Here is a 55,208-nt window from a genome sequence, read left to right as displayed (position 1 = left end):
ATCATGGGCACAGAGCCCGGACCCCAACTCCACCCTGTAATGGAGATCATGAGCGCGGCCTCCCCCTACATCAGGGTCCGACCTCACAAGCTATTCTGAAGGAAGAATCCCCACAGAGGTCTCCGAAATCTTGTAGAAATCCTTCTAAAATTAGCAGGAGACATTATATCTGCAGAGCGACGACTCCATATTAATGTCTATGGGTGTAGAAGGGGAGGTCAGGAAAATTCCTGGAGGGCACCTATCTCCATGAGTGTTCTTAGTATCAATTTTACACAATGACCACAAGATGGCACCATCACCCCGAGAAAACCCTGCATGACGGTATGAAGAAAGGTCTGCGGCAGATCGCTGCTCCTCCGTCCAGAGGCTCCGCGCGGCCACACAGCACAAAACAGCGCAAATTGCTACAATTTATTGTACTATAATCAATATGACAATGTAATAAATTAACATAAATTATTGCATTTTTATTGGTAAATTATGAGGTTCTGTTCACACTTTGCTAAATCACGGTAAAACCGTTCTGGATTTATGGAGATTTTGAAAGAATAGCAGCAAAAATGATTTACCGCAGTTTCACAACATGTGACTGCAGAATAGAGGTGCATATGTAAACACGTGTGAGGGTCCTTCCACTGCGGTCACTTATCAAGCCCCCCCAACTCACACAGCAGACACAGGTGACTGCAGACATTCATGTATCTCTGTATACAGGGAGCTCCCCCTAGTGGCTGCAGACAATCATGTATTTCTGTATACAGGGAGCTCCCCCTAGTGGTGGCTGCAGGCAGGATCTTATCATGTATCTCTATACAGGGAGCTCCCCCTAGTGGTGACTGCAGACAGGATCTTATCATGTATCTCTGTATACAGGGAGCTCCCCCTAGTGGTGGCCGCAGACAGGATGTTATCATATATCTCTGTATACAGGGAGCTCCCCCTAGTGGTGGCTGCAGATAGGATCTTATCATGTATCTCTGTATACAGGGAGCTCCCCCTAGTGGTGGCCGCAGACAGGATCTTATCATGTGTCTCTGTATACAGTGAGCTCCCCCTAGTGGTGACTGCAGACAGGATTTTATCATGTAACTCTATATACAGGGAGCTCCCCCTAGTGGTGGCTGCAGACAGGATCTTATCATGTATCACTGTATACAGGGAGCTCCCCCTAGTGGTGGCTGCAGACAGGATCTTATCATGTATCTCTGTATACAGGGAGCTCCCCCTAGTGGTGACTGCAGACAGGATCTTATCATGTATCTCTGTATATTGGGAGCTCCCCCTAGTGGTGGCTGCAGACAGGATCTTCTCATGTATCTCTGTATACAGGGAGCTCCCCCTAGTGGTGACTGCAGACAGGATCTTATCATGTATCTCTATATACAGGGAGCTCCCCCTAGTGGTGGCTGCAGACAGGATCTTATCATGTATCTGTATACAGGGAGCTCCCCCTAGTGGTGGCTGCAGACAGGATCTTATATATCTCTGTATACAGGGAGCTCCCCCTAGTGGTGACTGCAGACAGGATCGTATCATGTATCTCTGTATACAGGGAGCTCCCCCTAGTGGTGGCTGCAGGCAGGATTTTATCATGTATCTCTATATAAAGGGAGCTCCCCCTAGTGGTGGCTGCAGACAGGATCTTATCATGTATCTCTGTATACAGGGAGCTCCCCCTAGTGGTGGCCGCAGACAGGATCTTATCATGTATCTCTGTATACAGGGAGCTCCCCCTAGTGGTGGCTGCAGACAGGATCTTATGTATCTGTATACAGGGAGCTCCCCCTAGTGGTGGCTGCAGACAGGATCTTATCATGTATCTCTGTATACAGGGAGCTCCCCCTACTGGTGGCTGCAAACAGGATCTTATCATGTATCTCTGTATACAGGGAGCTCCCCCTAGTGGTGGCTGCAGACAGGATCTTATCATGTATCTCTGTATACAGGGAGCTCCCCCTACTGGTGGCTGCAAACAGGATCTTATCATGTATCTCTGTATACAGGGAGCTCCCCCTAGTGGTGGCTGCAGACAGGATCTTATCATGTATCTCTGTATACAGGGAGCTCCCCCTAGTGGTGGCTGCAGACAGGATCTTATCATGTATCTGTATACAGGGAGCTCCCCCTAGTGGTGGCTGCAGACAGGATCTTATATATCTCTGTATACAGGGAGCTCCCCCTAGTGGTGGCTGCAGACAGGATCTTATCATGTATCTGTATACAGAGAGCTCCCCCTAGTGGTGGCTGCAGACAGGATCTTATCATGTAGCTCTGTATACAGGGAGCTCCCCCTAGTGGTGGCTGCAGACAGGATCTTATCATGTATCTCTGTATACAGGGAGCTCCCCCTAGTGGTGGCTGCAGACAGGATCTTATCATGTATCTCTGTATACAGGGAGCTCCCCCTAGTGGTGACTACAGACAGGACCTTATCATGTATATCTGTATACAGGGAGCTCCCCCTAGTGGTGACTGCAGACAGGATCTTATCATGTATCTCTGTATACAGGGAGCTCCCCTAGTGGTGGCTGCAGACAGGATCTTATCATGTATCTCTGTATACAGGGAGCTCCCCCTAGTGGTGGCTGCAGACAGGATCTTATCATGTATCTCTGTATACAGGAAGCTCCCCCTAGTGGTGGCTGCAGACAGGATCTTATCATGTATCTCTGTATACAGGGAGCTCCCCCTAGTGGTGGCTGCAGACAGAATCTTATCATGTATCTCTGTATACAGGGAGCTCCCCCTAGTGGTGACTGCAGACAGGATCTTATCATGTATCTCTGTATACAGGGAGCTCCCCCTAGTGGTGACTGCAGACAGGATCTTATCATGTATATCTGTATACAGGGAGCTCCCCCTAGTGGTGGCTGCAGACAGGATCTTATCATGTATCTCTGTATACAGGAAGCTCCCCCTAGTGGTGGCTGCAGACAGGATCTTATCATGTATATCTGTATACAGGGAGCTCCCCCTAGTGGTGGCTGCAGACAGGATCTTACCATGTATCTCTGTATACAGGGAGCTCCCCCTAGTGGTGGCTGCAGACAGGATCTAATGTATCTCTGTATACAGGGAGCTCCCCCTAGTGGTGGCTGCTGACAGGATCTTATTATATCTAAGCAGATGATCTGGAGCTCTGTATCAGAAAAATGGCAGACTAGGCAAGATATTCACTTTGATCCTTAGAAACACGTCAAACACTCTTTGTAAACGACTTGGCCTCTTCACCTTTCACGTCCCATCTGTTATTAGGTTCCCACAGCTCATTTTTTGCAGCCCCCTCTATTGGCCAGGGTGTCTCCCTCTCCAGAGGATCCAGGGTCTGTATTACACCCATCAGTATTCAGCTTGGTTACATATAGGATTGTACACAGGATGGGTCCTGGCCGACTCAAGTTTTCTGTGCCCTTAAATAAAATGTTCTCTGCTGGTTAGAATGGCAGTGATATAGAATATATAGATAAATGGAAACATATATATGGGCCGTCGCTCAGACACCGCTGATTACCCGGCTGCAGAGGAGGATTTCTCATCTATTTTTATATTATTATGAGAACATTGGATATTTCTGATTCAGCCGCTGTAGTAACGATCCCAGCCTGTAGGTGGTGAGTGAGGAAGTAAATCACGCCAGAAAGATCTCCACCTAGAGATTGTGAGTGGTACTGCAATGTGCAGGCTGTAGTGACCGGTGCCCCATTATCTGTACTGTACAGGGACCGGTGCCCCATTATCTGTACTGTACAGTGACCGGTGCCCCATTATCTGTACTGTAAAGTGACCGGTGCCCCATTATCTGTACTGTAAAGTGACCGGTGCCCCATTATCTGTACTGTAAAGTGACCGGTGCCCATTATCTGTACTGTACAGTGACCGGTGCCCCATTATCTGTACTGTATAGTGTCCGGTGCCCCATTATCTGTACTGTAAAGTGACCGGTGCCCCATTATCTGTACTGTATAGTGACCGGTGCCCCATTATCTGTACTGTACAGTGACCGGTGCCCCATTATCTGTACTGTACAGTGACCGGTGCCCATTATCTGTACTGTATAGTGACCGGTGCCCCATTATCTGTACTGTATAGTGACCGGTGCCCCATTATCTGTACTGTACAGTGACCGGTGCCCCATTATCTGTACTGTACAGTGACCGGTGCCCCATTATCTGTACTGTATAGTGACCGGTGCCCATTTTCTGTACTGTACAGTGACCAGTGCCCATTATCTGTACTGTATAGTGTCCGGTGCCCCATTATCTGTACTGTACAGTGACCGGTGCCCCATTATCTGTACTGTACAGTGACCGGTGCCCCATTATCTGTACTGTATAGTGACCGGTGCCCATTATCTGTACTGTACAGTGACCGGTGCCCATTATCTGTACTGTATAGTGTCCGGTGCCCCATTATCTGTACTGTACAGTGACCGGTGCCCCATTATCTGTACTGTACAGTGACCGGTGCCCCATTATCTGTACTGTTCACTGACCGGTGCCCCATTATCTGTACTGTACAGTGACCGGTGCCCCATTATCTGTACTGTACAGTGACCGGTGCCCCATTATCTGTACTGTACAGTGACCGGTGCCCCATTATCTGTACTGTACAGTGACCGGAGCCCCATTATCTGTACTGTACAGTGACCGGAGCCCCATTATCTGTACTGTACAGTGACCGGTGCCCCCCCATTGTCGGGGTCATTTGCTCTTTTCCCCGACCTCGAAGCTCCTCACCCAGGCCACCGTACGCCGCTTGCTCTCCTCCCAGCTGAACAGTGGCTGGTAGCCGAAGTGCCGCTCCGCCTTGTCTGTCTGCACGGTGAACGTGGTGCTGGCCACCGCCAGGGTGTAGGAGTTCAGTATCGGGGCGTAGGTACAGAACGGGTGGAGGAGCCATTGCAGAACAGAATTCAGCAGCGCCAACAAGTAGAGGAGGAAATACGGCACCAGCGGGCGCGAACCGACCATCCGGAACCCGCAGGACGACAGGAACTCCATATTGAAGTCCTCGTAGCTCTTATACGGAGAGTGGTCGTAGCAGAAGTACACCTGGCCGCCCAGGGCTGAGGGGCATTCCTGCAGCTGGCGGGCCGCCAGGAGATGCATCCAGGCCACGTTACCTGCAGGAGGACAGGGAGATGAGAGGACGTGGTGTAACGTCCTGCAGCAGAACTATGAATGCAGCTCTGGGTGGGATGTTCTCACCGACATAGACGCGTCCGTGTTCTGTGGATGACGGGATGGCTCTGAACACCCGCCGGCCCTTCTTCAGCCCCTGCTGGTAGAACTGCCTCATGAGCTCGTGGCCCTCGCCGTAGATCCCAGTGGGGCGCAGCGCGCAGGTGTAGAGGGTCTTCCCGCCTTTTATCTGTGCGCACAACGTAAGTTATCCACCCGCCATGATATCACACACCACGCGCACAGTGCTGACCCCTGCGGGCCGCTCAGGGCGTTACCTTCCTCCCGTTGGCCTCCAGCACCAGCTTCTCGGCCTTGGACTTGCTCAGCGGGTACGGCTGGTTGTGGTAGACGGTGTATACCGTGTCCTCGTTACCCCTGCAACCGGCAGAGAAGCTTCTTAAAGGACAGCAACCCCAATGTGGGAGGCTTAGAACAGGTCTGAAATGGCTGATAACAGGGAACAATAGACAGCACACACATTACCTATAGAAGGGATCCTTGTGTAAATTGGGCCCCACGACCTCCATGCTGCTGGTGTAGAGCAGGTACTGGATCCCTTCCTCCTCGCAGACCCTCAGCACGTTCTCCGTCCCTGCGGACACAGGAGCGATCGCCTGTCACCGAGCTGCCGACCATTCACGTCTACAGAACGGTCACATGGGGGGATATGACCGGGGGGGCATACAATGCCTCATCTACGTGTCGCCACCTGGTGGTCATTGCTGGAGCTGGAGCATTTTCAGGCAATAGACGGGCGATCTCCGACAACATTCACACCATGCACAATAACCTGGCGAGTGTCTACGGGCACAGGAGGAAAATCCGGAGAAATTCTCCCTCCAAGATGAGGCTGTGACATGTATTTTCCTACATATGTGGAGCTGCACAATGTGACTCATGTGTCAGATCTGGAGGCCGGAAATACGGTAATATAATGTACATGCAGTATAATAATCCGCACGATACTGGAAAAGCACCGTCATCACAAAACACTGCGCTCAGTGTAGTGTCCCCGAAAGTCAGAGCTCTGACACCGTCACCCACAGGAGCAAGGGACTCTGAAGATGTATACATAGGGGCGGTATTATAGTAGTTATATTCTTGTACATAGGGGCAGTATTATAGTAGTTATATTCTTGTACATAGGGAGCAGTATTATAGTAGTTATATTCTTGTACATAGGGGCAGTATTATAGTAGTTATATTCTTGTACATAGGGGCAGTATTATAGTAGTTATATTCTTGTACATAGGAGCAGTATTATAGTAGTTATATTCTTGTACATAGGGGCGGTATTATAGTAGTTATATTCTTGTACATAGGGGCAGTATTATAGTAGTTATATTCTTGTACATAGGGAGCAGTATTATAGTAGTTATATTATTGTACATAGGAGCAGTATTATAGTAGTTATATTATTGTACATAGGAGCAGTATTATAGTAGTTATATTCTTGTACATAGGAGCAGTATTATAGTAGTTATATTCTTGTACATAGGGGCGGTATTATAGTAGTTATATTCTTGTACATAGGGGCAGTATTATAGTAGTTATATTCTTGTACATAGGGAGCAGTATTATAGTAGTTATATTATTGTACATAGGAGCAGTATTATAGTAGTTATATTATTGTACATAGGAGCAGTATTATAGTAGTTATATTCTTGTACATAGGGGCAGTATTATAGTAGTTATATTCTTGTACATAGGGGCAGTATTATAGTAGTTATATTCTTGTACATAGGGAGCAGTATTATAGTAGTTATATTATTGTACATAGGAGCAGTATTATAGTAGTTATATTATTGTACATAGGAGCAGTATTATAGTAGTTATATTCCTGTACATAGGAGCAGTATTATAGTAGTTATATTCTTGTACATGGGGGCAGTATTATAGTAGTTATATTCTTGTATATAGGGAGCAGTATTATAGTAGTTATATTCTTGTACATAGGGGCAGTATTATAGTAATTATATTCTTGTACATAGGGGCAGTATTATAGTAGTTATATTATTGTACATAGGGGCAGTATTATAGTAGTTATATTCCGTACATAGGGGCAGTATTATAGTAGTTATATTCTTGTACATAGGGGCAGTATTATAGTAGTTATATTCTTGTACATGGGGGCAGTATTATAGTAGTTATATTCTTGTACATAGGAGCAGTATTATAGTAGTTATATTCTTGTACATGGGGGCAGTATTATAGTAGTTATATTCTTGTACATAGGAGCAGTATTATAGTAGTTATATTCTTGTACATAGGAGCAGTATTATAGTAGTTATATTCTTGTATATAGGGAGCAGTATTATAGTAGTTATATTCTTGTACATAGGGGCAGTATTATAGTAGTTATATTCTTGTATATAGGGGCAGTATTATAGTAGTTATATTCTTGTACATAGGGGCAGTTTTATAGTAATTATATTCTTGTACATAGGAGGCAGTATTATAGTAGTTATATTCCGTACATAGGGGCAGTATTATAGTAGTTATATTCTTGTACATAGGGGCAGTATTATAGTAGTTATATTCTTGTACATAGGAGGCAGTATTATAGTAGTTATATTCTTGTACATAGGAGGCAGTATTATAGTAGTTATATTCTTGTACATAGGGGCGGTATTATAGTAGTTATATTCTTGTACATAGGGGCGGTATTATAGCAGTTATATTCTTGTACATAGGGGCGGTATTATAGTAGTTATATTCTTGTACATAGGGGCGGTATTATAGTAGTTATATTCTTGTACATAGCAGCAGTATTATAGTAGTTATATTCTTGTACATAGGAGCAGTATTATAGTAGTTATATTCTTGTACATAGGGGCAGTATTATAGTAGTTATATTCTTGTACATAGGAGCAGTATTATAGTAGTTATATTCTTGTACATAGGGACAGTATTATAGTAGTTATATTCTTGTACATAGGGGCAGTATTATAGTAGTTATATTCTTGTACATAGGATCAGTATTATAGTAGTTATATTCTTGTACATAGGGGCAGTATTATAGTAGTTATATTCTTGTACATAGGGGCAGTATTATAGTAGTTATATTCTTGTACATAGGAGCAGTATTATAGTAGTTATATTCTTGTACATGGGGGCAGTATTATAGTAGTTATATTCTTGTACATAGGGGCAGTATTATAGTAGTTATATTCTTGTACATAGGAGCAGTATTATAGTAGTTATATTCTTGTACATGGGGGCAGTATTATAGTAGTTATATTCTTGTACATAGGAGCAGTATTATAGTAGTTATATTCTTGTACATAGGAGCAGTATTATAGTAGTTATATTCTTGTATATAGGGAGCAGTATTATAGTAGTTATATTCTTGTACATAGGGGCAGTATTATAGTAGTTATATTCTTGTATATAGGGGCAGTATTATAGTAGTTATATTCTTGTACATAGGGGCAGTTTTATAGTAATTATATTCTTGTACATAGGAGGCAGTATTATAGTAGTTATATTCCGTACATAGGGGCAGTATTATAGTAGTTATATTCTTGTACATAGGGGCAGTATTATAGTAGTTATATTCTTGTACATAGGAGGCAGTATTATAGTAGTTATATTCTTGTACATAGGAGGCAGTATTATAGTAGTTATATTCTTGTACATAGGGGCGGTATTATAGTAGTTATATTCTTGTACATAGGGGCGGTATTATAGCAGTTATATTCTTGTACATAGGGGCGGTATTATAGTAGTTATATTCTTGTACATAGGGGCGGTATTATAGTAGTTATATTCTTGTACATAGCAGCAGTATTATAGTAGTTATATTCTTGTACATAGGAGCAGTATTATAGTAGTTATATTCTTGTACATAGGGGCAGTATTATAGTAGTTATATTCTTGTACATAGGAGCAGTATTATAGTAGTTATATTCTTGTACATAGGGACAGTATTATAGTAGTTATATTCTTGTACATAGGGGCAGTATTATAGTAGTTATATTCTTGTACATAGGAGCAGTATTATAGTAGTTATATTCTTGTACATAGGGGCAGTATTATAGTAGTTATATTCTTGTACATAGGGGCAGTATTATAGTAGTTATATTCTTGTACATAGGAGCAGTATTATAGTAGTTATATTCTTGTACATGGGGGCAGTATTATAGTAGTTATATTCTTGTATATAGGGAGCAGTATTATAGTAGTTATATTCTTGTACATAGGGGCAGTATTATAGTAGTTATATTCTTGTATATAGGGGCAGTATTATAGTAGTTATATTCTTGTACATAGGGGCAGTATTATAGTAATTATATTCTTGTACATAGGAGGCAGTATTATAGTAGTTATATTCCATACATAGGGGCAGTATTATAGTAGTTATATTCTTGTACATAGGGGCAGTATTATAGTAGTTATATTCTTGTACATAGGGGCAGTATTATAGTAGTTATATTCTTGTACATAGGAGCAGTATTATAGTAGTTATATTCTTGTACATGGGGGCAGTATTATAGTAGTTATATTCTTGTATATAGGGAGCAGTATTATAGTAGTTATATTCTTGTACATAGGGGCAGTATTATAGTAGTTATATGCTTGTATATAGGGGCAGTATTATAGTAGTTATATTCTTGTACATAGGGGCAGTATTATAGTAGTTATATTCTTGTACATAGGAGCAGTATTATAGTAGTTATATTCTTGTACATAGGGGCAGTATTATAGTAGTTATATTCTTGTACATAGGGGCAGTATTATAGTAATTATATTCTTGTACATAGGAGGCAGTATTATAGTAGTTATATTCCGTACATAGGGGCAGTATTATAGTAGTTATATTCTTGTACATAGGGGCAGTATTATAGTAGTTATATTCTTGTACATAGGAGGCAGTATTATAGTAGTTATATTCTTGTACATAGGAGCAGTATTATAGTAGTTATATTCTTGTACATAGCGGCAGTATTATAGTAGTTATATTCTTGTACATAGGAGGCAGTATTATAGTAGTTATATTCTTGTACATAGGAGCAGTATTATAGTAGTTATATTCTTGTAGATAGGGGGCAGTATTATAGTAGTTATATTCTTGTATATAGGGAGCAGTATTATAGTAGTTATATTCTCGTACATAGGGGCAGTATTATAGTAGTTATATTCTTGTATATAGGGAGCAGTATTATAGTAGTTATATTCTTGTACATAGGGGCAGTATTATAGTAGTTATATTCTTGTATATAGGGGCAGTATTATAGTAGTTATATTCTGTACATAGGAGCAGTATTATAGTACTTATATTCTTGTATATAGGGAGCAGTATTATAGTAGTTATATTCTTGTACATAGGGGGCAGTATTATAGTAGTTATATTCTTGTATATAGGGAGCAGTATTATAGTAGTTATATTCTTGTACATAGGGGCAGTATTATAGTAGTTATATTCTTGTATATAGGGGCAGTATTATAGTAGTTATATTCTTGTACATAGGGGCAGTATTATAGTAGTTATATTCTTGTACATAGGAGGCAGTATTATAGTAGTTATATTCCGTACATAGGGGCAGTATTATAGTAGTTATATTCTTGTACATAGGGGCAGTATTATAGTAGTTATATTCTTGTACATAGGAGGCAGTATTATAGTAGTTATATTCTTGTACATAGGAGCAGTATTATAGTAGTTATATTCTTGTACATAGGAGCAGTATTATAGTAGTTATATTCTTGTACATAGGAGCAGTATTATAGTAGTTATATTCTTGTACATAGGAGGCAGTATTATAGTAGTTATATTCTTGTACATAGGAGCAGTATTATAGTAGTTATATTCTTGTACATAGGGGCAGTATTATAGTAGTTATATTCTTGTACATAGGAGGCAGTATTATAGTAGTTATATTCTTGTACATAGGAGCAGTATTATAGTAGTTATATTCTTGTACATAGGAGCAGTATTATAGTAGTTATATTCTTGTACATAGGAGCAGTATTATAGTAGTTATATTCTTGTACATGGGAGCAGTATTATAGTAGTTATATTCTTGTACATAGGAGCAGTATTATAGTAGTTATATTCTTGTACATAGTGGGCAGTATTATAGTAGTTATATTCTTGTACATAGGGGCAGTATTATAGTAGTTATATTCTTGTACATAGGAGCAGTATTATAGTAGTTATATTCTTGTAGATAGGGGGCAGTATTATAGTAGTTATATTCTTGTACATAGGAGCAGTATTATAGTAGTTATATTCTTGTACATAGGAGCAGCATTATATTAGTTATATTCTTGTACATAGGGGCAGTATTATAGTAGTTATATTCTTGTACATAGGGGCAGTATTATAGTAGTTATATTCTTGTACATAGGGGCAGTATTATAGTAGTTATATTCTTGTACATAGGGGCAGTATTATAGTAGTTATATTCTTGTACATAGGGGCGGCATTATAGTAGTTATATTCTTGTACATAGGGGCAGTATTATAGTACTGTAATTATATTCTTGTACATAGGGGCAGTATTATAGTAGTTATATTCTTGTACATAGGAGCAGTATTATAGTAGTTATATTCTTGTACATAGGGGCAGTATTATATTAGTTATATTCTTGTACATAGGGGCGGCATTATAGTAGTTATAATCTTGTACATAGGGGCAGTATTATAGTAGTTATATTCTTGTACATAGGAAGCAGTATTATAGTAGTTATATTCTTGTACATAGGAGGCAGTATTATAGTAGTTATATTCTTGTACATAGGGGCGGTATTATAGTAGTTATATTCTTGTACATAGGGGCGGTATTATAGCAGTTATATTCTTGTACATAGGGGCGGTATTATAGTAGTTATATTCTTGTACATAGGGGCGGTATTATAGTAGTTATATTCTTGTACATAGGGGCAGTATTATAGTAGTTATATTCTTGTACATAGGAGCAGTATTATAGTAGTTATATTCTTGTACATAGGGGCAGTATTATAGTAGTTATATTCTTGTACATAGGAGCAGTATTATAGTAGTTATATTCTTGTACATAGGGACAGTATTATAGTAGTTATATTCTTGTACATAGGGGCAGTATTATAGTAGTTATATTCTTGTACATAGGAGCAGTATTATAGTAGTTATATTCTTGTACATAGGGGCAGTATTATAGTAGTTATATTCTTGTACATAGGGGCAGTATTATAGTAGTTATATTCTTGTACATAGGAGCAGTATTATAGTAGTTATATTCTTGTACATGGGGGCAGTATTATAGTAGTTATATTCTTGTATATAGGGAGCAGTATTATAGTAGTTATATTCTTGTACATAGGGGCAGTATTATAGTAGTTATATTCTTGTATATAGGGGCAGTATTATAGTAGTTATATTCTTGTACATAGGGGCAGTATTATAGTAATTATATTCTTGTACATAGGAGGCAGTATTATAGTAGTTATATTCCATACATAGGGGCAGTATTATAGTAGTTATATTCTTGTACATAGGGGCAGTATTATAGTAGTTATATTCTTGTACATAGGGGCAGTATTATAGTAGTTATATTCTTGTACATAGGAGCAGTATTATAGTAGTTATATTCTTGTACATGGGGGCAGTATTATAGTAGTTATATTCTTGTATATAGGGAGCAGTATTATAGTAGTTATATTCTTGTACATAGGGGCAGTATTATAGTAGTTATATTCTTGTATATAGGGGCAGTATTATAGTAGTTATATTCTTGTACATAGGGGCAGTATTATAGTAGTTATATTCTTGTACATAGGAGCAGTATTATAGTAGTTATATTCTTGTACATAGGGGCAGTATTATAGTAGTTATATTCTTGTACATAGGGGCAGTATTATAGTAATTATATTCTTGTACATAGGAGGCAGTATTATAGTAGTTATATTCCGTACATAGGGGCAGTATTATAGTAGTTATATTCTTGTACATAGGGGCAGTATTATAGTAGTTATATTCTTGTACATAGGAGGCAGTATTATAGTAGTTATATTCTTGTACATAGGAGCAGTATTATAGTAGTTATATTCTTGTACATAGCGGCAGTATTATAGTAGTTATATTCTTGTACATAGGAGGCAGTATTATAGTAGTTATATTCTTGTACATAGGAGCAGTATTATAGTAGTTATATTCTTGTAGATAGGGGGCAGTATTATAGTAGTTATATTCTTGTACATAGGAGCAGTATTATAGTAGTTATATTCTTGTATATAGGGAGCAGTATTATAGTAGTTATATTCTCGTACATAGGGGCAGTATTATAGTAGTTATATTCTTGTATATAGGGAGCAGTATTATAGTAGTTATATTCTTGTACATAGGGGCAGTATTATAGTAGTTATATTCTTGTATATAGGGGCAGTATTATAGTAGTTATATTCTGTACATAGGAGCAGTATTATAGTACTTATATTCTTGTATATAGGGAGCAGTATTATAGTAGTTATATTCTTGTACATAGGGGGCAGTATTATAGTAGTTATATTCTTGTATATAGGGAGCAGTATTATAGTAGTTATATTCTTGTACATAGGGGCAGTATTATAGTAGTTATATTCTTGTATATAGGGGCAGTATTATAGTAGTTATATTCTTGTACATAGGGGCAGTATTATAGTAGTTATATTCTTGTACATAGGAGGCAGTATTATAGTAGTTATATTCCGTACATAGGGGCAGTATTATAGTAGTTATATTCTTGTACATAGGGGCAGTATTATAGTAGTTATATTCTTGTACATAGGAGGCAGTATTATAGTAGTTATATTCTTGTACATAGGAGCAGTATTATAGTAGTTATATTCTTGTACATAGGAGCAGTATTATAGTAGTTATATTCTTGTACATAGGAGCAGTATTATAGTAGTTATATTCTTGAACATAGGAGGCAGTATTATAGTAGTTATATTCTTGTACATAGGAGCAGTATTATAGTAGTTATATTCTTGTACATAGGGGCAGTATTATAGTAGTTATATTCTTGTACATAGGAGGCAGTATTATAGTAGTTATATTCTTGTACATAGGAGCAGTATTATAGTAGTTATATTCTTGTACATAGGAGCAGTATTATAGTAGTTATATTCTTGTACATAGGAGCAGTATTATAGTAGTTATATTCTTGTACATGGGAGCAGTATTATAGTAGTTATATTCTTGTACATAGGAGCAGTATTATAGTAGTTATATTCTTGTACATAGTGGGCAGTATTATAGTAGTTATATTCTTGTGCATAGGGGCAGTATTATAGTAGTTATATTCTTGTACATAGGAGCAGTATTATAGTAGTTATATTCTTGTAGATAGGGGGCAGTATTATAGTAGTTATATTCTTGTACATAGGAGCAGTATTATAGTAGTTATATTCTTGTACATAGGAGCAGCATTATATTAGTTATATTCTTGTACATAGGGGCAGTATTATAGTAGTTATATTCTTGTACATAGGGGCAGTATTATAGTAGTTATATTCTTGTACATAGGGGCAGTATTATAGTAGTTATATTCTTGTACATAGGGGCGGCATTATAGTAGTTATATTCTTGTACATAGGGGCAGTATTATAGTACTGTAATTATATTCTTGTACATAGGGGCAGTATTATAGTAGTTATATTCTTGTACATAGGAGCAGTATTATAGTAGTTATATTCTTGTACATAGGGGCAGTATTATATTAGTTATATTCTTGTACATAGGGGCGGCATTATAGTAGTTATATTCTTGTACATAGGGGCAGTATTATAGTAGTTATATTCTTGTACATAGGAAGCAGTATTATAGTAGTTATATTCTTGTACATAGGGGCAGTATTATAGTAGTTATATTCTTGTACATAGGGGCGGCATTATAGTAGTTATATTCTTGTACATAGGGGCAGTATTATAGTAGTTATATTCTTGTACATAGGGAGCAGTATTATAGTAGTTATATTCTTGTACATAGGGGCAGTATTATAGTAGTTATATTCTTGTACATAGGGGCAGTATTATAGTAGTTATATTCTTGTACATAGGAGCATATTATAGTAGTTATATTATTGTACATAGGGGCAGTATTACAGTAGTTATATTCTTGTACATAGGAGCAGTATTATAGTAGTTATATTCTTATACATAGGGGCAGTATTATAGTAGTTATATTCTGTACATAGGAGCAGTATTATAGTAGCTATATTCTTGTACATAGGAGCAGTATTATAGTAGTTATATTCTTGTACTTAGGGGGCAGTATTATAGTAGTTATATTCTTGTACATAGGAGCAGTATTATAGTAGTTATATTCTGTACATAGGAGCAGTATTATAGTAGCTATATTCTTGTACATAGGGGGCAGTATTATAGTAGTTATATTCTTGTACATAGGAGCAGTATTATAGTAGTTATATTCTTATACATAGGGGCAGTATTATAGTAGTTATATTCTTGTACATAGGAGCAGTATTATAGTAGTTATATTCTGTACATAGGAGCAGTATTATAGTAGCTATATTCTTGTACATAGGAGCAGTATTATAGTAGTTATATTCTTGTACTTAGGGGGCAGTATTATAGTAGTTATATTCTTGTACATAGGGGCAGTATTACAGTAGTTATATTCTTGTACATAGCGGCAGTATTATAGCAGTTATATTCTTGTACATAGGAGCAGTATTATAGTATTTATATTCTTGTACTTAGGGGGCAGTATTGTAGTAGTTATATTCTTGTACATAGGGGCAGTATTACAGTAGTTATATTCTTGTACATAGCGGCAGTATTATAGTAGTTATATTCTTGTACATAGGGGCAGTATTATAGTAGTTATATTCTTGTACATAGGGGCAGTATTATAGTAGTTATATTCTTGTACATAGGGGCAGTATTATAGTAGTTATATTCTTGTACATAGGAGCAGTATTATAGTAGTTATATTCTTGTACATAGGGGCAGTATTATAGTAGTTATATTCTTGTACATAGGAGCAGTATTATAGCAGTTATATTCTTGTACATAGGGGCAGTATTATAGTAGTTATACTCTTGTACATAAGAGCAGTATTATAGTAGTTATATTCTTGTACATAGGGGCAGTATTATAGTAGTTATATTCTTGTACATAGGGCCAGTATTATAGTAGTTATATTCTTGTACATAGGAGCAGTATTATAGTAGTTATATTCTTGTACATAGGGGCAGTATTATAGTAGTTATATTCTTGTACATAGGGCAGTATTATAGTAGTTATATTCTTGTACATAGGAGCAGTATTATAGTAGTTATATTCTTGTACATAGGGCAGTATTATAGTAGTTATATTCCTGTACATAGGGGCAGTATTATAGTATTTATATTCTTGTACTTAGGGGGCAGTATTATAGTAGTTATATTCTTGTACATAGCGGCAGTATTATAGTAGTTATATTCTTGTACATAGGGCAGTATTATAGTAGTTATATTCTTGTACATAGGAGCAGTATTATAGTAGTTATATTCTTGTACATAGCAGCAGTATTATAGTAGTTATATTCTTGTACATAGGAGCAGTATTATAGTAGTTATATTCTTGTACATAGGGGCAGTATTATAGTAGTTATATTCTTGTACATAGGGCAGTATTATAGTAGTTATATTCCTGTACATAGGGGCAGTATTATAGTATTTATATTCTTGTACTTAGGGGGCAGTATTATAGTAGTTATATTCTTGTACATAGCGGCAGTATTATAGTAGTTATATTCTTGTACATAGCGGCAGTATTATAGTAGTTATATTCTTGTACATAGGGGCAGTATTATAGTAGTTATATTCTTGTACATAGGGGCAGTATTATAGTAGTTATATTCTTGTATATAGGGGCAGTATTATAGTAGTTATAATCTTGTACATAGGGGCAGTATTATAGTAGTTATATTCTTGTATATAGGGGCAGTATTATAGTAGTTATATTGTTGTACATAGGAGCAGTATTATAGTAGTTATATTCTTGTACATAGGAGCAGTATTATAGTAGTTATATTCTTGTACATAGGGGCAGTATTATAGTAGTTATATTGTTGTACATAGGGGCAGTATTATAGTAGTTATATTCTTGTACATAGGGGCAGTATTATAGTAGTTATATTCTTGTACATAGGGGCAGTATTATAGTAGTTATATTCTTGTACATAGGGGAGGTATTATAGTAGTTATATTCTTGTACATAGGGGCAGTATTATAGTAGTTATATTCTTGTACATAGGGGCGGTATTATAGTAGTTATATTCTTGTACATAGGGGCAGTATTATAGTAGTTATATTGTTGTACATAGGAGCAGTATTATAGTAGTTATATTCTTGTACATAGGAGCAGTATTATAGTAGTTATATTCTTGTACATAGGGGCAGTATTATAGTAGTTATATTGTTGTACATAGAGGCAGTATTATAGTAGTTATATTCTGTACATAGGAGCAGTATTATAGTAGTTATATTCTTGTACATAGGGGCAGTATTACAGTAGTTATATTCTTGTACATAGCGGCAGTATTATAGCAGTTATATTCTTGTACATAGGAGCAGTATTATAGTATTTATATTCTTGTACTTAGGGGGCAGTATTGTAGTAGTTATATTCTTGTACATAGGGGCAGTATTACAGTAGTTATATTCTTGTACATAGCGGCAGTATTATAGTAGTTATATTCTTGTACATAGGGGCAGTATTATAGTAGTTATATTCTTGTACATAGGGGCAGTATTATAGTAGTTATATTCTTGTACATAGGGGCAGTATTATAGTAGTTATATTCTTGTACATAGGAGCAGTATTATAGTAGTTATATTCTTGTACATAGGGGCAGTATTATAGTAGTTATATTGTTGTACATAGAGGCAGTATTATAGTAGTTATATTCTGTACATAGGAGCAGTATTATAGTAGTTATATTCTTGTACATAGGGGCAGTATTACAGTAGTTATATTCTTGTACATAGCGGCAGTATTATAGCAGTTATATTCTTGTACATAGGAGCAGTATTATAGTATTTATATTCTTGTACTTAGGGGGCAGTATTGTAGTAGTTATATTCTTGTACATAGGGGCAGTATTACAGTAGTTATATTCTTGTACATAGCGGCAGTATTATAGTAGTTATATTCTTGTACATAGGGGCAGTATTATAGTAGTTATATTCTTGTACATAGGGGCAGTATTATAGTAGTTATATTCTTGTACATAGGGGCAGTATTATAGTAGTTATATTCTTGTACATAGGAGCAGTATTATAGTAGTTATATTCTTGTACATAGGGGCAGTATTATAGTAGTTATATTCTTGTACATAGGAGCAGTATTATAGCAGTTATATTCTTGTACATAGGGGCAGTATTATAGTAGTTATACTCTTGTACATAAGAGCAGTATTATAGTAGTTATATTCTTGTACATAGGGGCAGTATTATAGTAGTTATATTCTTGTACATAGGGCCAGTATTATAGTAGTTATATTCTTGTACATAGGAGCAGTATTATAGTAGTTATATTCTTGTACATAGGGGCAGTATTATAGTAGTTATATTCTTGTACATAGGGCAGTATTATAGTAGTTATATTCTTGTACATAGGAGCAGTATTATAGTAGTTATATTCTTGTACATAGGGCAGTATTATAGTAGTTATATTCCTGTACATAGGGGCAGTATTATAGTATTTATATTCTTGTACTTAGGGGGCAGTATTATAGTAGTTATATTCTTGTACATAGCGGCAGTATTATAGTAGTTATATTCTTGTACATAGGGCAGTATTATAGTAGTTATATTCTTGTACATAGGAGCAGTATTATAGTAGTTATATTCTTGTACATAGCAGCAGTATTATAGTAGTTATATTCTTGTACATAGGAGCAGTATTATAGTAGTTATATTCTTGTACATAGGGGCAGTATTATAGTAGTTATATTCTTGTACATAGGGCAGTATTATAGTAGTTATATTCCTGTACATAGGGGCAGTATTATAGTATTTATATTCTTGTACTTAGGGGGCAGTATTATAGTAGTTATATTCTTGTACATAGCGGCAGTATTATAGTAGTTATATTCTTGTACATAGCGGCAGTATTATAGTAGTTATATTCTTGTACATAGGGGCAGTATTATAGTAGTTATATTCTTGTACATAGGGGCAGTATTATAGTAGTTATATTCTTGTATATAGGGGCAGTATTATAGTAGTTATAATCTTGTACATAGGGGCAGTATTATAGTAGTTATATTCTTGTATATAGGGGCAGTATTATAGTAGTTATATTGTTGTACATAGGAGCAGTATTATAGTAGTTATATTCTTGTACATAGGAGCAGTATTATAGTAGTTATATTCTTGTACATAGGGGCAGTATTATAGTAGTTATATTGTTGTACATAGGGGCAGTATTATAGTAGTTATATTCTTGTACATAGGGGCAGTATTATAGTAGTTATATTCTTGTACATAGGGGCAGTATTATAGTAGTTATATTCTTGTACATAGGGGAGGTATTATAGTAGTTATATTCTTGTACATAGGGGCAGTATTATAGTAGTTATATTCTTGTACATAGGGGCGGTATTATAGTAGTTATATTCTTGTACATAGGGGCAGTATTATAGTAGTTATATTGTTGTACATAGGAGCAGTATTATAGTAGTTATATTCTTGTACATAGGAGCAGTATTATAGTAGTTATATTCTTGTACATAGGGGCAGTATTATAGTAGTTATATTGTTGTACATAGAGGCAGTATTATAGTAGTTATATTCTGTACATAGGAGCAGTATTATAGTAGTTATATTCTTGTGCATAGGAGCAGTATTATAGTAGTTATATTCCTGCACATAAGAGCAGTATTATAGTAGTTATATTCTTGTACATAGGGGCGGTATTATAGTAGTTATATTCTTGTACATAGGGGCAGTATTATAGTAGTTATATTCTTGTACATAGGGGCGCTATTATAGTAGTTATATTCTTGTACATAGGGGCGGTATTATAGTAGTTATATTCTTGTACATAGGGGCGGTATTATAGTAGTTATATTCTTGTACATAGGGGCGGTATTATAGTAGTTATATTCTTGTACATAGCAGCAGTATTATAGTAGTTATATTCTTGTACATAGGAGCAGTATTATAGTAGTTATATTCTTGTACATAGGGGCAGTATTATAGTAGTTATATTCTTGTACATAGGAGCAGTATTATAGTAGTTATATTCTTGTACATAGGGACAGTATTATAGTAGTTATATTCTTGTACATAGGAGCAGTATTATAGTAGTTATATTCTTGTACATAGGGGCAGTATTATAGTAGTTATATTCTTGTATATAGGGGCAGTATTATAGTAGTTATATTCTTGTACATAGGGGCAGTATTATAGTAGTTATATTCTTGTACATAGGGAGCAGTATTATAGTAGTCATATTCTTGTACATAGGAGCAGTATTATAGTAGTTATATTCTTGTACATAGGAGCAGTATTATAGTAGTTATATTCTTGTACATAGGGGCAGTATTATAGTAGTTATATTCTTGTACATAGGGGCAGTATTATAGTAGTTATATTCTTGTACATAGGGGCAGTATTATAGTAGTTATATTCTTGTACATAGGGGCAGTATTATAGTAGTTATATTCTTGTACATAAGGGCAGTATTATAGTAGTTATATTCTTGTACATAGGGGCAGTATTATAGTAGATATATTCTTGTACATAGGGGCGGTATTATAGTAGTTATATTCTTGTACATAGGGGCAGTATTATAGTAGTTATATTCTTGTACATAAGGGCAGTATTATAGTAGTTATATTCTTGTACATAGGGGCAGTATTATAGCAGTTATATTCTTGTACATAGGAGCAGTATTATAGTAGTTATATTCTTGTACATAGGGGCAGTATTATAGTAGTTATATTCTTGTACATAGGAGCAGTATTATAGTAGTTATATTCTTGTACATAGGGAGCAGTATTATAGTAGTCATATTCTTGTACATAGGAGCAGTATTATAGTAGTTATATTCTTGTACATAGGGGCAGTATTATAGTAGTTATATTCTTGTACATAGGGGCAGTATTATAGTAGTTATATTCTTGTACATAGGGGCAGTATTATAGTAGTTATATTCTTGTACATAGGGGCAGTATTATAGTAGTTATATTCTTGTACATAAGGGCAGTATTATAGTAGTTATATTCTTGTACATAGGGGCAGTATTATAGTAGATATATTCTTGTACATAGGGGCGGTATTATAGTAGTTATATTCTTGTACATAGGGGCAGTATTATAGTAGTTATATTCTTGTACATAAGGGCAGTATTATAGTAGTTATATTCTTGTACATAGGGGCAGTATTATAGCAGTTATATTCTTGTACATAGGAGCAGTATTATAGTAGTTATATTCTTGTACATAGGGGCAGTATTATAGTAGTTATATTCTTGTACATAGGAGCAGTATTATAGTAGTTATATTCTTGTACATAGGAGCAGTATTATAGTAGTTATATTCTTGTACATAGGGGCAGTATTATAGTAGTTATATTCTTGTACATAGGAGCAGTATTATAGTAGTTATATTCTTGTACATAGGGGCAGTATTATAGTAGTTATATTCTTGTACATAAGGGCAGTATTATAGTAGTTATATTCTTGTACATAGGGGCAGTATTATAGCAGTTATATTCTTGTACATAGGAGCAGTATTATAGTAGTTATATTCTTGTACATAGGGGCAGTATTATAGTAGTTATATTCTTGTACATAGGAGCAGTATTATAGTAGTTATATTCTTGTACATAGGAGCAGTATTATAGTAGTTATATTCTTGTACATAGGAGCAGTATTATAGTAGTTATATTCTTGTACATAGGGAGCAGTATTATAGTAGTCATATTCTTGTACATAGGAGCAGTATTATAGTAGTTATATTCTTGTACATAGGGGCAGTATTATAGTAGTTATATTCTTGTACATAGGGGCAGTATTATAGTAGTTATATTCTTGTACATAGGGGCAGTATTATAGTAGTTATATTCTTGTACATAGGGGCAGTATTATAGTAGTTATATTCTTGTACATAAGGGCAGTATTATAGTAGTTATATTCTTGTACATAGGGGCAGTATTATAGTAGATATATTCTTGTACATAGGGGCGGTATTATAGTAGTTATATTCTTGTACATAGGGGCAGTATTATAGTAGTTATATTCTTGTACATAAGGGCAGTATTATAGTAGTTATATTCTTGTACATAGGGGCAGTATTATAGCAGTTATATTCTTGTACATAGGAGCAGTATTATAGTAGTTATATTCTTGTACATAGGGGCAGTATTATAGTAGTTATATTCTTGTACATAGGAGCAGTATTATAGTAGTTATATTCTTGTACATAGGAGCAGTATTATAGTAGTTATATTCTTGTACATAGGGGCAGTATTATAGTAGTTATATTCTTGTACATAGGGGGCAGTATTATAGTAGTTATATTCTTGTACATAGGAGCAGTATTATAGTAGTTATATTCTTGTACATAGGGGCAGTATTATAGTAGTTATATTCTTGTATATAGGGGCAGTATTATAGTATGGAAAGACAAGGTCCAGCATGTTGAAAATCTTCTAGAAGTCCATTGTTATTAGAACAAGTAGGGATGAGCAGGTTTTATGCTCCGTCTCATTAGTACAGTATGACAATATTTAGCCTGTAGTGACGTGTATGTGAGAATATCTTTATCTCTGCTATAACATTCACTCTGGTGTATACTCTGGATTTGGGGCAGGGGCAGATAATACCGCCGCACACTCCTATAAGGAATCTGAGCTGAACACTTGGGTTTCTTGGATCAGTGACATTCTGGATCTGTTGTGGATATTTTTCCTGGACTCCATTGACACATTGCCCAGTTCACATGGATGTTTTTCATGTTTTTTTCCTACCTGTCACATTGACCTCTGTGATCTTGCTGGCTGGGACACGACCCCACACGTCCACCAGGCTGGCTGTGTGTATGACCACGTGAGCGCCACGGAGGGCGGATTGGACGTGCGCCAGAGACGAGATATCTCCTTGGATCAATCGGACCGTCACGTGGTCTGTGGCAGAAGAGAACAGGAGTCAACTCTTGTATTTCTGATGGTTCACAACATTTAAAGGGGAACGCCACCTCTCTGGTTAGAGCGGGATGCTTCATGAGCCATCACTGAGGCGCGGGGCCGCGTGCAGCAGACATTGTTACAGCGGTGTGAATGCTGCCTGCTATGTGAGGCAGGAGGAGCCCTGTGCTTCCTCCACAGCTGCGTGCACCGATGTGACCACGTCCTGGCTGTAATCACACGCGGCTCCTGGGGAGACGTCGGCGCTGTTTATTCCGCGGTTTTGGCCGCAGAGTCTGGAACATTTGATTCATTTTCTGTTATTTTCTGTCCGTCCTCGAAGATAAAATAAGGAAGAATCCGAATCACGAATACTAAGTCTGCTGCTGCTTAGTCTCACTGCTGAGGCTCTGCCACAGTGTATCAGGCCAGAGAACCCCTCAGCTGCTGAGAGACTGTTACAGTGTATCGCAGGGTTGTGTGGACTGGATACAGTGCGACAAACCCTCAGCTGTGATCAGTATTGGGTTTAGAGGGGTTTTCAGTCTCTGGATGTAAATGAGAATGTTCGGACTCACTGACAGCAAACAGAGGCTAAAAAAGCGAGGAAAAAACAAGTTTAGAATAATCACTTACAATCTGAATGGAGACGTATTGCTAGTGACATTGTGTGCAGCAGTGATAATGTGGCAGCAGAAGTGACCGCAGCTCTGGCTGGGACTGGAGGATAAGACACGATAAGGCTGCAGCTCTGGCTGTGACTGGAGGATAAGACATGTGGCTGCAGCTCTGGCTGTGACTGGAGGATAAGACATGTGGCTGCAGCTCTGGCTGTGACTGGAGGATAAGACATGTGGCTGCAGCTCTGGCTGTGACTGGAGGATAAGACATGTGGCTGCAGCTCTGGCTGTGACTGGAGGATAAGACATGTGGCTGCAGCTCTGGCTGTCACTGGAGTATGACGATGGTGATGGCCGGCGATGCTGCGGTGGTACAGGACACAGGCGGACTCGGTGGGTCGTGGTTGTATTTCGGGACATCTCAGTGTTCCCTCCCTTGTGCTTGGTCCCTACCCGGCACTTGTGAGATTTGGGGACTTTCTGGAAGGAGGAATTTATCAGTAATGAGATGATGACGACCTCAATTGTCGCAGCCTGATCGGGGGGGGAACATGAAGCCCGTAGGCCCCAATGCAAAACATCCTACACAGTCCAGACCTCCTGGGTCACAGCTCACCTTCTACTCCACCTCCTACCACACGTCCTACTCCACGTCCTACTCCACGTCCTACCACACGTTCCACTCCACGTCCTACTCCACCTCCTACCACACGTTCCACTCCACCTCCTACCACACGTTCCACTCCACGTCCTACTCCACGTCCTACCACACGTTCCACTCCACGTCCTACTCCACGCCCTACCACACGTTCCACTCCACCTCCTACTCCACGCCCTACCACACGTTCCACTCCACGTCCTACTCCACGTCCTACCACACGTTCCACTCCACCTCCTACTCCACGCCCTACCACACGTTCCACTCCACATCCTACTCCACGCCCTACCACACGTTCCACTCCACATCCTACTCCACGCCCTACCACACGTTCCACTCCACGTCCTACTCCACCTCCTACCACACGTTCCACTCCACGTCCTACTCCACGCCCTACCACACGTTCCACTCCACGTCCTACTCCACCTCCTACCACACGTTCCACTCCACGTCCTACTCCACCTCCTACCACACGTTCCACTCCACGCCCTACTCCACGCCCTACCACACGTCCCACTCCATGTCCTAGCCTCCGTCCTCACTTTGATTTGTTGGAGAAGACTAACTTGGAGCAGAAGGTGTGGGCTGCAGTAACCTGGGGAAGATAACCTCCTCCTTCCACCATCAAATTACAGCTGCAGTCGGTAATAAAATGTCAACAGTTATAGCCTTTGTTTCCATTGTCATTATATAAATAAAGTTTATTGAAGCTAGTCGAGAATTTGTTCATACAGAAAAGTCCACAGGAACCAATCAGATTCCAGCTTCCATTCCATCTAGAACAGGTTTAAAAGTGAAAGCTGAACTCTGATTGGTTGCTATGGAGGGTCATAGTTTGTTCTTCAAAGAAACTTTATTTAGCACAGTCCTGGAGGACACATTGTACATAAGTGACAAATATTTATATATAAACTAGACTGTGGCCCGATTCTAACACATCGGGTATTCTAGAATATGCATGTCCCCGCAGTATATGGACAATGATGATTCCAGAATTCGCGGCAGACTGTGCCCGTCGCTGATTGGTCGAGGCAACCTTTATGACATCATCGTCGCCATGGCAACCATTATGACATCTACGTCGATACTGTGCCCTTTGCTGATTGGTCGAGGCCTGGCGGCCTCGACCAATCAGACGCGGGATTTCCATTATGACATCATCGTCGCCATGCTGTGCCCGTCGCTGATTGGTCGAGGCCTGGCGGGATTTCCAGGACAGACAGACAGACAGACAGACGGAAAAACCCTTAGACAATTATATATATAGATATACATATAGCATTATATCCGTTTCGGTGGCCAGCCCATCCGTGTAGAAGCCATAAATGAACCCTGCATAAGAGTCATGTCTGCAGTACAGGAGCCCGGGAAAGTTGGGTGACGGCCTTTACTGCTGGGTGTGTAGATAAGGCGCAGCTCTCGGCTCACCGTTACTGAGCGTCCGCAGCTTCTCGTCCAGGTGCAGGTCACATACTCTGATCTCCGACACGTTCCTGGAGCGCTCCGCCAACATCCGCACCAGGTGGGACCCCAGGAAGCCGCAGCCCCCGGTGACCACATACACCTGACCCCGCTCAGCCGGCATCTGGGGGCGAGAGATGAGATACAGGAGTCAGCGGGTACCACAGCCCCAACATGTGCTGCTGAGCCGTGTATCTAATCCTATCCTGTGTGATACTGTCTGCTTAGTCGTGTATCTAATCCTATCCTGTGTGATACTGACTGCTGAGCCGTGTATCTAATCCTCTCCTGTGTGATACTGACTGCTGAGCCGTGTATCTAATCCTCTCCTGTGTGATACTGACTGCTGAGCCGTGTATCTAATCCTCTCCTGTGTGATACTGACTGCTGAGCCGTGTATCTAATCCTCTCCTGTGTGATACTGACTGCTGAGCCGTGTATCTAATCCTATCCTGTGTGATACTGACTGCTGAGCCGTGTATCTAATCCTCTCCTGTGTGATACTGACTGCTGAGCCGTGTATCTAATCCTCTCCTGTGTGATACTGACTGCTGAGCCGTGTATCTAATCCTCTCCTGTGTGATACTGACTGCTGAGCCGTGTATCTAATCCTATCCTGTGTGATACTGTGTGCTGAGCAGTGTATCTAATCCTCTCCTGTGTGATACTGACTGCTGAGCTGTGTATCTAATCCTATCCTGTGTGATACTGTCTGCTGAGCCGTGTATCTAATCCTCTCCTGTGTGATACTGACTGCTGAGCCGTGTATCTAATCCTCTCCTGTGTGATACTGACTGCTGAGCCGTGTATCTAATCCTATCCTGTGTGATACTGACTGCTGAGCCGTGTATCTAATCCTCTCCTGTGTGATACTGACTGCTGAGCCGTGTATCTAATCCTCTCCTGTGTGATACTGACTGCTGAGCCGTGTATCTAATCCTCTCCTGTGTGATACTGACTGCTGAGCCGTGTATCTAATCCTCTCCTGTGTGATACTGTGTGCTGAGCCGTGTATCTAATCCTATCCTGTGTGATACTGACTGCTGAGCTGTGTATCTAATCCTATCCTGTGTGATACTGTCTGCTGAGCTGTGTATCTAATCCTCTCCTGTGTGATACTGTCTGCTGAGCCGTGTATCTAATCCCATCTATGTGATACTGTCTGCTGAGCCTTGTATCTAATCCTCTCCTGTGTGATACTGACTGCTGAGCCGTGTATCTAATCCTCTCCTGTGTGATACTGTCTGCTGAGCCGTGTATCTAATCCCATCTATGTGATACTGTCTGCTGAGCCTTGTATCTAATCCTCTCCTGTGTGATACTGACTGCTGAGCTGTGTATCTAATCCTCTCCTGTGTGATACTGTCTGCTGAGCCGTGTATCTAATCCTATCCTGTGTGATACTGACTGCTGAGCCGTGTATCTAATCCTCTCCTGTGTGATACTGACTGCTGAGCCGTGTATCTAATCCTCTCCTGTGTGATACTGTCTGCTGAGCCGTGTATCTAATCCTCTCCTGTGTGATACTGACTGCTGAGCCGTGTATCTAATCCTCTCCTGTGTGATACTGACTGCTGAGCCGTGTATCTAATCCTATCCTGTGTGATACTGACTGCTGAGCCGTGTATCTAATCCTCTCCTGTGTGATACTGACTGCTGAGCCGTGTATCTAATCCTCTCCTGTGTGATACTGTCTGCTGAGCCGTGTATCTAATCCTCTCCTGTGTGATACTGACTGCTGAGCCGTGTATCTAATCCTCTCCTGTGTGATACTGACTGCTGAGCCGTGTATCTAATCCTCTCCTGTGTGATACTGACTGCTGAGCCGTGTATCTAATCCTCTCCTGTGTGATACTGACTGCTGAGCCGTGTATCTAATCCTCTCCTGTGTGATACTGACTGCTGAGCCGTGTATCTAATCCTATCCTGTGTGATACTGACTGCTGAGCTGTGTATCTAATCCTCTCCTGTGTGATACTGACTGCTGAGCCGTGTATCTAATCCTCTCCTGTGTGATACTGACTGCTGAGCTGTGTATCTAATCCTCTCCTGTGTGATACTGTCTGCTGAGCCGTGTATCTAATCCTCTCCTGTGTGATACTGACTGCTGAGCCGTGTATCTAATCCTCTCCTGTGTGATACTGACTGCTGAGCCGTGTATCTAATCCTCTCCTGTGTGATACTGTCTGCTGAGCCGTGTATCTAATCCTCTCCTGTGTGATACTGACTGCTGAGCCGTGTATCTAATCCTCTCCTGTGTGATACTGTCTGCTGAGCCGTGTATCTAATCCTCTCCTGTGTGATACTGTCTGCTGAGCCGTGTATCTAATCCTCTCCTGTGTGATACTGTCTGCTGAGCCGTGTATCTAATCCTCTCCTGTGTGATACTGACTGCTGAGCCGTGTATCTAATCCTATCCTGTGTGATACTGACTGCTGAGCCGTGTATCTAATCCTCTCCTGTGTGATACTGACTGCTGAGCTGTGTATCTAATCCTATCCTGTGTGATACTGTCTGCTGAGCTGTGTATCTAATCCTCTCCTGTGTGATACTGACTGCTGAGCTGTGTATCTAATCCTCTCCTGTGTGATACTGACTGCTGAGCCGTGTATCTAATCCTATCCTGTGTGATACTGACTGCTGTGCCGTGTATCTAATCCTCTCCTGTGTGATACTGACTGCTGAGCCGTGTATCTAATCCTCTCCTGTGTGATACTGACTGCTGAGCCGTGTATCTAATCCTCTCCTGTGTGATACTGTCTGCTGAGCCGTGTATCTAATCCTCTCCTGTGTGATACTGTCTGCTGAGCCGTGTATCTAATCCTCTCCTGTGTGATACTGACTGCTGAGCCGTGTATCTAATCCTCTCCTGTGTGATACTGACTGCTGAGCCGTGTATCTAATCCTCTCCTGTGTGATACTGACTGCTGAGCTGTGTATCTAATCCTCTCCTGTGTGATACTGACTGCTGAGCTGTGTATCTAATCCTATCCTGTGTGATACTGACTGCTGAGCCGTGTATCTAATCCTATCCTGTGTGATACTGTCTGCTGAGCCGTGTATCTAATCCTCTCCTGTGTGATACTGACTGCTGAGCCGTGTATCTAATCCTCTCCTGTGAGATACTGACTGCTGAGCCGTGTATCTAATCCTCTCCTGTGTGATACTGACTGCTGAGCTGTGTATCTAATCCTCTCCTGTGTGATACTGACTGCTGAGCCGTGTATCTAATCCTATCCTGTGTGATACTGTCTGCTGAGCCGTGTATCTAATCCTCTCCTGTGTGATACTGACTGCTGAGCTGTGTATCTAATCCTCTCCTGTGTGATACTGACTGCTGAGCCGTGTATCTAATCCTATCCTGTGTGATACTGTCTGCTGAGCCGTGTATCTAATCCTCTCCTGTGTGATACTGACTGCTGAGCCGTGTATCTAATCCTCTCCTGTGTGATACTGACTGCTGAGCTGTGTATCTAATCCTATCCTGTGTGATACTGACTGCTGAGCCGTGTATCTAATCCTCTCCTGTGTGATACTGACTGCTGAGCCGTGTATCTAATCCTCTCCTGTGTGATACTGTCTGCTGAGCCGTGTATCTAATCCTCTCCTGTGTGATACTGACTGCTGAGCCGTGTATCTAATCCTCTCCTGTGTGATACTGACTGCTGAGCCGTGTATCTAATCCTCTCCTGTGTGATACTGACTGCTGAGCCGTGTATCTAATCCTCTCCTGTGTGATACTGACTGCTGAGCCGTGTATCTAATCCTATCCTGTGTGATACTGACTGCTGAGCCGTGTATCTAATCCTCTCCTGTGTGATACTGACTGCTGAGCCGTGTATCTAATCCTCTCCTGTGTGATACTGACTGCTGAGCCGTGTATCTAATCCTCTCCTGTGTGATACTGACTGCTGAGCCGTGTATCTAATCCTCTCCTGTGTGATACTGACTGCTGAGCAGTGTATCTAATCCTCTCCTGTGTGATACTGACTGCTGAGCCGTGTATCTAATCCTCTCCTGTGTGATACTGTCTGCTGAGCCGTGTATCTAATCCTCTCCTGTGTGATACTGACTGCTGAGCCGTGTATCTAATCCTCTCCTGTGTGATACTGACTGCTGAGCCGTGTATCTAATCCTCTCCTGTGTGATACTGACTGCTGAGTTGTGTATCTAATCCTCTCCTGTGTGATACTGTCTGCTGAGCCGTGTATCTAATCCTCTCCTGTGTGATACTGACTGCTGAGCCGTGTATCTAATCCTCTCCTGTGTGATACTGTCTGCTGAGCCGTGTATCTAATCCTCTCCTGTGTGATACTGACTGCTGAGCCGTGTATCTAATCCTATCCTGTGTGATACTGCCTGCTGAGCCGTGTATCTAATCCTATCCTGTGTGATACTGACTGCTGAGCCGTGTATCTAATCCTATCCTGTGTGATACTGACTGCTGAGCCGTGTATCTAATCCTCTCCTGTGTGATACTGACTGCTGAGCCGTGTATCTAATCCTATCCTGTGTGATACTGACTGCTGAGCCGTGTATCTAATCCTGTCCTGTGTGATACTGTCTGCTGAGCCGTGTATCTAATCCTCTCCTGTGTGATACTGTCTGCTGAGCCGTGTATCTAATCCTCTCCTGTGTGATACTGACTGCTGAGCCGTGTATCTAATCCTATCCTGTGTGATACTGACTGCTGAGCCGTGTATCTAATCCTCTCCTGTGTGATACTGACTGCTGAGCCGTGTATCTAATCCTCTCCTGTGTGATACTGACTGCTGAGCCGTGTATCTAATCCTCTCCTGTGTGATACTGACTGCTGAGCCGTGTATCTAATCCTCTCCTGTGTGATACTGACTGCTGAGCTGTGTATCTAATCCTCTCCTGTGTGATACTGACTGCTGAGCCGTGTATCTAATCCTATCCTGTGTGATACTGACTGCTGAGCCGTGTATCTAATCCTGTCCTGTGTGATACTGACTGCTGAGCTGTGTATCTAATCCTCTCCTGTGTGATACTGTCTGCTGAGCCGTGTATCTAATCCTCTCCTGTGTGATACTGTCTGCTGAGCCGTGTATCTAATCCTCTCCTGTGTGATACTGACTGCTGAGCCGTGTATCTAATCCTCTCCTGTGTGATACTGACTGCTGAGCCGTGTATCTAATCCTCTCCTGTGTGATACTGACTGCTGAGCCGTGTATCTAATCCTCTCCTGTGTGATACTGACTGCTGAGCCGTGTATCTAATCCTCTCCTGTGTGATACTGACTGCTGAGCCATGTATCTAATCCTCTCCTGTGTGATACTGACTGCTGAGCCGTGTATCTAATCCTATCCTGTGATACTGACTGCTGAGCCGTGTATCTAATCCTCTCCTGTGTGATACTGACTGCTGAGCTGTGTATCTAATCCTCTCCTGTGATACTGACTGCTGAGCCGTGTATCTAATCCTCTCCTGTGTGATACTGACTGCTGAGCTGTGTATCTAATCCTATCCTGTGATACTGACTGCTGAGCCGTGTATCTAATCCTCTCCTGTGTGATACTGTCTGCTGAGCCGTGTATCTAATCTAATCCTATCCTGTGTGATACTGACTGCTGAGCCGTGTATCTAATCCTCTCCTGTGTGATACTGACTGCTGAGCCGTGTATCTAATCCTCTCCTGTGTGATACTGACTGCTGAGCCGTGTATCTAATCCTCTCCTGTGTGATACTGACTGCTGAGCCATGTATCTAATCCTCTCCTGTGTGATACTGACTGCTGAGCCGTGTATCTAATCCTCTCCTGTGTGATACTGACTGCTGAGCCGTGTATCTAATCCTCTCCTGTGTGATACTGACTGCTGAGCTGTGTATCTAATCCTATCCTGTGATACTGACTGCTGAGCCGTGTATCTAATCCTCTCCTGTGTGATACTGTCTGCTGAGCCGTGTATCTAATCTAATCCTATCCTGTGTGATACTGACTGCTGAGCCGTGTATCTAATCCTCTCCTGTGTGATACTGACTGCTGAGCTGTGTATCTAATCCTATCCTGTGATACTGACTGCTGAGCCGTGTATCTAATCCTCTCCTGTGTGATACTGACTGCTGAGCTGTGTATCTAATCCTCTCCTGTGTGATACTGACTGCTGAGCCGTGTATCTAATCCTCTCCTGTGTGATACTGTGTGCTGAGCCATGTATCTAATCCTATCCTGTGTGATACTGACTGCTGAGCCGTGTATCTAATCCTCTCCTGTGATACTGACTGCTGAGCCGTGTATCTAATCCTCTCCTGTGTGATACTGTGTGCTGAGCCGTGTATCTAATCCTATCCTGTGTGATACTGACTGCTGAGCCGTGTATCTAATCCTCTCCTGTGTGATACTGACTGCTGAGCTGTGTATCTAATCCTCACCTGTGTGATACTGACTGCTGAGCCGTGTATCTAATCCTCTCCTGTGTGATACTGACTGCTGAGCCGTGTATCTAATCCTCTCCTGTGTGATACTGACTGCTGAGTCGTGTATCTAATCCTCTCCTGTGTGATACTGACTGCTGAGCCGTGTATCTAATGCTCTCCTGTGTGATACTGACTGCTGAGCTGTGTATCTAATCCTATACTGTGTGATACTGACTGCTGAGCCGTGTATCTAATCCTCTCCTGTGTGATACTGACTGCTGAGCTGTGTATCTAATCTTATCCTGTGTGATACTGACTGCTGAGCCGTGTATCTAATCCTCTCCTGTGTGATACTGACTGCTGAGCCGTGTATCTAATCCTCTCCTGTGTAATACTGACTGCTGAGCCGTGTATCTAATCCTATCCTGTGTGATACTGACTGCTGAGCTGTGTATCTAATCCTCTCCTGTGTGATACTGTGTGCTGAGCCGTGTATCTAATCCTCTCCTGTGTGATACTGACTGCTGAGCCGTGTATCTAATCCTCTCCTGTGTGATACTGTCTGCTGAGCCGTGTATCTAATCCTCTCCTGTGTGATACTGACTGCTGAGCCGTGTATCTAATCCTCTCCTGTGTGATACTGACTGCTGAGCTGTATCTAATCCTCTCCTGTGTGATACTGACTGCTGAGCCGTGTATCTAATCCTCTCCTGTGTGATACTGACTGCTGAGCCGTGTATCTAATCCTCTCCTGTGTGATACTGACTGCTGAGCCGTGTATCTAATCCTCTCCTGTGTGATACAGTGGTTGGTCTGCACAGCTGTGGTGTCGGCTCAGTGTGGCGGTGGCTCTGGGGTGTGGGCTCCGGTATGAGCCCCCGCAGCTCGGTATATGAGGGGTCCGCACACTCAGGGGTGTAATGGTCTATGGCTACATGGAAACCATCAACAAGCAGGTGAGCAGCTGGAGATCCCGGCTTCCTATATAAAGGACAGGTTGTATAACACTATGGGGGGCAGCGCCGGCACTTAGGACCCCCTATTATACATGGCCCCCCGGCCCCTCCACATCACCTCCTGGCAGAGGCGGCCTGTGCTGACAACTGTGGTCGGAAGCGGCTGCTGTTTCCTGCCCCTCCCCCTCTCTGACTGTGTTTGGGGGGGTCACGGTGACATGTTTACAGGGGAGCAGGGTCTGCTCTACTTATCTCAGCAGCTCAGGATGGGGTCAGAGTACAGGGTGACAGCGGCACAGTGACCCCGCACACCGTCACCCTGCCCACCCGCATTCTGCTCCCACTGTCACTATCAGGGCTCAGACCCCTGTGTGCGAGGAAACATCCGATAGCGCCCGGACCAATGTTATTCAATGGGTGACGGCTCATCTGCGAGATTTTCCTCAGCTGAAATCGGACTGAGAAATAAATCCCAGCAGGCTGCGTATATCGGCCGAGACTCGGCAATGGGAGGCAAAATATATATATATATTTATTTTACATAGATGGATAGAAGAAAAGCCGGCAATTCATCTGTCACTACAGCAAAGTTACACTGACAGGTTAGAATAGAAATATACACCTAGAATAGATGTACATGTCAGTGACACACATATATATATATATATCATAGAAAGATAGAAGAATAGTCGATAATTAATCTGCCATGTTCTGTAAAATCACTGCTGGAGCCGACAGGACAGAAGAGATGGATCACATACAGTAAATACACATAGAATAGGTAGATATATAGATGTCAGTGACAAAGACAATTAGTACAGTGTGCGTGCAAGTTACTGGACATGTAAAATGAAAAAATGACAAACCAACAATATACCATACCTGTCCAGCATTCAGTCCCAAACCGTAATCCATATCTGGGGTATATACAGTTTACAACCGGGAGCTGTGCTAATTTGACCGGCCCAGTTGTAAACTACTGGGGAATGAATGAGAAGCTGCCGGCGGCAGCATCAGTGACTAGCGGTGCCATCACGGATGCTGCAATGCCTCACAGCCTGAATTGGGATGCCGCTGGAGCGTGGGAAAATGCCATTTCATTTTCCCACGCTCAAGAGTTCACCGCCGGTCAAGACGTGAGTCAGCGCAGCATCAGTGATGGCACCACTAGTCACTGATGCTGCCACCGGCAGCTTCTCATTCATTCCACAGTAGTTTACAGCCAGGCCGTTTGCATTAGCACAGCTCCCGGTTGTAATTTGCATATGTCACGAATCTCACCGTGTTGCCAATATGTCATGGATCCCACCAGGATCCCACCAATCTGTCACGGTTCACGGGGAAGATACCTTTATCATCCCCACCACTCACACCAATTTGTCACGAACCGGGGTAGTTTGGTTGCCCCTGGTTCCTTCTGAAGGGGATTTATCTATATCCCACTTCCCAGTTCTGGTTTGGAACTTGCAGGTCTCTGGTGCCCCCTTACCCTCAGGTCAGTCAGGGTACTGCACCTAAGGTAATTTAGTCGCCAGAAGGGCTGTCGGCTATGTACTGGCTATTGGCCATGCTGCAGTGAGGACAATGTAACTACTCCCACTCAGGCGGGAACAATAATTATCAAAGCCACCGGTTGCTTCAAAGACACCCGATTGCACAGGACAAAGTATGCTGCCACCATTTCCAATTTTACAAGTATTACTGGGTCCAGAGCCAACCTAAATCAGTAGTGTAATTCACATCAGAAGATGTGACAGTTCATTATAGAACAAGAAGAGACAAGCTAATAAATTGTATATTTTACTCCAAAAAAGGTAGGCAGTGTTTACAAAGTATAAAAAGGAAATTATAAAGGAGACAATATCATATATACAATACAGATTACAAATAAAATGGGATTAAAATTGAAAAGAACACCTACAGGTCGTTATGTCATTGTATCATCTTGACTGGCCGTGTGCTGGGGGAAGGGTGAGCATATATCCGGATGCATAGCACCCCTCTGCACAGTAGCAGGACCTCGGACCAAAAACACTGCAAGAACTCTGTCTCACTAAGTCATTCCTAGCCCAAAACCCAGGCACTCCCCCTGTGGTGACATCACTTAGAGGCTGACACCTCCCCTTTACTTAGATTATGAAAACTATTTTTATGCATATCTCGCTGTATGAACCTCGTATAAGAAAGACACAATGACCAGAATGTGCCCCACATCATGGAGATTCATTTAAGTGTACACACGGAGTAATTAACTGAACCGCTTACGAAGAAATCCATGCTTTGCACTCGTTGCGTTTAGCTGCTAGCGCTTTCAGTGAGTGATAGATCTACCGATGGACCTCCGGAATATAAAATTCTTATATCGGTGCCCATATATATCACATTAATAGAATAAAGGATCTCATGCAGTTGGAAAGGGGCTATACCAGTTGGGGCTGGTATTGGTCGGGAGGAGGGAACGAGTGGTTTTAGGGGAATTTATCTGCTGCATCTCAAAGTCATAAACTGCTCACACATTGGTATCAAGTTGCACAGAGTGTCTGCCATAGAGGGGGAGAAAGAGGGGTCAAATCTGCAGCTTGTGTCTGGAAAGCCAAGTAACCTTCTGAAACTAAACTCACAATATGACATTTTTACATTATCGTGACAGCATATACCCCAGATATGGCTTACGGTGTGGGACTGACTGTACGCCTGACAAGTATGGTATATTGTTGGTTTCTTATTTTTTCAGTTATTACAGGAGATAGAGGGCGTCGCATGGATTAGCAGTAACAATAAAATGGTCAAACTGTGTTCAGTGTTTTTTTTCATTAAAATACTTTATTCTGGCTGTGTCTTTATTTAACCCTTTACTGACTATAGGATTAGTAATGGATCCATTACTAAGCCGGGCTTGATGTCACCTTACAATACATAGATGACATCAACCCCACAACTATTACCCCATATGCCACCGCTACAGGGCAAGTGGGAAGAGCAAGGCTAAGTGCCGGAATTGGTGCATCTTATAGATGCGCCTTTTCTGGGGCGGCTGAGTGCTGATATTTTTAGCTAGGGGGGCCAATGTCCATGGTCCCTTCCTAGACTATTAATGTCAGCTCACAGCTGTCTGCATAGCCTTTGCTGGTTATTAATTATGCAGGGAACCCGTCATGATTTTTTTTTTTTTTTTTTTTTTTGGGGGGGGGTCCCCCATTTTAATAGCCAGTAAAGGCTAAGTATACAGCTGTGAGCTGATATTAATAGCCTGGGAAGCTCCATGGGCATTACCTCCTTCCCAGGCTATAAACATCCGCCCCCAGTCATTGGCTTTCCCTCTGCTGGTTTTGAAAATTGTGAGGGAGCCCACAACATTTTTTTCCAATAAATAATCGTTTATTAAATACATGTCCAGTAATTTGCACACACACTGTTCTAATTGTATTGATCACACACATCTATATTTCTACCTATTCTGCATGGGTTTACTGTATGTCATCTATCTCTTCTGTCGGCTCCTGCATTGAATTTGTAGAAGGCAACTAATTAATGGCTAATCTTCTATCTATAGCTCTATGTGTGTCACCGACATATATATATATATATATATATATATATATATATATATATATATATATATATATACACACACACACCTACGTGTATATATCTATTCTATTAAAACCTGTTCTATACTGTATTATACGCGGCAGATAATTTGCTGGCTTTTAATCTATCTATAACTTTTTGGTTTTAAAATGATGTGTACAGTTGTGTATTACAATGCGATTTTAACATGATCTTTTACATACGGAGAACTGCTCTATATACAGTCATGGCCAATAGTATTCACACCCCTGCAATTCTGTCAGGTAATACTCAGTTTCTTCCTGAAAATGATTGCAAACACAAATTCTTTGTTATTATTATCTTCATTTAATTTGTCTTAAATGAAAAAAAGAATTGTCCTAAAGCCAAACTGGATATAATTTCACACCAAACATTAAAAAGGGGGTGGACAAAAGTATTGGCACTGTTGGAAAAATCATGTGATGCTTCTCTAATTAGTGTAATTAACAGCCCCTGTAACTTCCCTGTGGCACCTAACAGGTGTTGGCAATAACTAAATCACACTTGCAGCCAGTTGACGTGGATTAAAGTTGACTCAACCTCTGTCCTGTGTCCTTGTGTGCACCACATTGAGCATGGAGAAAAGAAAGAAGACCAAAGAACTGTCTGAGGCCTTGAGAAACCAAATTGTGAGGAAGCATGAGCAATCTCAAGGCTACAAGTCCATCTCCAAAGACCTGAATGTTCCTGTGTCTACCGTGCGCAGCGTCATCAAGAAGTGTAAAGCCCATGGCACTGTGGCTAACCTCCCTAGATGTGGATGGAAAAGAAAAATTGACAAGAGATTTCAACGCAAGATTGTGCGGATGTTGGATAAAGAACCTTGACTAACATCCAAACAAGTTCAAGCTGCCCTGCAGTCCGAGGGTACAACAGTGTCAACCCGTACTATCCGTCGGCGTCTGAATGAAAAGGGACTGTATGGTAGGAGACCCAGGAAGACCCCACTTCTTACCCCGAGACATAAAAAAGCCAGGCAGGAGTTTGCCAAAACTTACCTGAAAAAGCCTAAAACGTTTTGGAAGAATGTTCTCTGGTCAGATGAGACAAAAGTAGAGCTTTTTGGGCAAAGGCATCAACATAGAGTTTACAGGAGAAAAAAAGAGGCATTCAAAGAAAAGAACACGGTCCCTACAGTCAAACATGGCGGAGGTTCCCTGATGTTTTGGGGTTGCTTTGCTGCCTCTGGCACTGGACTGCTTGACCGTGTGCATGGCATTATGAAGTCTGAAGACTACCAACAAATTTTGCAGCATAATCTAGGGCCCAGTGTGAGAAAGCTGGGTCTCCCTCAGAGGTCATGGGTCTTCCAGCAGGACAATGACCCAAAACACACTTCAAAAAGCACTAGAAAATGGTTTGAGAGAAAGCACTGGAGACTTCTAAGGTGGCCATCAATGAGTCCAGACCTGAATCCCATAGAACACCTGTGGAGAGATCTAAAAATGGCAGTTTGGAGAAGGCACCCTTCAAATATCAGGGACCTGGAGCAGTTTGCCAAAGAAGAATGGTCTAAAATTCCAGCAGAGCATTGTAAGAAACTCACTGATGGTTACCGGAAGCGGTTGGTCGCAGTTATTATGGCTAAAGGTTGTGCAACCAAGTATTAGGCTGAGGGTGCCAATACTTTTGTCTGGCCCATTTTTGGAGTTTTGTGTGAAATGATCAATGTTTTGCTTTTTGCTTCATTCTCTTTTGTGTTTTTTCATTTAAGACAAATTAAATGAAGATTATAATACCAAAGAATTTGTGTTTGCAATCATTTTCAGGAAGAAACTGAGTATTATCTGACAGAATTGCAGGGGTGTCAATACTTTTGGCCATGACTGTAAAAGCTCATGTTAAAATCGCATTGTACTCGCAGAGCACTCGTCACAGAAATAAATAAATAAATATAACCTGGAGTGGTACTGCCCTGTACCGTATAGACCGTGCCGGTGTATATACCGCCCTGTACCGTATAGACCGTGCCGGTGTATATACCGCCCTGTGTGTGGAGCGTCAGCTCTGCGGTCCGGGCTGTACGGTGTGTGTGGAGCGTCAGCTCTGCGGTCCGGGCAGGCGGTGTGTGCGGTCCGGGCTGTACGGTGTGTGTGGAGCGTCAGCTCTGCGGTCCGGGCAGGCGGTGTGTGCGGTCCGGGCTGTACGGTGTGTGTGGAGCGTCAGCTCTGCGGTCCGGGCTGTACGGTGTGTGTGGAGCGTCAGCTCTGCGGTCCGGGCAGGCGGTGTGTGCGGTCCGGGCTGTACGGTGCGTGCGGTCCGGGCTGTACGGTGTGTGTGGAGCGTCAGCTCTGCGGTCCGGGCTGTACGGTGTGTGTGGAGCGTCAGCTCTGCGGTCCGGGCTGTACGGTGTGTGTGGAGCGTCAGCTCTGCGGTCCGGGCTGTACGGTGTGTGTGGAGCGTCAGCTCTGCGGTCCGGGCTGTACGGTGTGTGTGGAGCGTCAGCTCTGCGGTCCGGGCTGTACGGTGCGTGCGGTCCGGGCTGTACGGTGTGTGTGGAGCGTCAGCTCTGCGGTCCGGGCTGTACGGTGTGTGTGGAGCGTCAGCTCTGCGGTCCGGGCTGTACGGTGTGTGTGTGTGGAGCGTCAGCTCTGCGGTGCAGGACAGTATGTGACCCCCCACCCGTGGCCCCGCTGGCTTCTTACCTTCCTGCTCCGCTGCTGCTGCCCTCCTCACTGAGTCTCTGCTGCACGGTGCCTACTATAGAGGACAGAGGGTGGAGAGAGTGATGGAGGCGGAGGGAGCTGTTAACCCTTCCACGTTGCCCGGTGTCGTGTCCTCTCCGCATAGCTCCCTGCTGCTGTCACCAATATTACACCTGCCACGGCCGCCATTTCTGTTTTGATTTCTTTGTTGCACATAGCAACCAATCAGGAATCCGCTTTCATTTTGTTAGCCGCTCTGGATAAATAGTAGCTGTGCTCTGATTGGTTGCTATGGGCAACAAAGACAGTTTTGATAAATGAGGCCTAATGAGCCGAGTGAGCGGGCCCTCACACCGGGGCCTGAAGTGACTGCTGCGTGCCATAGAAACTCTCCCCTGCACTGCGCCGTACCGTACAGAACATGCTGCTACAGTGCTTTGTATAAGTCTTCACACCCTGTGAACTTTTCCACATTTATTCATGTTACACCCACAAGCTGAAATGTATTTTATGTGAAACCAACTCAGAATAACAAGTATTTGTGACGTGTAGAGGAAATTAGATATTTTCTAAATATTTTACAAATATAAATCTGACAATTGTTCTGTTCGTTAATATTCAGCCCCCTGTAGTCTGATGCCCCTAAATAACATCCTGTGTGACCAATCACCTCCAGAAGTCACATAATAAGTACATTGTGTCCTCCTGGGTGTGACTTATTCTCAGTATAACTACAGATGTTCTGTGAAGGCCTCAGAGGTTTGTGTGGGAACATTACGGGTCAACCGGCATCATGAAAACCAAGGAGCTCACCAGACAGGTCAAGGATAAAGGTGTGGAAATGAAGAAAGTAGGGATAGGTTATAAAACAAATAGCCCAAGCTCTGTACATCACAGAGAGCACTATTCAATCCATCATCCAAACATGTAAGGAGCATGGACCTACTGTAAACCTACCGAGACATGGCCGTCCGCCACCTGACATCCCAATCAAGGAAATCACTAGAGAAGCAGCCGAGAGGCCCATGGTCACTGGAGGAGCTGCAGATCCACAGCTCGGGAGGAGAATCTGTCCACAGGACGACTATTAGTCGTATAGTCCACAAATCTGGCCTTTAGCGAAGAGCGGCAAGTTGAAAGACATTTGTGAAAGCCATAAGAAGTCCTGTTTGCTGTTTTCAAAAAGCCATATAGGGGACACAGCGAGGCTCTGGTCAGATCAGACCATAGGAGGACATTTGGGCTAAAAACAAAACGCTAAGTGTCATGGAAAACTAACACTGCACATCACCCTGAAAACACCATCCACACTGTCAAACATGGTGATAGCAGCATCCTGCTGTGGAGGGGCTTTTCTTCAGCAGGGGCAGGGAAGCTGGTCAGAGTCTGATGTAACATATCAATGCATAATCCACAGCCAGACACCATCATGGCAAGAGAGAGACACTTCATACAAGATAACAGGTTTGTCGCATCGGCTTACTGACAGTTTGCAGGTGACAAAGGGGTGCACTACTATTAACAGAAATCCCTGGAGACCTGCAGGTTGTGTGCGAGGTGAATGGATGGAGACAAATAGGAAAAGAGGACAGTGAAGAAATAAGTGCCCCCGTCTCTGGCTCCCGGGCGTGGAAATATCTGGCATTTTTCAGACAGTTTATAATCTGGAGGATCCGCCGTCATAAATCGACAACGTGGACACAAACATTTCTTGTGGGGATTTTTGTCTAATTTCTGTATTCCCCTTTTTCTCTTCGTTGTAATTTTATAGGTTTTTCTTTTTTAGATCTTTATTGTTTTTTCGTCTCCTCTGTTATTGTAGATTAGGTGTAAACCATCCAGATATTAAGCATAACATGACTTTTCTTTTCTCCCTCTGCCTTCTGACTATGCACATTTCTCTCTCCATGCCTGCAGATTTGGGGGCCTCTTCCTAGTGCGATGCCAGAGTGGTGACATGTGTCTGCCCTACAGCTCCCCGTCCCCTCTCACAGCACGCAGTCTCAGAGAAAGAAGCTTCACCTGCATCTCCCTCCTCTCCCCTCTTCCATGGCTACTGGCTTGATGGCCTTTTCATGGTGAGATGCCAGAGCAGTGACATGTCTGCCCTACAGCTCCCCGTCCCCTCTCACAGCATACACTCTCATAGAAAGAAGCTTCACCTGCATCTCCATCTCCCTCCTCTCCCCTCTTCCATGGCTACAGGCCCGATGGGATTTTCATGGTGTGATGGCAGAGCGGTGACGTGTGTCTGCCTTACAGCTCCATGTCCGCTCTCTCAGCATACACTCTCATAGAAAGAAGCTTCAGCTGCATCCCCCTCCTCTCCCATGTCAGAAGTCTGGGTGGCTCTTCCTTTTCCGATACTATAATGCCATATAGCAGTTTTCCCTGTGTCTTTTTTATATACAGCGTTGTAGAAAGAAGCGAGCTTCAGCTGCATCTCCCTCCTCTTCCCCTCTTTCTTTTCTATGTCACCAGTACACTGGAGTGGGATGATGACAGACTGATAATCCAGACCTTCTGATAATCTGCAGCTTGACCCAACCAACAAGAGGGCCGACTACAGATGTATACAAGCAGTGTGCTGTGCTGGCAGTAGACCATGCCACCAGCTATGGGACCTGACACTGATCGGCTTCATTACCAGCAGCCACCACTGGAGGGCGCTCACTGCAGACAGGTTTGTACAGCTCCCACTGTGTTCTAGGTGTAGTGAGCGCCATCTAGTGGCAGCAGCAGATAATCAAGATGATTCTCAACTCAGTGATAGGAAATGGGATGGCAGTTGCCCCATCGCCCGCCGTCCACATGATGGAAGACGTGATTCACCCCGGCCGCCTCCTTCCATTGCTCCAGCTCTGATGACCATGTGGATAGGGTCAGCATGGGCGAGTCCTAGCCTGCGTCCCATCTCCCCTACGACCCACAGAGCTGACGCTCTAATGTTTTCCGTCTCTTTGTCCTCGAGACATTAATTATGGAGAGGTTTTCCGTACGTGCCGATGGCGGATCAGATCTCACTGAATCACGAGTGGAAAGTTGTTTTGTTTCCTGGCAGGAACGAGGGCGAATTCCCTGGCAAGGAAAGATCCCACCTAAGACGACGCTGCAAAATAAATCATAAACAACCTCTATTTCCCTCCATCTTCCCGCAGGTCTCCACGGCCGACGCCTTATTACGTGAACCCTAGAGATGTCTGTGATCAGGTACGGACTGGGGCAGAAATTCAGCCCTGGCATGTGAAGTCACACAGGCCATGATGTCCCCGTCCCCATGAACCAGATGGGATATATTACTAATATCACCCTGGATAGAGGAAAGGAAGATTTACTACAAGACCAATATTTCTAATGATACCGGTGGCCTGCTGGGGTAAGGGACGGAGTCAGTGACTTTGTGCTCCGTCACAACTCTTAACAGTATGGGGGTCTTGAGAACACCGATTCTGTTAACAATGTAGCAGACAAGGCGGCCCATGACCAGGCAGGCGGCCCTGTCTGTGATCCTCCCGAATACAACACCAGAACTGCAGTACAGACTGACACAGGCGCAGGAGAGACCCCTCAGTAGTGACGTCTGGGCCCCCCCCTCAGTAGTGGTGTCTGGGCCCACCATCTGGCCGTGTCCAGGTGGGCCCCCGGAGATATTCCATCACATACACAGATGTTATGTGTGGAGGAGGTGGAATCCGAATGATGTCAGACATGTGGCCCCCGGAGTCCCCCCACATAACGGACCCCCAGGTCTGGGTGCGCACCTCCCCTCATGTGGTGGAGGACGAGAATCCCTTTAACTTCTTAGATTTGGCAGCAGGAGATGTTCCGTGTCATGGACGCAGGTTTCCTCGCACGGAAGAAGCCACGAAAACTGAGGAAGTCAAATCCAGCTGTCAGTAAAGAGTCCGAGCGACAGACGGCACAGGAAGGGGCAACGGAAACCCCGTTATACCAGCAGCGCGCGCCGGGGTCAGCATAAGGCTAGCATGTAACACTATGATATAATGCAACCATGACATCATATAATATAACCGCATAATGATATAATACAACCGTGACATCATATAATGTAACCGTATAATGATATAATATAACCGCATAATGATATAATACAACCGTGACATCATATAATGTAACCGTATAATGATATAATATAACCGTATAATGATATAATACAACCATGACATCATATAATATAACCGTATAATGATATAATATAACCGTATAATGATATAATACAACCGTGACATCATATAATGTAACCGTATAATGATATAATATAACCGTATAATGATATAATACAACTGTAACATCATATAACTGTATGATATAACACTAATGATATAATGCAACAGTGACATCATATAATATAACCGCATAATGATATAACCGTATAACGATATAATACAACACTATGATATAATCGAACTATACTACATTACATAACAGTATAACGATACTACTCTCTACTAACACAATATAACGGTCTATAACAAAAAGATAAAACAGTAATAAAATACACTCACAGGAAATCTCCAGTCCCTGGTGTCCAGTGGTTTAGTGCATTGGTCCCTGGTGTCCAGTGGTTTAGTGCATTGGTCCCTGGTGCCCAGTAGTTTATTGCTCCGGTCCCTGGTGTCCAGTGGTTTATTGCTCCGGTCCCTGGTGTCCAGTGGTTTATTGCTCCGGTCCCTGGTGTCCAGTGGTTTAGTGCATTGGTCCCTGGTGTCCAGTGGTTTAGTGCATTGGTCCCTGGTGTCCAGTGGTTTAGTGCATTGGTCCCTGGTGTCCAGTGGTTTAGTGCATTGGTCCCTGGTGTCCAGTGGTTTAGTGCATTGGTCCCTGGTGTCCAGTGGTTTAGTGCATTGGTCCCTGGTGTCCAGTGGTTTAGTGCATTGGTCCCTGGTGTCCAGTGGTTTAGTGCATTGGTCCCTGGTGTCCAGTGGTTTAGTGCATTGGTCCCTGGTGCCCAGTGGTTTATTGCTCCGGTCCCTGGTGTCCAGTGGTTTATTGCTCCGGTCCCTGGTGTCCAGTGGTTTAGTGCATTGGTCCCTGGTGTCCAGTGGTTTAGTGCATTGGTCCCTGGTGTCCAGTGGTTTATTGCTCTGGTCCCTGGTGCCCAGTGGTTTAGTGCATTGGTCCCTGGTGTCCAGTGGTTTAGTGCTCCGGTCCCTGGTGTCCAGTGGTTTAGTGCATTGGTCCCTGGTGTCCAGTGGTTTAGTGCTCCGGTCCCTGGTGTCCAGTGGTTTAGTGCATTGGTCCCTGGTGTCCAGTGGTTTAGTGCTCCGGTCCCTGGTGTCCAGTGGTTTATTGCTCCGGTCCCTGGTGTCCAGTGGTTTAGTGCTCCGGTCCCTGGTGTCCAGTGGTTTAGTGCTCCGGTCCCTGGTGTCCAGTGGTTTAGTGCTCCGGTCCCTGGTGTCCAGTGGTTTAGTGCATTGGTCCCTGGTGTCCAGTGGTTTAGTGCTCCGGTCCCTGGTGTCCAGTGGTTTATTGCTCCGGTCCCTGGTGTCCAGTGGTTTAGTGCTCCGGTCCCTGGTGTCCAGTGGTTTATTGCTCCGGTCCCTGGTGTCCAGTGGTTTAGTGCTCCGGTCCCTGGTGTCCAGTGGTTTAGTGCTCCGGTCCCTGGTGTCCAGTGGTTTATTGCTCCGGTCCCTGGTGTCCAGTGGTTTAGTGCATTGGTCCCTGGTGTCCAGTGGTTTAGTGCATTGGTCCCTGGTGTCCAGTGGTTTAGTGCTCCGGTCCCTGGTGTCCAGTGGTTTAGTGCTCCGGTCCCTGGTGTCCAGTGGTTTAGTGCTCCGGTCCCTGGTGTCCAGTGGTTTATTGCTCCGGTCCCTGGTGTCCAGTGGTTTAGTGCTCCGGTCCCTGGTGTCCAGTGGTTTATTGCTCCGGTCCCTGGTGTCCAGTGGTTTAGTGCTCCGGTCCCTGGTGTCCAGTGGTTTATTGCTCCGGTCCCTGGTGTCCAGTGGTTTAGTGCTCCGGTCCCTGGTGTCCAGTGGTTTATTGCTCCGGTCCCTGGTGTCCAGTGGTTTATTGCTCCGGTCCCTGGTGTCCAGTGGTTTAGTGCTCCGGTCCCTGGTGTCCAGTGGTTTATTGCTCCGGTCCCTGGTGTCCAGTGGTTTATTGCTCCGGTCCCTGGTGTCCAGTGGTTTAGTGCTCCGGTCCCTGGTGTCCAGTGGTTTATTGCATCGGTCCCTGGTGTCCAGTGGTTTATTGCTCCGGTCCCTGGTGTCCAGTGGTTTATTGCTCCGGTCCCTGGTGTCCAGTGGTTTATTGCTCCGGTCCCTGGTGTCCAGTGGTTTAGTGCTCCGGTCCCTGGTGTCCAGTGGTTTAGTGCTCCGGTCCCTGGTGTCCAGTGGTTTAGTGCTCCGGTCCCTGGTGTCCAGTGGTTTATTGCTCCGGTCCCTGGTGTCCAGTGGTTTATTGCTCCGGTCCCTGGTGTCCAGTGGTTTAGTGCTCCGGTCCCTGGTGTCCAGTGGTTTAGTGCTCCGGTCCCTGGTGTCCAGTGGTCTATTGCATCGGTCCCTGGTGTCCAGTGGTTTATTGCTCCGGTCCCTGGTGTCCAGTGGTTTATTGCTCCGGTCCCTGGTGTCCAGTGGTTTATTGCTCCGGTCCCTGGTGTCCAGTGGTTTAGTGCTCCGGTCCCTGGTGTCCAGTGGTTTAGTGCTCCGGTCCCTGGTGTCCAGTGGTTTAGTGCTCCGGTCCCTGGTGTCCAGTGGTTTATTGCTCCGGTCCCTGGTGTCCAGTGGTTTATTGCTCCGGTCCCTGGTGTCCAGTGGTTTAGTGCTCCGGTCCCTGGTGTCCAGTGGTTTAGTGCATTGGTCCCTGGTGTCCAGTGGTTTAGTGCATTGGTCCCTGGTGTCCAGTGGTTTAGTGCATTGGTCCCTGGTGTCCAGTGGTTTAGTGCATTGGTCCCTGGTGTCCAGTGGTTTTGTGCATTGGTCCCTGGTGTCCAGTGGTTTAGTGCATTGGTCCCTGGTGTCCAGTGGTTTAGTGCATTGGTCCCTGGTGTCCAGTGGTTTTGTGCATTGGTCCCTGGTGTCCAGTGGTTTAGTGCATAGGTCCCTGGTGTCCAGTGGTTTAGTGCATTGGTCCCTCCTGACTGCTCTGAGTCTCTGATGTTCCACCTTACTGCGACTGAAGACTATTTTTTCTGAGACTGGAACCACAATAAGACGCAGAGCTTTAGGCAAACTAGCAGAACTATGAATGCAGCTCTGGCTGTGACTTAGTACGGGCTATGACATAGTGGTAACATTGGGAGTGCGGCTCTGAATATTCCCCCACTGATCTGGATGAGGATGGTAGAACAATGTGACCAACTGCAACCTGAGAGCGAACAGTAAATCAGCAGAATTGTGAATGCAGCTCTGGCTGTGACCAGAACATACAAATTATACGGCGCTTCCTAAAACTTGCAATTGCAGCTTGCAGTGTGACTGGAGTAGAAGTGCTCAGTGCAGGCCCATGGCCCTGGCGGGTGTCCAGGCCTCCTGGTTGTAGGTGACGGGCAGGGCCCGGGAGTTACTGATCCTGGCATTAACTGACAGTCATTAACCCATTCCAAGCTGCTGGTGACCCGTCACTGGTAACAGTCCGCCGGCCGGGTCACCTACACCGTGTGACATCATAACCAGCCACTGATGATCCGCAGAGGTCACGGCCAAGGTCATGGGAGCAGAGATGGGTCCAGCTGGACCGGGGCCCGGGGCTGCAACCGGACTCTGCTGCTGGGATCCCAGCCGGTGCTGGCGGCATTAACCCCATCACAGCCACCGGTGACCTGGTTCTCTGGGAGAAGGCGTCCTGACAACGAGAGGCCGCGACGAGGAACCGACAACCACATGACATGGCCGATACTACAGGGGCTGTCAGACGGCTGCGGGAATCCCAGAATATTGTGCCTGGACCCCGGAGAAGTGACCGACCCCTGGACAGGTGACATCACTGCGCCTGGTGACATCACTCTCTGGTGACATCACTGCTCTCTGGTGACATCACTGCTCTCGGGTGACATCACTCTGCCTGGCGACATCACTGCTCTCGGGTGACATCACTGCTCTCGGGTGACATCACTCTGCCTGGTGACATCACTGTGCCTGGTGACATCGCTGCGCCTGGTGACATCACTGTGCCTAGTGACATCGCTCTCTGGTGACATCACTCCATATGGTGACATCGCTCCCTGGTGACATCACTGTGCCTGGTGACTTCGCTCTCTAGTGACATCACTCTGCCTGGTGACATCGCTGCGCCTGGTGACATCGCTGCGCCTGGTGACATCACTGTGCCTGGTGACATCACTCTCTGGTGACATCACTCCATATGGTGACATCGCTCCCTGGTGACTTCGCTCTCTAGTGACATCACTCCGCCTGGTGACATCACTGCGCCTGGTGACATCACTCTCTGGTGACATCACTGCACATGGTGACATCGCTCTGCCGCTCTGATGGTTTCTTCATTGCCAGCCCCCCTGGTATTTAGCTGAATCCCAGTTCACAGACATTTGAAAATACCTTAAAGGGAATGTCCTGAATGGGAAAAAGGAATTTGCGTCATTTTATTTTTAAATAGAACCCGCGCCGCTCCCGTCTGTGGTGATGTTTGGAATTGAAGCTCAGCGTTATGTGGGAATACAAATCAGACTATGACTGCTAATCCTGGACCGCCCCTTTAACACATAGAGTTAAACCCTTTAATACCTCCAGTTATGCAACATGTAGATGTTATCACAGAGCAGGGACGTGCGGAGCGACCTGGAGTGACCCTGTAATCAGACACAAGCGGAGCGGTTATCTGAGGGACGGTTATCTGAGGGACGGTTATCTGAGGGACGGTTATCTGAGGGACTGTTCTCACCTCTTCCAGGTATTGACATTTCTTGTTATTACCCAATATCCAGGAGTGACGGAGATCGAATGGATCCTGCTACGACCCGGGGACAGAGCCGACACCAGAAGTCTCCATCCACTATATAAAAGACACATCTCAATGTTTCTCTCAATATCTGACATGAAATCAGGAGGATTGTTACATAATTTGCATTTTTTTCCATGAAATCAGTATTTGATCACCGACCAACCAGCGAGGATTCTGCTCTCACAGACCTGATAGTTTTCTGTAAGAAGCCTCCTACTCTGCGCTCATTACCTGGATTAATCGCACCTGTGTGACCTCGTTACCTGTATAAAAGACACCTGTCCACACAATCAGTCACACTCCAACCTCTCCACCATGGCCAAGACCAAAGAGCTGACTCAGGACACCAGGGACAATTGTAGACCTCTTGTAGCAGAGGAATTACCGGCACTAAATCCATGGATAAAGCAGCTATATTCAACCTGCTCAGCTTGTCAGCAAAAACACCATCAACCTTCAGAGTACAGGTGCACAACGAGAAAGAAAAAAATGTCACACTCACCCTCCGATTAAAAGTGTCCTTTATTCACTCATGGAACAGCGGGGTCCTGAAGTCCCCACTATCCTCCCGCTGAATCATGACTGAATAAAGGACACTTTTAATCAGAGGGTGAGTGCGACGTATGACAGTCAATCTTCCTCGGTCTGGGGCTCCATGCAGGATCGCACCTCGCAGGGTAAGGATGATTCTGAGAAAGGTCTGTAATGAGCCCAGAACTACGCGGGAGGACCTGGTCACTGACCTGAAGAGAACTGGGACCACAGTCTCAAACATTACCATTAGTAACACACTACACCGTCATAGATAAAAGTCCTGCAGGACACGTAAGGTCCTCCTACTCACACCTGCACATGTCCAGGCCTGCATTAAGTTCACCAATGACCATCTGGATGATCCAGAGGACGCACGGGAGAAGGTCATGTGGTCAGAGGAGACCAAAATAGAACTATTTGATATCAAATCCACTCGCCGCCTTTGGAGGAAGAAGAAGGATGAGAACAACCCCAAGAACACCATCCCAACCATGAAGCATGGTGGGAGAAACATCATACTTTGGGGCTGCTTTTCTGCAAATGGGACACGACGACTGCACCGTATTGAAGGGAGGATGGATGGGGTCATGTGTCGCGAGATTTTGGCCAACAACAAGAGCATTGAAGATGGGTCATGACCGGGTCTACCAGCATGACAATGACCTGAAACACAGAGCCAGTGCAACTAAGGCTTGGCTCCGTAAGAAGCATTTCATGGTTCTGGAGTGGCCAAGCCAGTCTACAGACCTGAACCCAATAGGAAATCTTTGAGGGAGCTGAAACTCATTGTTAGCCAGGAACAGCCCTGAAACCTGAAAGATCTGGATGGAGGAGGGGGCCAAAATCCCTGCTGCAGTGTCTGCAAACCTGGGCAAGGTCTACAGGAAACGTCTGACCTCTGTAGTTGCAAACAAAGGTTTCTGCACCAAATATTAAATTCTGATTTTCTATTGTATCAAATACTTATTTCCTGCAACAAAATGCTAATTATGTAACAATCCTACAATGTGATTAGATTTTATTGTTAGATTATGTCTCTCACAGGTGAAGTGTACCTACAGTAACAATTACAGACCGCTACATTCTGTGCAGGGGGAAACCTGTAAAATCGACAGAGTAGCAAATACTTATTTCCCCACTGTATGTACTGCTGGTATAACCTGGGTACACGATATATACCCATACACTGGACTATAATCCTACAAAATCCCTGACTGAAGTGATGGAGGAGACGGGCACTCACCAGATACTGATGATGGAGGAGACGGGCGATCACCAGATACTGATGATGGAGGAGACGGGCGATCACCAGATACTGATGATGGAGGAGACGGGCAGTCACCAGATACTGATGATGGAGGAGACGGGCGGTCACCAGATACTGATGATGGAGGAGACGGGCGGTCACCAGATACTGATGAGGGAGACGACGAGCGGTCACGAGATACTGATGATGGAGGAGACGGGCGGTCACCAGATACTGATGATGGAGGAGACGGGCGATCACCAGATACTGATGATGGAGGAGACGGGCGGTCACCAGATACTGATGATGGAGGAGACGGGCAGTCACCAGATACTGATGATGGAGGAGACGGGCGGTCACCAGATACTGATGATGGAGGAGACGGGCGATCACCAGATACTGATGATGGAGGAGACGGGCGGTCACCAGATACTGATGATGGAGGCGACAGGCGGTCACCAGATATTGATGATGGAGGTGACGGGCGGTCACCAGATACTGATGATGGAGGTGACCAGATACTGATGATGGAGGTGAAGGGCGGTCAGCAGATACTGATGATGGAGGAGACGGGCGGTCACCAGATATTGATGATGGAGGTGACGGGCGGTCACCAGATATTGATGATGGAGGTGACGGGCGGTCACCAGATACTGATGATGGAGGAGACGGGCGGTCACCAGATACTGATGATGGAGGAGACGGGCGGTCAGCAGATACTGATGATGGAGGAGATGGGCGGTCAGCAGATACTGATGATGGAGGAGACGGGCGGTCAGCAGATACTGATGGTGGAGATGGGCGGTCAGCAGATACTGATGATGGAGGAGACGGGCGGTCAGCAGATACTGATGGTGGAGATGGGCGGTCACCAGCTACTGATGATGGAGGAGACGGGCGGTCACCAGATACTGATGATGGAGGAGATGGGCGGTCAGCAGATACTGATGATGGAGGAGACGGGCGGTCAGCAGATACTGATGGTGGAGATGGGCGGTCACCAGCTACTGATGATGGAGGAGACGGGCGGTCACCAGATACTGATGATGGAGGTGACCAGATACTGATGATGGAGGTGACGGGCGATCACCAGATACTGATGATGGAGGAGACGGGCGGTCACCAGCTACTGATGATGGAGGAGACGGGCGGTCACCAGATACTGATGATGGAGGTGACCAGATACTGATGATGGAGGTGAAGGGCGGTCAGCAGATACTGATGATGGAGGGGACGGGCGGTCACCAGCTACTGATGATGGAGGAGACGGGCGGTCACCAGATACTGATGGTGGAGATGGGCGGTCACCAGATACTGATGGTGGAGATGGGCGGTCACCAGCTACTGATGATGGAGGAGACGGGCGGTCAGCAGTCACTGCTGCTTACCATTTCTCTTTTCTTGAGCCACTTTGCGTTCTGCCCATTACGATCACTTCTCGCTGACGCTTGTGACTCTGCAGCACTTATTTGGCTCCTGCCCAGGACTTTTGCACGCTGCTGTCCATCGCTACCGCCGCCCTGTGTTAACCCTTTATAGAACGGTCAGGATCGTGCTCTAGATGACCTCATGCTGGCGCAGATGTTCCAGTTGGGCGGATAATCATTACTGTAACCTTCAGGATGCCCCCCGTCCCCCGCAGGTCTCCAGAGCTGTAACCGCTCCCCGCAGAAATCTAAACATCATGTGCGCATACTTTACAAGTCATGATATCTTCTACTCCAGTCACAACGACAGCAGCATTCTAAGGATGTATCATGGCTTCTACTCCAGTCACTGCCAAAGCTGCGCAGAGAATTCCAGAAGGACAGTCCCGGATTATTGGCAGCGCCCTGCGGTCTTCACACCATTACACCATTCTGGTTTCTTCACAGACAATATATGTGCAGGTGGAAGGACAGGAGGCAGATCCTGGTGTCACATCTCTGTCCGCCTGATCGTAGATTGAGGATCTCAGAAATCACTTTAAATAAAATTCTGTCTTCCTGCAGCCACCACTAGGGGGAGCTCACACCACAGATCTCAATCTACGTGCAGTGAGCTCCCCCTAGTGGTGGCCAAACGTGTAACTACATCTCTGCCCTGCAACAGGGCGAACGATTGCAGCTCCGGATGTGACTAAGGCAACATGCAGAACGCAGCACCAGAACTATTACTGCAGCCCTGGATGTGACTGGAGAATCGGCCAGAAGAGCAAAACTGTGGCTGCAGCTTTAGCTAGCACTAGAGTAACAGTGTATTTCTGCAGCTTTGGATGTGATAGGAGTAGTATGCGCCAAATAACAGTTGAACTACTTCTGCAGAAAAGAACGGAAAAATTATGACTGCAGCTTTGGCTGGGACTAGGGTAATATACGCAAAGTCAAACTACTTCTGCAGCTCTGGGTAGTACTGGGTACAGCTGAACAGTGAATACTGCTTTGGCTGTAACTAGAGTAAAAGTCTGTTTCTGAAGCTCTGGATTTGATTGGCGTATAACAGCAGGACCGTGACTGCAGCTTTGGCTGTGACTAGAGTAGTATTCACAAAGTAATTGTTTCAGCAGCTCTAGCTGTGACTGGAGTATAAAAGCAGGGTTTTGGATTTCAGCTTTGGATGTGATTACAATAAGTTTGTTTCTCCAGCTGTGGCTGTGACTGGAGTGAAACAGCAGGATTATGACTCCAGCTTTGGAGGTGACTAAGGTAGTATACACAAAGTAACTGTTGCTGCAGCTCTGGCTGTGACTAGAGTATAACAGAAGGCTGTGACTAGAGCCGGTTTGTTTCTGCAGCTCTGGCTGTGACTGGAGGGTTCACTTCTCTGTGGGTCTGTAGTTTGGGCAGTAGGACGCCCCCCGGTGGAGGATCCAGGCTCTGCACACACATCTGGGGCCAGAAACCGCCACATCCGCACCTGAATAAACAGGATGAGCGTGGGCCGATACTGATCATCCCCCGGCGCGGGCCGCACACGTCACTGTGCAGGCGGCCGCCACGTCCCGGGATGTCGGTGCACGCGGGGGACACACAGATGAGTGATAATCATAATAAACAGCTTCTAGAAGATTATTTTTTGGGGCTGAAAACTCCACCTGCAGAAGCTCCGTGTGAACGAAGCCTTATACAAGGGAACGAGGACAAACGGCAGCGGGAAAATGTGCAAGCAGCGGAGGCGACATCACACAAACCCCAGGAAGGTGCCAGCAAGGAAGCCAATGTCTGCTGCAGATGTTCTCTTCCCGTCCGTTTGCTGCAGATGTTCTCTTCCCGTCCGTTTGCTGCAGATGTTCTCTTCCCGTCCGTTTGCTGCAGATGTTCTCTTCCCGTCCGTTTGCTGCAGATTCTCTCTTCCCGTCCGTTTGCTGCAGATGTTCTCTTCCCGTCCGTTTGCTGCAGATTCTCTCTTCCCGTCCGTTTGCTGCAGATTCTCTCTTCCCGTCCGTTTGCTGCAGATGTTCTCTTCCCGTCCGTTTGCTGCAGATTCTCTCTTCCCGTACGTTTGCTGCAGATTCTCTCTTCCCGTACGTTTGCTGCAGATGTTCTCTTCCCGTCCGTTTGCTGCAGATTCTCTCTTCCCGTCCGTTTGCTGCAGATGTTCTCTTCCCGTCCGTTTGCTGCAGATGTTCTCTTCCCGTCCGTTTGCTGCAGATTCTCTCTTCCCGTCCGTTTGCTGCAGATTCTCTCTTCCCGTCCGTTTGCTGCAGATGTTCTCTTCCCGTCCATTTTCTGCAGATTCTCTCTTCCCGTCCGTTCTCACTTCTGCAGCGGATTCCTGAGCTCTCGCACCATCGGGCGCTGTGCACATGGAGGGTTGGGGTTTTTTTTGAATGGAAACATCTTCAGGAACGTTTCTGAGGAGCTTTTCGTTTTCTGATGCAGTTTTTAAGAGTTTTTTCAAGTGTTTTTTGGACAACTCTGATTGCAGTTTTTCCCTCAGTCCAGGTGGAGTGCGGAGCGGACACTCAGGAGGGATCGAGGCTTTATTGTTTCTCACCAAGAGGGAAAAATCCGGGTCATATTTGCTCCGTATTAGGACTCGTGCAGCGGCAGGCTGGAGGGGGTGGGGGGTCTAGACAGTGATTACCACAGGCCGCGGACAGGCGGGTTCTGGATGAGGAACAGACTTCGATTTACTAAACTTCCTGCCACTTCTAGGAAACCTGCGGATGAGGGAAATGATGTGAAACGCGTCTGTGGAGGAAATACTTGCACAAACGTCTTGCACATCCGCCTAATCTTCTGCAGGTTCTCACCATCAGCCTCCAGTTCAAGAGCACTGGACTGGGAGTCACACGGAGCCCACTACGGTTCCCCCAGACTATACAAGAAAACTCCAGACAGGAAGTGATGTGAAACACGTGTGAAGGAAACACATGCAAACGCCTCACACATCACTTTAATCTTCAGGTTCTCACCATCACCCTCCAGTTCAAGAGCAGTGGGCCAAGAGTCACACGGAGCCCATTGGGGTGAACACAGAGCCCACTACGGCTCCTCCAGACTATGCAGGAAACATCCAGAAGGAGGAAGTGATGTGAAACGTTTCTGTGAAGGAAACACTTGCACAAACGTCTTGAACATCACCCTAATCTTCAGCAGGCTCAGATCTCTGGGGTTTCATGATGCCCCCTCTGCGACTCACCTGGATAGTTGTACAGGGGGGTGAGGGAACTTATAGAGTATTTTCTGAAAAAGCAGAACCGTATCTAGAACTTTAGGTCAGTATCTGATCCAGTCGTCACTTCTGCATCCCGCATCCTCGGTGACCATCGCCTTACTAGGACCAGAGCCATCATGAGCTCGAGGGGTCTTAGTAAGGACAAGGGCTGCCCAGGACGGTGGGTGCCAGAGATGACCGGACATTGCACCAGGGCAGCACAATCCTGTTTGCTCTTCCCCATCAGAGTGCACA

At 43.9% G+C, this 55,208-nt stretch overlaps 1 protein-coding gene across 1 annotated transcript; it reads right to left on the bottom strand.

Annotated features, from left to right (window-relative positions):
* Positions 1-402: 402 nt before the first annotated feature.
* HSD3B7 (hydroxy-delta-5-steroid dehydrogenase, 3 beta- and steroid delta-isomerase 7) lies at positions 403-39,766 on the bottom strand. Its single transcript, XM_077273880.1, has 7 exons — positions 39,617-39,766; positions 25,993-26,149; positions 23,131-23,286; positions 5,670-5,778; positions 5,462-5,561; positions 5,211-5,373; positions 403-5,125 (listed from the first exon to the last, which is right to left on the bottom strand). The coding sequence occupies exons 2-7, from the start codon at positions 26,147-26,149 to the stop codon at positions 4,704-4,706; spliced, it is 1,107 nt and encodes a 368-aa protein (XP_077129995.1). The 5' UTR covers positions 39,617-39,766; the 3' UTR covers positions 403-4,703.
* Between the last annotated feature and the right edge of the window lie 15,442 nt (positions 39,767-55,208).

This window comes from Ranitomeya variabilis, chromosome 7, assembly GCF_051348905.1.
Source record: "Ranitomeya variabilis isolate aRanVar5 chromosome 7, aRanVar5.hap1, whole genome shotgun sequence".
Taxonomy (NCBI): Eukaryota; Metazoa; Chordata; class Amphibia; order Anura; family Dendrobatidae; genus Ranitomeya; species Ranitomeya variabilis.
Note: the sequence above shows the minus strand (reverse complement) of the source record. Positions and strands in the feature narration are given on the sequence as shown.

What these genes read in the sequence shown, in the direction of transcription:
- HSD3B7 (XM_077273880.1), bottom strand. Translation starts at nt 26,149, where the DNA reads ATGCCGGCTGAGCGGGGTCAGGTGTATGTGGTCACCGGGGGCTGCGGC. An exon ending in GCTGCGGACGCTCAGTAACG is followed by an intron (nt 23,287 to 25,992) that starts GTGAGCCGAGAG and finishes CTTCTGCCACAG; the next exon opens with ACCACGTGACGGTCCGATTG. An exon ending in CACAGAGGTCAATGTGACAG is followed by an intron (nt 5,779 to 23,130) that starts GTAGGAAAAAAA and finishes CTGTGTCCGCAG; the next exon opens with GGACGGAGAACGTGCTGAGG.